The sequence below is a fragment of the Passer domesticus genome, chromosome 3, assembly GCF_036417665.1.
Source record: "Passer domesticus isolate bPasDom1 chromosome 3, bPasDom1.hap1, whole genome shotgun sequence".
Taxonomy (NCBI): domain Eukaryota; kingdom Metazoa; phylum Chordata; class Aves; order Passeriformes; family Passeridae; genus Passer; species Passer domesticus.
Genome location: NC_087476.1, coordinates 117,870,623 through 117,923,753, shown reverse-complemented (window position 1 = coordinate 117,923,753; position 53,131 = coordinate 117,870,623). Strand labels below are relative to the sequence as shown.

The following is a 53,131-nucleotide window of genomic DNA, read 5'->3' as shown; positions in this document are numbered from 1 at the left end:
ACTTTAGTGTGAGGCTTTCTCTGCCTTCGGGATCCTCCCTATGTTCTGGTACAGGAACAGAACCTTCAGTGAGTCACCCTAGAGAAGGTGAATTGGGCTGAGGGACAGAGCAAAGCCTTAGGATGAGACTGGGTCAGGATCAGGGACAGCAGGTACAAGTAATTTTGCTGTTAATGCCTTCCTGTCTGGGAGTTTAATGATGAAAGAAATGAAATATTCAGGAACACTGGTATGAGCTGTGGTGGAGCAGTGAAGTGAGCTGTTGCTTGTGTTCTCCCACAGAGTTAAGGAAGTTGAGCCACTCCTGTGCTCCTGAGCAAGGCATTTCCATCCAGCTGACCACTGCAGCACCTTCCTGCAACAAGCACCTGCCTCCCTGCTGCTGCCCAGACAGCACCATCCCACTTTCCTGGTCACACCATAATGGGAACTGGGAACTCACTGTGGGAGGCATCATGTGTTTGCTCATGAGCTGCTTTAGTAACAGTACTTTTATTTTCAGATAATGTGTCCTAAATATTCAGTACACACATTCCTGCAATGAAAGACAACAGCAACAAAAAAATGTGAACAGCTGTTCCTTTGTTGTTCAGAAAAAAAAAAAAAAAAAGAAAAAAAAAAAAACCACCAAACTACAAAGCAGCTCTCCAAGGTCATATTATTCCTTCACAGGGTGGGAAATGAGGCTTGAAACATTTCAGTGAGCTTGAGAATTTACTGTGGTGAGTTTTAGGATTTGAACTTTGCTCCCTGGAGATGGGAATCTTGCTGAAGGACATGTAGCTGCAATATTACTGCTTGAACTTCACAGAAATCCAGGAGTTACAACCTGGCCCACCCAAATTGCAGAATATCCTATAGTTATAGATGATCCCAGAGGAGATCCCAGGAAAGAAGGGAACATTCTCTGTCCCCTCTCTGGATACAAGAGTATGGCTTGTCTTAATATCACTTCTTTAAAAATAATTTACAATCTTTTTTTCCTACAAAGCAATTGTGCCTTTTAACCTGATCTGTGCTAAGAGGAAAATTCAGTCTCTGGATGATGGGAGAAGTAGTGTGTGCTCATTGAGATATGCCATTCCTCAGATGGATGAGAGGTCCAGAAATGCTTCCCAGGTGTTTTAAAAACCTATCAGCCTTCCAGCTGCAATTCCAAGAGCTGCTGAAGGGAGAAACTGCTCCAAGTGGTAGATTACCAAGGTGATGTGTGCAGCTGGGGCTTGAGTCAGCTCATCAGATGTTTCCTTGCAGCAGAGTGGGGAAGTTGAAATCTGCTGTTTAACAGGTGACATGCAGGCCCTTGATGTCAGTCTGTCTTCTGCCCAGTGGGGAGATGCCCAAGAGGTGCAATTCCCTGGAATATCTCACTTTACTTGACCTGCACCTGCTTCCAGGAGGGAAGGATCCAAGTCTGCTGCTACTTCTGCACCAAACAAGTGGTGCTCTCCCCAGATGATAATTCCCCTGTCATAGCTGATTTTGTGTCCTGTTGCTTTGTTTTTTCATAAAATTAGGGTATCAGGCTACTTCTCAATAATTTTTATGCTGTGTGTTTGCTGTCAACACGTCTGGCTCATCAGGAAGCCAGTCCTCCTAATACTTATTAGTGACAGGGAGAAAACCTCTCTGCCTCTTCTGCAGCCACCACAGCCAGAAAACAATATACTAATTATTTGGTTTGGAGGAGTCTGAAATTCCTTTGGGTAGATGGAAAGTTCCATGGTTTGTTGAGATCAGAGTAAAGGTTGGTTTTGGGGTATGGGCAGCTGTGAAGTTGCAACAAGCTCTGGCTGCAAACCTCAGTGTTTAAAAGAGACATCCTGTTGAGTCCTTTAGTGCTGCTGGGGTTTGGATGCTGACCATCCAAGGAGCATTAAGGACAGAGATGTGTTGTGGTTCAATGCAGAAGAACCACGAGACACTGACCCTTGCCCATGTGTTACTTGATAATTTGTCTTCTTTAGGGCAGAAGAAGAGGAGTCAGAAGAGGGGTATATATGAATTTGTAAGGATTTCTGGATGAAGATTACACTTATAGGAACCCAGGAGGTGGGGACCTCCTGTTTGAGCATCATTCTCTCTGATGCCCAAATGTGACATTTGCACAGAGGAGATGTGGTTTGTACAGAGATGGGCTCTCATTTCTGAATCCACTTGTGCAGAGAATGGGCCTAATTGCTGAAAAGATCCCCAGGGTTTCCATTTGGAACAGTGCCTCAGGAACTGATGGGGATCGGCAGAGCTTCACAGGAAAATCTGCCCAGCACCCGTTTGCATTTGTCTGCCTTCAGCAAAAGCTATCAAGTTAATGCTAATTTAAATTCTCACTTAGGCATCTGTAGGTATAATTGCATAAAGCACTGCACATTAAATTACATCCACACATGGGTTTGGATTCAGAGTCTTCTGAAAGACTACATATGTTAGCCTATTTCCAAAATGCACTGGCCACTGAAGACCCAGTGCTGTTATGCACCCCTGTTTTGCTTGGAAACCTAATGATCTAACCTTACCCTGAGTTAATTATACCCTGGTACCAGTTCAGTTCCCACAGCTCTCCCATGTCATTGGGAAGCAGCACCCTTAATATTTTATGAACCATTTTACCGATGGCTCCCAAGTCTATGGATTGCACAAATTGGTCAGGATGGGTAAATAAAACCCACAAATTCAACAGAAGCTTAAATCTCAGTTACAACATGCTGTAATTAATCACTACAGCTATGTAATGCCTGGAACCAGGCACTGAAAGCAAAGCCAACCTGAAACCTGCATGGAAAGCAGAGCCAGAGGGTAAATCTAACCTGCATATACCTTGTTTTTAGGATGCCACAGTTGTTGGACTTTTTTTTTAAAGTTTTATTTCACATCTTTAATGTGTGCCTTTAAAGAGAAACAATTCCTGTCTCTTGTAGGTCCCAGGGAGGACCTGATGTGAGTGTGTCCCTTGATGTCACCAGCAGCATTCCGGTCCCCCCACCAAGGGGTGAGGACACCTGTCCTGTGACACAGCTGAGTCTCCAGGGGAATTGTGTCTGCTGGGCCAATTTTCAAGGGGGAAGGTTGCTGTTGTCATTGGACACTTCACAACTTAGCTATTCAAAAATTGCTAATACCTAGTTTTGGGTGTCACATAACTTCATTGTCCTTCTGCTCAGCCTGCGCATGCTGCTCTCAGCACTGAGCTGTCTTAACACTGCATTAATGTTTTCTCCTCTTTGTGCATGTGTAGAATTGAAATCCCTCTTGGGGAGGAAGCTTATTCCAAGTAAATTCCTAAACAATCAGCTGAAAAAAACCCTGAAACATTCTTTCACTTGATTTGCTACTCCCTGCCAAATGCATATGCATGCCAGGTCTTGAGCCTGGTACTGGAGCTGAGCCTTGAAGAAGGAATTGTCTTCACAAGGCTTCTCCTTCAGTTTTGGGATCCAGTGCTGATTTCAACCAAGTCTGGTGAAAGAAGTGATCATAAATACACCATGTTTCTGTGTGGCTCATGAAAAATAAAGAGCAGGTTTGGCCCAAGGCAGGTGTTGTGGCCAGATCCTGTCTGCTTTGCATGGGCTTTTTGGTCTCTGGGCACCCTCTTGTGTGGGGCAGGAGTTCATGTTGCCAGCATCTCCTGCTGGGCTTCACTCCCAGATCCTCCATTAATGATTTTTGAGGGTTATCTGGCTTCACTGGCCAAAGATGCTCTGCTAAGAGACCTTCTCCTTCAATTCTTTCAGCTCCCATCAGCTTTCACAGCCTTATATATTTTTAAATCCTTTGACACTTGAAACACTGTTCCCCTGCAAGGCCTTCTCCTAAATCCAAGCTTCTCAGAAGGCCCAAGGGGACAGTGCTGGCCTAGGGTGGAGCTGTTCTGGGTTTGTTGGTGGTGCCCTGTAGTGTTCAGAGGTGCTCTGATGCTTCTGCCTATCACTTTGACAGGGAAGGAATAAACTGGGAAATGATAAATCATTAAATCATCACTTCTGAATGCTGATTGAGATGTAAACATTGTGTATAAACCCCCCTAAATGGTGTTACATTTGTCTGCTATATTTCTTCCCTCCCACCCCACCACTGCTGCTCTGTGATCTCTTAGTAGCTCAGTTTTTCTTTGTGTTTTGTTTGATATTTATGCCCACTTTCTTCAGATCTATGGGGGTTCTTTTTAAAATTTGATATTGAATTTTTTCTTGGTTTAAAAATACCCTGAAATACACACATACACACAAAAGAAGCAGGTCTCCACGGTTCAGCCCTGAGTGGTAAAGGAAGAGCAACAGGAAGAGTGGTTTGTGGTGCTGGAGAAAGTCTCTGCAAGGCTTAAAGGAGCATCCCATTTCCACAGATGGCTTTCCTTTTTTTTTTTTTTTCTTTTAATGGGTTATGGTGCCGGGAGGATCTGGAAAGAGTGCAAGTCCCTCATCCCAGGCTGGATGTCTTGTTCTTAAAAATGTGTTCTTTCAGCTCTTGGAGAGCAGAGATTCTTAGTGTTAGATTCTTATATCTTGGTGGTTCTGTTGTTTTTTATTTCCCTTTCTCTGCCCTTTCCCTGCCCTCACTCCCCCGATGGCTGCAGGGGATGAGATTCAGGCATTCATCACTGCTCTGTAACATCTTTACAGAACTAAAACTGACCGGGTCTTTCGCCCTCCTCTCAGAGCAGTGGCACAGAGAGAGGCAGGGGGCAGGGCAGGGGTTTTATCTGCTCTTCTGGTTTGATGTTTAACACATGAGGCAGAACCCCAAGCACCTGATCACCACGTCAGGCTGGGCTGCAGCAGAGCACATTTGACAGCAACGCAGCGGCTGCACGACAGCCACAATCAGTCTGATAGAAGGAAAGGCTTCTAACAGTGACATGGAGACTGAGCTGAGCTGAACCTGGCTCTAGCTTAATCCCTGATCTGTGTAAAGCCCTCTTCTGCGCTTTCCAGAGGCTGGGACAGCTGGAGAGGTTGCTCTCCACGAGCACAGGATGGCAGCTGTGTGCTAAAACTTGCTGAGCTGCCTCCCCAGTACGTGATGGGGTCGTGAGGGATTTAAAAGAAAAACTATTGCAGTGTCTTTGTCAGTCTTCCATGCTCATTTAAGCTGGCTGTTGGTAATTTGTAGTATTTTTTTAGTGAAAACCAAATGCTTTCACTTTATAAATAAATATACTAGGAAGAGGGCTTCAAAGGAAAGATGATTAGTTACTATCCAACTGTTGCTAAATTCATTGGTGGATGGTCCATACCCTGCATTTTTTAATGTCACTGATACCTGATACAGACCATTCCCAAGCTGTTTGATAATTATTTATCAGCCATCTGTATCAGCATCATCTTCATGACCAAAGACAGCCCCAAAAGCAGGAAGGAGAGAAAGGGGTTAAGCTATTGGCAGGAAAGGGAAGGCAGAAACCAAGCAGCAAACAATTGGCACCTGGGCTCCATTGAAGACTAAAAGTGGAAAAAAATGGCTTAATTGAAAAATCTGCCTATTGTGTGTGCAGTCTCCAAGGGGAAACAAACAAACCCATTCAAAGGAAGGGAAAAAAAAAGGCAAAGAATTAAAAAATCTTCTGCTGTTGTGCAGAATTGGGAGGTTTAACTCTTCCCAGTCTCGGGCAGAAATATTTTTATAACTAAACTATCTCCCTTGTTAAAGCATTTAGTTGGATTGAGTAATTTCTTAAGTCCTCCTAACATCTTCCATCACTAGCTGGAGCTATTGGAGACTCCCAGGGTAATGTTGGATGTGTTGAAAACCCTGCTTGTGGTGGGATGAGTGGGGGGATGATCCCTGATTTCTATTTGTTTTCATGGGTACCATAAAAATACGGATCTCAGTTTTTTCTCTCACTTCAGTGTTGTTTGGGAGGTCTCTGTAAGTTTCCTAGACATGCTTTCAATATACTTCTACTTTAATTTTAGTATTAACTTTCTCTAGATTTCACTGGCTGCAGTATGTTTCCACTGCACAGTAAGACAATCATTAGACAGTAAATTACTTTGTCATTTATTTTCTATAATTCTTTTGAGGGCACAATATTCCTAAAAAATATTTTAATATGCATTTTGCTAAAGCAATTGTACTGGTTCTGAGGTTTTAGTGCCTGAAACAGTAGTAGTGGAGGGTTCCTGTTATGCTGAACTTCACTAGGTGTGCCTGGAGCTGCTGCACCATCTTGGTGACATTCAGGTTTTTGTCTTAATTCTGTTCTATAAATCTTGCTCGCCTCAGTGCTGTAGTTTCAGGGGATCAGGAATTTCTTTGCAAATGCACCAAAGGGCTGCTGACTTTGAGGCACTAAAAAGTGCCTCAAACCCATATCTGAGCCCCAAAAATATCTTTACAATTCTGAGCAGGGGTGGTGGTGCTGCTGCTAAATCCTTCTGTTAACATGGGACCTTTGTTGGTTTGAGCACTCCCCAGAAACTCAGAAACTCTGGATCTCAGGATTCATTTATTTTTTGGTTTTTTTTGGAAACATTTTACACAGTATAATTATATCTTGGAGTTATCTATGGTGCACCAAAGCTGCAGCACCTTGTGCATATTTTCCCTCTCTTTCTGGTGTAACAAACCCTTCATTGTGCTATAAAGAATGGCAAAGCTCAAACAGCAGAGCCTTCTACCCCAAATGTTCTGCAGCTTGGGGTGGTGAATGGAAGTTCCCTGGGAGGTTCCTTCTGGGGTCTCTCCTGCTCTGGGTGATGTCCTGATGGCTGGGCTGGGTTGCTGGAGCTTTCTGTTCCCTAAACAAGCTTCTAAAGGTGTCCTGCCTGTTTACCTGGAGATGTCCATACCATTGAGATGCAGGTGTGGGAATAGGGGGATGAGCACAAAGGAGATCTGTAGAGAAAAGAAATACTATTCCACAGAGAGGAGCTTGGCTAACTAGATGACTGCACATTCAGAGGGCTAGTTGCTGGCAGTCCTACTCCAAGGGGACTTTTTCTCATCTACCTTTAACAGAAGCACAGGCACCAGAAGTTTTACTCACTGCATTATGGAGATAAGAACCCTGCAGGTGATCAGAGTGTCCTTTGCAGACCAGCTCCATGCCCTGCTCTCACATTACCATCTTTCATATTGTTTACAAAAATAATAGTGCCAGAGTGTCAGGAGTTCAGCTGTCTGGCTAAAAACAGCCTGCAGAGCTGTGGTGTATTCCTGCCCTTTTACTTTGAGACTTTCAGCAGCGTTGAGTCATCAAAGCACAGCCAGCAGAGAGTGGCAGAGCAAGGGTGTCATGGAGCTGGTGCCTCCAGAACTGAGGATTTAATGCCTGTTTGTGTCACACATAGAGTGGGTTCAAAATCAGGTCTGTAACTACAAATCTCCATGGCGAAGCTGGTCCATGTTTGAAAAGTGTGGAAGAATCCTGAGTGTGGGAGTGCAGGAGGGCCAGGGGCTGTAGCAACCACCTTCCCTATGCTTGACTCTGGCTGTACCTTCAGTCCTTCATCAGCCAAGGTTTTACCTTGATCTTCCAGAAAGGCAGCCCATGGGGAGAATGATGGTATTAGAAAAGGCTTTTAGCTAATTAAATTCGAGCTTAAAGACTCCACAAGAAAAGGAACTTTATAAATTCACATCTACTTTGATGTCAGACACAGCTCACCCCTGGTGCCACACCATGGAGCAGCTCCAGCAGGGAACAGCCACCTCCTTAAGGAAAAGAGCAGGAATGAGCTCAGTGTGGAGGCAGCAATGGCACTGCCAGCACAGCAGCTGATTAATATTTCAGAGGACACGACTGAGTGGTGACTTTGTGGCAGATGATACCAGCCAATGTCCCATGTGCTCCAGTTTAAACATAGCTCCTGTGATGTTTGTGCATCTGCTTCCTTCGGTAATCCTGTTCTTCTAAAAACAAAAATAAATGGGAAAATGTACCAATTTTCCATCACACTTATTTGTAATAAGGGGCTCTCTGTTAGGAGGCAAGGTTGGGCACAGTGTGTGGCCTGAGCATGTATTATTAACACCATCTATTTGCTTACAGCTCTAGAAAGCAACGTGGAGAGAATTAGGGTTGAGCTTATGGGTAAAGCACACCACAGGGATGCTCCAGCCACAAGAAAACACACACTCAGGAAGTTGAATTCAAGCCTAAATTAAGTTACATTTTAAAGAGAAGCCCAAAGCTGCTAAGATGTAGAAATGCAAAAATAAGCACCCAAACCACCTTAATTCTTCCCTGAATTAATGTTACAAGTGGAAATGTTAATTTGGGATTTTTCTCTTTCATTAGTTAGTCTCCAACCAAATTGACTTAGTCATGGTTACTTGTCTAATTAGTGAGGAAGGAAGAATTAGGGCTGTTGGCTTCAATGAGGAAATTAAAATAAAAGTGGTTTCCACCCTCAGATATCTGAGAACAAGCTGTCTTTCCAGATCATGGGGCCTGCTCTCTCTTGCTCATTCCTCTCCCCAACATTATATTACCCCTGATGCTCTCTTTCTCTTTTATGATACTCTCTGGCATGCTAGTACTTATTAAAGAAAAAAAAATGAAAAATTTATACACAGAGGGTTCTGAGACATAAAATTATTATGGATAACAGTGCAAAAGCTGTCTCTTCTTTTTCCTGCTTTTGGCACTTTTATAGTGTGCTGAGGTTTAGGGAGCTGTTTTGTCTTTAGCGCATACAATAGACAGGCAGAAAACTGATGCTGCCTGCATTGCTTCCCAGAGCTTTTCAATCTGCTCTGCTGTCCTCTTGGTGTGAAATGAAGGTCTGTTTGCTCTGCAAGGCCACTGTCTGGAGCGTGTCACTTCCAGGTGACCAGCCCTAACCCTCCCCAGGCACTCTGCCAGAGGGCCAGGCCATGCTGTCTGCGTTGGAATCAGAGCTCAGGGCAAAAGATAATTCATTTGGTGGGGCTTAGGAAGCAGACAGGTCTGCAGTTTCTCATCTGCTGGAGTGAGACAATCAAGCTTCAAAAGCGTTTTGCGTCCCATATTCCCCTATTTATATAATTCAAGCTGCTGTGTAAGTAGAAGAGCCCCTTGATAGTCAGAGCGCTGATTCCATTGGCTTTTGGACCAGAGTCAAACACAAGATGAGTATTCAAAATTTGCTTGGCAAGAAGGCAGGAGTCTCTTTCTGCCTTGCAGTTCATTCTTATCCCTGGAAGTGCTCAAGGCCAGGTTGGATTGAGGTCTGAGCAACCTGGTCCCTGGACTGGAACCAGATGATCTTTCAGGTTCCTTCCAAATCAAACCAGTCCATGATTCTGTGCTCCCTGCACTGAAGCCTCTGGGCAGGAATGGAGCTCTCTTCCCTCAGCCCCAAGAGGTTCATGGCCTAAACTGTTTCACCTTTCTGCTAGCTCCCATGAGATTTCCAAGTGCCTGTGCAGTTTGAGTGCTGCTTCTGAATCTTAGTGAGCACCTATGTGTTGGTATCCTTGGGCAGGGAGGCTCCAGCTCTTCTCCACAGCTCAGCTGGCTGGAGCCAATAAATAAGTAATATTTAGTGCTAATAACTCCAAGGTTGTGAGTACAGGTCATTCACTTAAGAGTTGCACTCACTGGTGCTTGTGGGTCCCTTCCAACTCAGAATATTCTAAGATTCTGAGATCTCTTCTTGCCTCTTTTTGAATGCAGCTCAGTCTAGGGCCATTTAAAGACACTTCCTTTGTGCTGGAAGAGAGAGTGAGCAACTGCTGTCTTCACCTGCTCTGTGCTGCTAAGGTCTGTGCTCTCCCATTGTAGTTGAGCAGGTTTGAGGAACAACTTAGACCTCAGTGCAGGAAAATGGGCAGCCACTGCCTTTGACCTTTCATTGTTCTCCTCAAGGAGCTACGGCTGTGGGAATGAACAAGTTGGGCTATAGTATTTCAACAGCTGCTGTTGACAGGGCTAATAAATGTGATTTTTAACTGCTTCCTGGGAAAAGCCAAACTGTGTTTCATACAGGATGTGATGCACAAACTGTGGTTTCCTTGAAAAACCCATGACCATAATATGGAAGTTGAATTTAACAATGCAATTGTGAGACAGAAGAGTTTTATTCGTGGTTTAAGTGCAAAGCTTCAATACAGAATTAAGTGAGGCACTGTTAGGGTAGCTCCCTGCAACTGCTTACTGAAATAAAGATACCCAAGAGCAAAAGCAGAAATACATAATTTTTTAAGTACTCAATAAGCTCTGAACAAGAATATAGTGTTTTAATTCTGAAATAAGGAGACTAGTGTCAGTTCATTCTTCTTAAGGTGCAAGCTACTGGAACTATAGGTTTCATGAGACTCTCAGCTTTCCTTTTTCTTGTGTTTTTTTTTTTTTTTTAAGACTTGCAAGTTTCAGGATTTTTTAGGAAAAATGCTGCAAATGCAACCCAAATTGGAGCATGTAAGAATAAATAAAAAGCAACTCAATTGGGTATTTCAATTCAAGTCACAGCACTTTCAGAGGCTTGTTTTGGCACAATAAATTAGCTCCTCTGTGCTTTTTCACCTTCCACTGAAGCGGTGGGAGCTTTACAAGTACTGTTTTATAATACTCAAACAACCTACTAATGCTTTCGTTTCCCATCAATTTGTTGCCAGGCACAAAGGGGTTTAATAACAAAATGATTGATGACTCTATTTGAACAGCACATTAGCCTAATGATGTACAAAAGCGTAGCAGAGTTGTCAGCCCGTGCACAGTCGTGCCCCTCAAAGAGTGGCTGCGAGTGCCCGGCCTGATGTCCGAATCGGTTTGCTGATCTCCTGTGGCATTCACATTCTCTGAAAAATCCCTTTGCCCAGGATTTTTCTCCTGGGAAGCTGAGAAGCCTCAGAGAAAAGGGAAACAGTTCTTATCTCATTTGCTTCTCCTGTGTTTTGCTCATGTGGTATGTGTTTGGAGATTGTTTCATTGGACTCTGCTGTGAGTTGTTTCGACTCTTTGGCCAATCAGTGCCAAACCGTGTCAGGACTCTGGAGAGAGTCACAAGTTTTCATTATTACCTTTTTAGCATTCACTAAGTATCCTTTCTGCATTCTTAGGTATAGTTTAGTATAGCATTCTTTAATATAATATAGATCACAAAATAATAAATTACCCTTCTGAGAACATGGAGTCAGATTCATCATTCTTTCCTTCATCGGGGCACCCTGCAAACACAATAATCTCCTGGCAGATTTCTCCTTTCTATCCATCTGCTGCTGATGGACACTCATCAGGCACAGGGCAAGCACTTGTTCCATGCCCCTGGCCATTCCCAGCATCTTGGGAGAGACCTGGATGGTAGGTTGCAAAGGGATGTCCACATTAAAGGGGATAAACAGCACGTAGCCCATGCTGTCAGGGCAGCTCAGGTTTCTCCTTCCTTCCATAAGGAATTGCTCCATCTTGGAGCTCATGAAGCTGCACCTTTGAAGTCTTCCTGAATGCTGCCATTACCTGAATTATATTGTGATTTTTTTCCTCCTTTATCTTATCCAGTGGTTTTCTTCAAAACACCAGTAATTAAGAGCCAAAGCACAGAGGAGGTATTTAGGAATCTGGCCAGCACACACTCTCCAGCAGGTGCCATGCATGCTGTGTGTGACTCCAGTGTTTTCAGACCACCCAGCTCCTGGGGACTGGGAGAAACTGGTTTGCTGCAGCTGCATTCTGCTTAAGCCCTGTAGAGCATCCACTTTACATCTAGGAATCATGGATTATTTTTCACTCCCAAAGGCTAAAGCTGAAAAACTCACGAAGGATGAGCAATACATGAGAAGAACATTGAGATCTAACATTGGGAGCTATCACCTGGGAAGCAGCAGCACCTTGGTGCCACCTTTCACCCTTCCCAGAACAGGAGTTTGTTTGATAATCCTTGTGGGTCCCTTCCAGCTCAGGACATTCCTTGATCCTATGGTAACTTCCACAGCAGCAAGATCTTTAGCAAAGGACTTGGCCAACAGGACTTTGCTGTGGATATATCAGGGGTTGTCTCAGGGATATCAGGGTTTGCATTGCATGCTCAGGTTCATATCCAAAGCAACTGGGATGGCAAAGCTGCTACTGAGCCCTGTGTCTGCTGTCTTTAATGGGAGATTTTTCATTAAAAACTCCCAGCTCTAGTGGAGTTAATCTTCCCCAGAACCAGAGCTCACCTGATCTTCATCTGAAATCCTTGTTACTTTTCCATTATCAAGGAAATCAGTTTTCTTAGCCTGTGCATTTATAAAGATTATGCAGTCTACATCACTATTTTAGAAAAGGTTTTCACTGGACATTTATTTTTCTTAATTCCTTCTAATGAATATTTGGCCAAGGAAAGCTCTAGCTCCCTTTCAAATGCTCCTTGTCCTTGGGTGACCAGCTAGGAAATCCTTCACTGGTTATCTGTCTTCACCCTAAATGCCTCACTGCAGGATGAAAGGGTCCTCCTGGTACTGATCCCATGTATCCTGACAGGACCATCCAGCCTGGATACTGATGACAAATTAAGTATGACTGACATTCCCTTTATATCCAGCAGCCACTAACCCTGTTGGAGTTGTTCTGTCACACTGAAGACTACGGGAAGGATGGTCTGCAAGTCTTTGATACCTAAACCACAGATATTTATACCCTGAATACTATGGGAGGAGTAGGAGTAGGAGTGATGGGAAGTGAATCATTCAAGATGTCCTGATTATGTGAACAAAACTCAGTATCAGTTTTATCCTAATTATGAAAATATTATTTCCACATGTTGTCTACTGCCACACTGGCAGCTGTACACAGCACAGCTTTGCCCTTTTCAGATTTGGCTAATTTAGGAGAAGAACATTGTCAGTGATCTAGTGGGAGACCTCTAAGCCAAATTTGGCATGAGGGAGCCACTCCCTAAGTCACAGATTTTTCTAGCTGAATTTATACCTAACCTGCAGATCTTGCTGTTCAGGAAGGAAGTCACTCCCCAGCTGGCTGGAGCTGTCATCCACAGGCACCGGCAGCTTGGAATGGCAAGGCTCCAGCACTTCCCTCAGGGCTGCTTTCTGCCTGCTCCCACCACCCTTTATCATCTTTCACCTCAGTTTCCCACCTGCAGTCTGGACCTGGCTGCTGGCTCCTGTGCACCAGATGTAAACTGATGGTGTTCATTACTATTATTTGTTGCACTCTTTGAAATAAATTAATAAGACCCTACCGTGACAAGAGACCAAAAATAGGCTGCTTCAACATGCACCAGGATGACTATTTGTGGAGAAATCTTGAAAAAGTTAAGAGATACACAAGATTGTCAGAGGAGCTTCTCCTTTGCCCACAACCTATAAATAGCCTGACACTAGGAGCTAAGGAGGGAGTTTTAATTAAATAGAAATGTTTATAAAATCACCAGAAACATAATTTTGGGCATACTGATGCTCTCTGGCATTTTCTGCCATTGTCCTGGACCTCAGTCATCTTTAAGCTTTAAAAATTTTAAGATACTTCTGACAGAAACATGGAAGGACATGTGACTAATTTTCTGTGTGTTCCAGGTGGGACACACTACATTATGCATATATAGAGGGAAAATAGCTTGAAATGCAGGCCTTGTCATGCCAGAAAAATATTTGTGAGGAATTATGTCCATCTTGGTTTCAGCTAGAGTAGAGTTAATTTCTTCTAAGGTAGGTCCAAGATACAAATAAATGGCATTTCTACATATGAGGAAACATTTTTATTGAATGTAAATTTGGAGTTTTTCCCCACATTTCTGTGGGACCATGCTCTTTACCATGCAGGCTGCCAGAGGCTGAGTAGCCCAGTTCTGTGCTTAGAAAAGCTGTTCTGGTGGTAACATTCTTCCACCTGCCTGCACAAAAAAAATAAATAATAAAAATCCGGTTTTGTTACTAGGAAAATTGAAAATAGCTGTTAGTTTTTACTGTCTGGGGCTCAGCTACAGCAAAATGTGAGCTAAAATCTCTGCAACTCTGTATGGCAGTACAGCTGCTCTGGCTGGAGGGTGCTCCAGCCAGCTGAGCCAGATGGGGTTCATTGCTTATTTGATCAAATTAAAAGATATTTACATCTCACACCAAATCTGACAAAGAGGTTTGCAAACAGGAGCATTAAAGATGATAAAAGTAATACATACAGACACTTAAGTAATAAATTAGGCTTGTGTTGCCAGCACAGTACCCCCAGGCTGAAGCTGACCCCAAGACCCGTCCTGCTCCCAGTGAGATAAAACAGAGCTGATATTTGTGTGGTGTGAGCAATGATCACCCTGAAAACTGAGAGGGGGCCCCAGCAAACAGCCTGCCCTATCTCCTCCAGTGGTTTCCAGTCCTGTAAAACCCTGGAAGCACACTGATTATGGGCTCCAGGCAGTGCAAGAGAGGGGAGACTGTCCTGAGTGAGGAGGGATGTCCCCTGTGGGTATCAGTCCAGCCAGAGTCCATAGGGATCCTTATTCCCACAGTTTCTCATCTCAATTTCTTCCCCTAAACCCAGATAAGCAAGCTGGACTTTTCATCATATCCTTGAAACACCAAATAAAAATTGGAATATATCTGTCTGCAGGTGATGAGTACAATTATATCCCCCCTGCTGGTTCTGTGTTTTGACTTTTTTTTTTTCTTTTTCCCCTAAAGGAAAAAGCATCTTTCACTGCAGAAAAGCCTGTCCTTCATTTAGGGAAGCCAGCAGCTGTCAGAAGAGGAAAGCTGAAGATTGACAGAGAAAAGACACAGCAAAAGTGCTCCCAGAACATTGTACAAAAAGATAATCTTAAGATGTTGACCTCTTAGAGAAGTGTGTATAATCAAAGAAAAAAACCAGCAATAAAATGTCCTGGTTGTTCCCTAAATGGAAGAACTGTATGAGCTGCAAGGTATCCTATCTGAGACCCTGCAGTTATATTTTTCTTGTGATTTTTTCTTTCAGAACATGAAATCTGGCATGTTTAGAGGTCAGTCCCCTCATTTCTGAATCTCCTGCTCTTCTTTTCTCCCATCTCCCTGGCCATATTCTGGTCAGGTTTTATCAAATTGCTTTGGGTTGATAATTTGCAAGGGAATAGTGTAGTTATATTAAAATTCTGACCATGAGAAACCACACATGGTTTTATATTTTTAAACCAAATAACTTAAAAGAATAATAATAATAACAATAATAATAATTTGTTCTATCTCCTCTCCTTGAGTTCATATAGTCTTTGAATTTTTCCTCCTTTATTATTCTGTCTGTATTCCTGTTTTCTTCCAGACCCTGCTGTTCAGCTGTTACTGAAGCATTGTCTTCAAAAACACCAAGTGGGGAAATGTTGATTTGTTTTGATCTCAGGGGAAATAATGTAACTCGGTGACAAGCCCACCAGCAGCAACTCTTAATACACAGCAAGACAACTCACAGAGAAATCACCTTGCTCTTGGGCTGCATACACGTATTTAATAGCATTTAATTCTTGAGTGCTGGTGTAATTCAGTCATAAATAATTGGGAGTTTTGGTTCACTGGCTGAACCAGAGGAGACTGGAGGAAAAAGAGTCCCCATAAGCCATTCGGTTTCATTTTCAGGTTCATTAATCCTCTTTGTTAGGTGGCTTTTTAAAACTAATTTTGTGGGTTTTATTATGAAATGGACAAAAAGGTGGTTGCCCCCCCAGTGGCTTCCCAAACCAGGAGGAGAGAAGAGGGGAGCAGAGAGTGGAGGACAGGTCAGCAGGTTCAGTGACCATAGAGCAGCTTGCTGCAAAATGAGACAAATCTTGTTCTAAGGTACAAGGATGCTGTAACAAATAATATTAACAGAAGGACTCTGTGGTGCAAGAACAAGGCAACCAATACAAGAATAAAAATAGGAATAAGAAAGCACTGAAGATGTGCTAGAGCATGTTCAGAGAAAGGCAACAAAGCTGGTGAGGGGTCTGGAGCACAAATCTTGTGAGGAGAAGCTGAAGGAGGTGAGGGTGTTCAGCCCCTGGGGAAAAGGATGCCCAGGGGAGACCTTACCACTCTACAAGTGCCTGAAAATGAATCTGCCTCTTCTCCCAGGTAACAAGTGATGGGACAAGAGGAAACAGCCTCATGTTGTACCAGGGGAGGATAAGATTGGCAGGAAACATTTCTTCACCAAAAGGGTTTCTAAGCATGGAACATGCTACCCCAGGGGAGCAGTGGAGTCACCATCCCTGGAGGGATTTAAAAGACATGTAGATGTGGAGCTTAGGAGCATAGTTTAGTGGTGGGCTTGGCCACATTAGGTTAGTGGTTGGCCTTTGTGATCATAAAGGTCTTTTCCAACCTAAATTATTCATGATTCTATGACTAAAAAATGCCTTGATTTTAATTAATGGGTTTTTTCAAGTCATGTAAAATAATTTTAAAAATCCATCCATGATTACATAATCTTTTTTATTTTCTGTTTTTTTTTTTAATTAGGAGTTTTTGCTATACTAATTGTTGTATTTGTCCATTTTCATCAAACCAAGTCAAACTAATGACAGCCAGACTGTCACAACTCTCACGATGCCTCACTCAGGGCTAATCCATCCCTCTTGCACAGAATCAAGGAGCAGAGGGAGCCCAGGCACTGAAAGGATGGGATTAGAAAATACACCCTTGCTCAGCAGGAGGCAAAGCCAGTGAATATCACTGCCACCAGCTCTGCCCACAGAGCTGAGGTCAGACTACTCACCCATTAATACACTGTCACCAAAAAACATGCAAAGGGATGGATGGGGAAGAGTGAGTGGATATCTCTGGTGGACAAACCAGGCACATATGAGCTGAAGTCACTTTGCAGGAGGTTAAGATTCACCCATGCCCCCTCCCACATGCCATGTACATGCTGTGTGCACCCTCTTGCACACCCTCTGCCTCCTGCTTGGTCCATAACCCACGTGTGTGGCACTGACATTCTCTGGAAAAATCCCTGCACCCAGGAATTTTCCCCTGGGAAGCTGAGAGGCCTCAGAGAAAAGGAAAACAATTCTTATCTCATTTACTTCTCCTGTGTTGTGCTCATGTTTGGAATGTATTTGGAGATTGTTTACCCACAGGTGATTGTTTCACTGGATTCTGCTGTGAGTTGTTTTGACTCATTGGTCAATCAATGCCAAGCTGTGTCAGGACTCTGGAAAGAGTCACAAATTTTCATTATTATCTTTTTAGCATTCAGTATAATTTCTGTATTCTTTAGCATAGTATTCTTTAATATAATATAGTATAATAAAGTAATAAATTAGCCTTCTGAGAACATGGAGTCAGGTGCATCATTCCTGCCTTTGTTGGGGGTGCTTTGCAAATACAATACACGTGCACAAAATTACCAAGCATGAGATTTCTGCACAAGTCTCTTGCTCTGCAATAACAGACTTGATCTGTTGTTTCCAGCAGCTCCTGATAATACAGGAGTATTAATCATTACAGCACTGTATTTAAGAAGAGGTGGGTCAAACTTGTGGTGATCACTTGAATGATACAATAATTTACAGGGTGCACCCATTGTAAGTTGGGATAATTAGGGCTGCTTCTATTAACACTCTGCCCTTCCCTGTTGCTGGTTTAATTTCCTCAAACAGTTTTACATCCTACTCTTCATCCTGCCTTGGGGTTTTGCAGTACAATTCAATAATCATTTTCCTTTCTAATTTTTCCATTAAGCACCAGCCTATTTCCTCATCAGAACTCAGAAGCAAGTTAAGCCTCTGTGGGCTGGACCAGCCAGAAACTGGAGGAACTTGTGTAGCTCTTTCATCACATCTTGCAAGCAGCTGCTTGCAGAGACCCTCCCAGGTGTTAAGAGTATTTCCAAGGACTTTAAGGGAGGCTTGAACAGCCACGGATTTTAGGAAGCATAACTCATCAGGGACTGTAGATGTTTTAATTCTCTGTGTTTCCAAGGTCAAGGGAAAACCCACAGGTGTGCTGCAGCCCACTCATATCTGGAAAATCTCATGTTCTCATCTTCCCTTTTTTGATGGACAATTCTGCTAGAAAAAAAAAAAAAAAAACACATGACCACAGATTGTGGTCCCTTAATTGTGGCAAAAACAAAAAATGTGTCTCATCTTTTTATTTATATTTTTTACTGATGGAAGCAGAAGTTTGTTCACCTGGCATTTAGACAATGGTGTCTCTCTGTAGTTCGGATGGCTGAGACAAAGTTTCAAGTTAAGGGAAGCTTTTCTCCATGCTTTTCAGTCTCTGGGAACATAAAGACTCCCTTTGAGACAACCTTTGAAGTCTGTCTCCAAAAGGCATTGCTGAAAAGCAGCTTTTTTTGTTTGGATTTTACTCTTTGACTTTGACCAAACACCTTAGTCTGGCATGTTTGAGAAGTGCAGATGCTCCTGAAATTACTACAGGGAGTTCAGCTCTTTCTCAAGCTGTCTAGCTTCGGCTAAAGACAGCAGGAATCAATCTTCATGCTGTCTAAAAGCAAGTATTACCAGCAAGGCTGTGATGGGATTTTTCTCTGCTGTCAGGCTCAGCTGACCATCTCCACTAGCAGCCAGCATTGAGACAGCTCCTGCCAGGCTTTGTTCCATGTCTGAAATGGTTTTACAAGTCACAGTGGCCAACACTTTCACATCCAGACACCAAAAGAAGTGGCACTGCACTCACCAAATAGAGAGGCAGCACCTCTGGCTGCCACAGGTATCACTGGGCATCACTGACCCTCCTGAGAGAGATGAGAAAAGGTTAAAAAGCACCTGGACTGTTGCACCTGGAGCCTAAGGATGACAAATTCCAACTATGAAGGCTTCAGGAGAAGTACAAGCTCTTGTAATGGAGTCTAGGAGCTTGATACAGAAACTGTGTCTGGTGTAAAAAGCCTTGTGAGAACTGACTGTGCTAATGAGAGTAAGTGATTTTCTTGGGGATGGGGAAAGAGCTAAGTGTGTGTGGTGAGAGAAGCTGGACAGTCCTTAGCAGGAGATGTCAGCACTCACATAGGAGTCAACATCTCTCTGCTAATATAATTCTTTCCTCCCCTGTGATGGGCACTGGTACCCACTTGTCCATATATTTTCATTTTGGAAAGCTTAATGACCATTTGGTTAAGCCTGAAGGAGTTTCTGTCCCAGCTCTTGGCAGGAGGGCAAGGCTTGGAAAGATGAGGAGAATCATCTGTGTCCATACACTAGACTGGAAATCAGCATCTTTTAGCTGCTCTTTCACAGTCTGTGTGACCTGACCTTAAGGGTTAAGGGGCAGACAAAATTCAACACCATCTGCTATTAGTTAGTTAATACTTAACCAAAAAATTGGGGTCAGCAGCCTCAATGAGCTCCAGCTGGAGCTGGAGATAACAGATTTGGCTTTGAGAGGTGTCCAATGCCTGAATCAGCCCAGGGGATGTTATAGCCTCACTGGGATATTTTGGATGTGCTGAGCTGATCCCCCTGGCTCTGCTTCATAGAAATGTCCTGTGGCCTTGGGATGTGGATCTCCCTCCAGCTGGTCCCAGTTTGGGTGCCCAGTTTCTAGCCCATATAGCTGCAAAACACCTGGGTGCTTAACTGCAAGGATCTCATCCTGCCTGCCAAAAGCTTCCAGCAGCTGCACAGGCCGGTTTTACAAGTCAGGTGCTTGTCTTTGACAGGCAACTCTTCATATCTTTATGACTAGACATTATTATATTGTTCTTTCATTTGATAACTGCTCCAGTAATGGCTTCCATTTGCAGTAAATCTTGTGTGCTGTCTTTTTCCCCACTATTAAACATAAGATGATAACCTTTGTGGGAGGCTGTGCACAGAAATTCAGTGAAGCTTTAAGAGGCTGGGGAGGAGGGGAGATGTGGAGGGGAAATGTGGTGTTAGCAAAGTGTCTGGTAGGAAGATGCTTTTGGAGGAACTAATTATACCCCGAGGCACTCGGAAGAACCTACCCAGCATGAAAGTTCAACCGGAAAATGAATATTTAAACGGCTCTTCAAGTTAGTAACTCTTTGCTCAATACTTGGAAAATAGGCCCATGACACAAGAACAGATGAGTCTGAATGTGACTCAATGCAAATACTTGGCTTTTTTCACCAACACCATGGAGCAGAACCTATCCCAGTTAAACGGCTCTGGAAACACCAGCTAAAATCCTTTGATCAGCTCTCCTCAACACGCAGCTGGCTGAGTTTTACCTTCCCTGGTAGTGCAGCCCTTGGTTTGCCATAGGCAATGCTGGATCTTGTCCAGAAACCTGGGCTGGGACGAGGCAAAACCCCAAAGCTATGAAGGAATGTTCCAAAAGCCTTCTGTGCAGCTGCTCTTGGGCTATGGCTCGCCTTCCTCAGGAACTGTTTTATACATTATATATTATATATATGTATATATTCTATATTCACAGCCACCCCAGAGGGTGAGAGCACAAGGAGAGATCAAACACAGCAGTACCATGAGCTTGGCACGTTGACTCCTCTGTTGGAAGATGGTTTTGGTGCCCCAGTGCTGCATCTCTGGCCAGGTGTGGCTCATTTGCTCTGGAGTTGAGCTGAAATTTGTCAGCAGACTGATGTGCAGTGCTTGGAAGTAAAGGCATCCCGGAGAAATGCAATGTTTAACGCAGACAGGTAACCAGACAGGGTGGTGGTGACTGCAATTCTGTGTTGATACTGGTGTTAAACCAGAGCCTGGGGCTCTTTAGGGGAAGCTAGGCAGTCATGGTCCAAACCACTGTGCACAGCCAAAAAAGACTGGGTTGGAAATGCAGGAGGAGCACTAAAAATCAAAACAAATGTTACTGAGTGGAGTCCCCAGTCTGGGCCCCCTGACAGCCTCTCAATCAGAAGTGGATGTGCAGAAGAATCATAGAACCACAGAAAGACTTGAGTTGGAAGGCACCTTAAAGATGATCTAGCTCCAGAACTTCACCTTTTAACTCCTGTGCGTGCTGGAATTAAAGCCAGAATATGTTTTCCTGCTATGGGATTTCAAATTCAGGCTGCAAAATAACCTCCTCCAACCTGGAGGAAAATGTTTCTCCCCACAACTTTCCCATCTAAATTACCCCCATTGCAAAAGGGCCTTTTACCCTCAGTCTGCAAAAAGGATGGAAAATTGCAGTGTTTTCCTACAGCCTGTTTAAGTTCACTTCAGACAACGATTATTTTGTTGGCTTCCCAAGACCCAATTAAATGATCATTTAGACACTGTAACTTAAAGTGTGTCCTTTGCTGGTAAAATCCATAACAGCTATAAAGTGAGTGAGTGTGTGTGAGTGTATGTACAGTCATTATTGTTGCTGTTTGGTTTTCTCTCTGTTTTAATAGCTAAAATATTAAAATGGGAGAAGCAAAGTGCTGATTATCCAAAGATATGCCTAATTTCACATTGTGAAGGTATCTGCTAGAATAATGTGTATATAATATAGGCAATGAGTGTTCACGGGAGACTAAAGCTGGAACACAGCAGCAATTCCAGAAATAATTGTTTCTTCAGAGGGAAAATAATAAAAAAAACCCCCAAACTTGCCCTAAAGCTTCAAGCAAAGCCTTTTGCTATGCTTTTAAAAATAAATGCTAGCAATGCATTTTAATTTCCCACGTGTCTACATACCCTGGCATTATGAGAAATCCCTTATTTGTATGATAAATCCTGAGTAATCCTGGGTGCTGGTTCTGAAAGTGCTCCATCCTTCTTGATTATTTTTTCAGCAGCTCAAAAATAAAATGTTTTGGTGTTTGGGGTTGGGTTTTTTGCTTGATTTTTTGTTGTGTTTTTTTTTTGACCTAGCCCCCCTATGAGCAGCAGGACAGGACCAGTTCCTGCAAGGAAGGATGTATGGCATTAATCTCTTCTTGTAAGATTGAGTTTATTTGGGAAAAAAACCCCAAATAAACATGATGGGGAAGGGTATTTCTTCCCTCTGTCTGCCTGTTGTTGGCCCTGGGATGAAATGTGGCTGCTGCCACCTGAGGAGTTTCTCCTGTAAGCTGTTGGGTTTGGGGGTTATTTGTTTGCTTTTTGTTTTGTCTGTTTGTTTGCAGGGGTTTGGTGGGGTGTAATTATTTTTTCCTTTTTTTTGTGGTTTTTTGTTTGTTTGTTTGGTTTTTTGTCTTTTTTTTGTTGTTGTTGTTTGTTTTGGTTTTTTTTCTAATTTTTTTTTTTCTTGGAGGTTGAACAGCAGATGAACAAACACAAAGATTTCAACTACCAGTCATTTTCCCTTATAATCTAATTTTCTAATAATTTCCTAATAATCTAATCCATTTTTCCTTTTAATTCTAACAAAGCTGCTGTCCAAATGGAAGGGTGAGCTCTCTTCTTCAGAGATATTGGTGCATGTACAAAAAAAGAGATCACTTTTTTCCTTAGAGGGCAAGTCCTCAAACAGGTTGGTTGCCATAAGCCATAAATATGCTTGAACTTTGATGTGATTCCTAATTTTAAAAAAAGATCACTTCTAATTTACTTTGTTTTAAAAAAAGATGTTGTTAGTTGTCTTCCAGCTTATCTGATCTTGCGTGTGCAGTGTGAATATGCTTCAATTCAGGCACTAACAGAATATTTATTTTAAAAAAAAGTGGATTTGACTTTTTTGAGGAGTTATAAATATTATAATATTGGCTTTTCGCAAATATTAAAATGGATGCTATAGGTATAATGTTAAAGTAACTTTGCTATAAAGATAGAGATTTTTTATTTCTGTTAACTAAACTTAGACATAGTAGTGAAATTTTACTATAAAGATACAAGATTTTTTGTTGTTGTTGTTAGCTAAACTTAGACACAGGAGTGAAATTTTGCTATAAAGATACAGTTTAAAAAAAAATTTTGTTGTTAACTAAACTTAGACATAGCAGTGAAATTGCTGATATAATATTGAAGTGCCTGCTTGGTTGGGACAACATTCATAAGACAGAGACCCTTGCTACTGCCATGCCAATTCTCAGCACCCACTGCCTGTAGAAAATATATATATATTAAAAAAAAAGCCTAAACTGGAGGTGATGACAAGAACGGACCAAAATCACAGCCAAGAAACACACATGCTCTAAAAAGGCGGACCCCAGGAGGAGCTATGCTAAAGAGTTCTTGAGGAAAAGTTTTAATATGTATAATTGTTTATGAATATGCAGCAGACTGATGCAATAGATGGTTTTTAAAGAGCGTCTCTGAAATAGCAGGTGTGCTCTTGGCGGAATGCCGAGCACCCGGCCGTGAAATCTTTGCTTTATTGTCTTTGTCTCCTATTGTCCTTGATTAAACTTCTGAATTTTCACAGGAGAGGGAACCTCGTTTTTCACAGAAGGTAGGGCTAGGTTGTCTGCCAGCTTGGTTCTTAGCTGAAATGATAAGTCTGGGCTGTATGAATATGCTAATATGCTACACCTTCGGGCACTAATGCGATTTCTAATTAGGGGAAGGAAGCAAGGGAAAAAAAAGAAAAAAAAATAAAAAAAAAAGAAAGAAAAGGAAAAAAGTGTGGCTCGTTTGCCAGCTCAATCCGCAGGTGAAACCCCCGCTCCCCGCCGGGCTCCCGTGGCGGTGCGGGGCTGTCCCGGAGCCCTCACGCAGCCCGGCCCGCCTCTCGGGGCGGATCTCCCTCACGGCGGGGCGGGCACGGGGAAGGGGCGGGGCCTGGGGGGGCGGGGCCGCGCGCGCGATCTCGGGCGGGGGCGGGGCCGCGCGCGCGCGCTCCGGCGGCGCGAGGAGGGGCCGCGCGCGCGCGCCGCCCCGGGGAGCGCCCTCAGGTCAGTGCGGGGTGTGGGGGGGACGGCGGCGGGGGGACAGCCGCGCCCCTTCCCCCGGGATGTGGCGGCGGATCCCGCTCCCCTCCCGGGCTGCGGCGGTGCCGGCGAGGGGACGGGCGCCCCGCGCCCCGCGGAGGCGCCGCCGTGAGGGGCGGGGCAGGGCGGGGCGGCCGCACCTGAGCGCCGGCAGCGGTCGGTGAGGGGAGCGGGGCCGCCCGGCTCTGCCGCACAAAGAGCCCCCACGCCGGGCACGGCCTCTGCCCGGTTGTAGTCGCGGTGCGTGCCCGCGGGCGGGTGTCGGTGTCCCCTCGGTCCCCCTTTGTGCGGCAGCGGGGTGGGTTCGCGGCGGTGCCGGAGGTGAGCGGGGCTCGGGAGGAGCCCCGGACCCGGCTGTGCCCAGGCTGGAGCCTCCACCGGGAGCCAGCCCGAAAGTTGGGCTTTGGGGCTTTTCTCCTGCTTAAAGTAAAGCTCTTTTGTAAAAGAAGTACTTTAAGCATTAATTCGGTAACCTTCTCGGAGGCACGATTAATAGTTGCACCCGGTTTGGCAGAAATTCCTCCTCCCTTCCCCACTCTGTTGGCCGGAATTCCCGATGTACCTGTCTCTGAAGGGTCGCTAGTTTCACCTGAGGGCCCACGCCTTTACAATTCCTCATTTTCCTGTTTGTTCGGAGAAAACCACCTGTGAACTTCGAGGTTTATAAGTTCAGTTCGTTGTGGTGTTTCCTGAGTGCTGCAGCGTTTTAAAACAGGAGGGAGTAGTGCGTTGTTGTGAGTTCGAGGAAAAGTTTGGATTGAAGTAAAGACACCTGAGTGTTCCTAAAGTGCGGTTACTAACATGCCTAATTCAACAGGCTGTCTCATCTGAGAAGTGCTGATGCAGATTTTTTGCCTTGTGGTTAGTCCTCACAGCACTTTGTTTTCAGCATGTGATGTATGTGTTAAATTTTAATCTGTGCTCTGGGGTTTTTTTGATTGTTTTATGTAGAGAGATGGTGCTGGGTTATAGGTGTACAGTGTCTGGGGTTTACTGGGTAATTTCACTTTGCAAATGGAATCTCTTAGGGCCTTCATTTGAACTAAGTTCTTCAGGATTGCCAAAGTTGAATGTTGACTGTCGTACTTTCTTTTTTTTTTTTTTTCCATTTTAAATCCCCCCAGTAAGTACACTGCAGCTAACTGCACAATAACTTCCCTTGTGTTTTCCTGCCAGTGATCCTCAGCTCTGCCCCAGAGGAAACACCTTCCAGAAGCAACATGGGATTCATTTAGCTTGCCCTTTAAGGCTGGGGGGAGTAAAATGCAAGTTGCAACAATAATTTTTATGTTTTGGCCACTTGCTTGTTAGAGCTTGTGAGCAAATTTTTTTTTCTAAATTTACCAAACAGTTACAATGAAAGCAGCAGTCCTAGGGCAGGCTCACTCAAAGCAGAGGTCTGATGGTGATAGGCCATGTGTTGTTGGCAGAAGAAATTTAGATCACCTGTTGTAGACACTTGTGCCAGTAGGTTTTGTAGCAGAATATTGTTTATCCCCAGTGTTAGCTTTCTCTGATAATTCAAATTTTTTCTGCCCCAATACTGTCTCTGGTAACTCCTCAGACTTGGCTAGCTGTTGTTCAGTTTTACAAACGTTCAGGTGCCTGAGCTGGTGTGGAAGCTCTGTTTTGTGAGGCACTTAAATGAGTGAAAAGCAGCAGTTTCTATCTCAAAGGGCTGATGGATGAGGCAAAAGAGGGATACAAGAGATGGGAATCTTGGAAGGAAAAGATTACAAGCTTTTTGTGGTGGAAATTGTCATTGGTTGTGTTTTCTGCCATTAACTTGAATTCCTTGGTCACAAAAGCACTTTTTATGTGCATGTCAGAAAACTGAGAGGGGAGGCTTAAGTAAGACATCACTGCATTCAAATTTGCGAACTTCCCACTTTTGGGTCCTGGCTCATCTGTGTCCTGATCCTGCTGCCCTCCCTGAGTTTGATACCTCAGCAAGCTGCTGTGAAAGCCAGGCCAGTCCAACATCCAGAAAGTGTTTTGAAGCATTTGAAAACACTGGGGAGCTGGCTGGCAGTCTGTGAGTGCTGGCTGTCCTGGCTGTGTGGGGTGAAGACTGGCAGCAAATAGATTGGGAAGGCATCTAGAGACATCACCTTGTCCAGGGCTGTTGCCTGCACCCTAAGATTACCTGATATCCTGAATAAATATTTCACTAGAGGATCATGTACCACTTCAGTACCAGGCTGAATGACTTGTTGATAACAAGTGACAGGATATTTATGTACCAGGTTACACTCCATAACCACCCTAGCTATGCTTTCTCCTCTTCACATCCAAAGCAATTTAAATGAGTAATTTTCTTTAAAAACTACATTCTCTGGAATTAGAGCTGTCCTGTCTCTGCTCGGTTGCAAGGGTTTTCTGAGAGCATGGAAAGAAAGCAGTCCTTCAGGCAGGTGGATTTTTACTTGTCTGAGAGGTGTGAGGGCTCCTCAGAGCTCTTTGCCTTTTGCCTTTATACTTCTATGAGACCAAGGTGATGCTACCCCATGCACACCCAGAAAATGCAAAGGTTTTCATACTATATAAAAGTTCATAATACATAAAACTAATGGGTATTTATTTTTATCTTGTACAGTCCCTTAACTATGCTGTTCTGTTTGATTACTTGCCCCTTCCTTAGTTTTTCTCTACTGCAGTTCTGATGTGTCACAGAGTTACTGTGAAGAACATTTAAGATATCCTAACACTGATAGACAAATACATCTTAAGGCACAAAAATATATTCTGAAACCAGAATTTGAGCAGTATGTATGTGTTTTTCTTGACAATTCCTGATGGTGCAGTAGCTGCCATTCACTTGTAAAGAGGAGGAGGAGAAACTGATGGAAATACTGAGCTATAACTGACTACTGAGGAAGGCAAGTGTGACTGAACTATGTGCAGGAAAGGAAAATAAGTCGGATTTTCTCAAGCAGTGGATAGGAGAAAAATTCAGGAACATCTTTATCTCCCTGTGGATTCCAACAGAGGCTGTGTGTGCTGGAAGAGTCTGGAATCAGTTAAGGGCAAGTAACAAGATACGCAGTGTCTGGCAAAGGGAAAGTCATTTGGGACAGTGCAGTTTAATGGATGTCATGCCTGTTCCATTCCTTGAACTATTGGAATTAGGCTCAGGTTAGCAGCAATCGGTCTCTCATATCTAAAAATTGGGGTTGGTAGACAATTGTAAAATCACTGCTAGAGTTGTTACTCATTGGTTTTAATTCTCACTTTTGAGAAGCGTGAGCCACTGTGGCTGAGAATGCATTTCTTATGAAAGGCTTGGTTTGCCAGTGTACTGACCTGTTCCTCTTTCACTGTGATGATTTTCCTCTTCTGTAATTTCAAATGCAGTGGGAAGAAGACGCTGTACCAGACTTTTCCTCTTTAACACCCTGAATGCTGCCAGCTGTGATGCTCTGCTGCTGTGAACACACAGCTTGCTCATCTGCTGTGGGCTTTTAAGCTGCATGTTCCCTAACCTTGCCTAGCTGTAAAACCACAGTGTGGTTTTCCCTTACAGACCCGTACATTACAACACCTAACTAAGCTTCCCAAATGTTCTCCTTACCCTTGTTGAAGGTGCTGTTGCCATGACAGTCGCAGGGGACTGAAGTGTGCAGGCCACAGAGCAGGTGTGCTTGTGCATCGTGGCAATATCCTCTCCCCACTTCTGTCCCACTGGGAGCTTCAGCACAACGGTGTGATGTGCTGAATGTAGGTTACCTGCACATGAAAAATGTAGTCCTTGAGTTATACACCAACATCATTAACTGTGATGCAGTTCCACTGTGGATGCTCATGGAGTAGTTACTTCTGGTGCCATTGGTTCTTACACATGAGAACCTTCCTCTCTGAGGAATGCCTGTTTGCAGTTTCATTCTTCAGACCTACTGTGTGCAGGGGAGCAAAGGCATTTGGGAACTGCTGATGTGAAGGAGCAGGAGCAGGCAGCTTACAGCCTGCCCTCCAGAGAACCCATATTAATTTAACTATTGAAAAGAATAGTTTGTGAGCCAAGTTAAAATTAGTAAAATGTTTGTCTGCAGAGGTGAGATCTGTCTGCAAGGTTGGAAGTTGTGTCTGTAGTCATCTGATCTGACCTCTCCCTTGAAGCAGGCAGCATGTGAGCACTGGTTGTAGTGGTGGTTTTCCTGAAGTGTGCTAAGATCACTAGCTTCTTTCTCACAGGGCACAGAAGGATCATTAAATGCTAATGACTTTTGATTACTGTTGACCTTAGTCAATTTAGAATTAGTGACCCAGAGATGAAAACCACTGTATCTCATTACCAATTTCCTGAGCTATCTGAGCTTTCCTTTGTCAGTCAGTTTTGGTAAGAGGCACAGTAGAATTAAAGTTGACCTTTGCCTTAGAAAAAGGGTTGAGTGCTTTCAGGTTTGCAATATCATGTTTATAAATAAATAAATGGCAGCCACTAAGGAAGAAGTTAATTTTTGACCCCACAGACTGTCAAGAGCAAAGCTGTATGTGAAATGAAATGGACAAGCTCAAGTAGTCACGATGGGGAACAAATGCATAATTTGTCTCTTTTAAATTAGTAGCAAAACACTTTATCTCCTATAACCTTGAATTGAATTATCATTTTGTGGTTGCAGGTTTTCTCTTCACAGAGTAGGTTTATAATTCTTTGTTTTACTTTGAACTGTCAAGAAACAAGTTAATGCACATAGAATGCATTGCAAATTTTGCTCTGAGATACTTTCTTCCTGCAGCTCCCAAACTATGATATTGGGGAATCTCTCTTAGCAGGATTTCAAATCATATATTTTATACTGTAATGAAGTATTTGACATTATTTTGTTCCATATGCCCAGAAGAGAATGTCTGTGGGGTAATTCAGTGTAAGGGGATCAAGTGTGTTGTTCACTGCAGGTTGTCTAAATGTAGCCCTTCCTTGCCACAGTTGTGGTTTATATGGACTGTCATTCCTGCAGCAGGCACAGTCTTCAAATCAGAATATACAGAAAATGTTGAATACAAGACAATACAAGAAAATGTTGAACTTTTTTAAATCTCTCTGTGACACATTATTTTGGTCTATCAGGGAAGAAAACCTTTAAAAGAAAAAGACCCATCATAGCAAAGTGTTTGGGGCATAAATATTAAGTTATTCAACCACTCACTGAAGTTCAATTGCAGGCTTTAAGCAGCTAAGCAAGAAAAGCAACAGGAAAAAATGAGAATAGATATTGCAGTTGAGGTAGGAACAGGCTCACGGAAATCCATACAAAGAAAGTACACATTTATTTGCAAGTAAACATAGGAGTAGATATTAATGTTGTATGTTTTGTGTGATTGCTTTGTCTCAAAATGGATATTGCTTAATGACGTATTAAAAGGATTTAATAGAAAGGCTGCTTTGGTACAGAGACTAAAACAAATACCATGTATCATGCTAGGAAATACTAGGAATAAAAAGTAGCTGTGAATATTCATTCTTCAGGTTTCTATTTTATGTAAGTTGGTCTTTACCTTTTGACTGGATGCTCAGGACTTTATGCTTTTGTTTTCTTTGAAGCGCTAAGGGCATTTAGGAAGAAAAAGTAAAAGCTTTATTAGTGGATAATGTTATGCAAAATATTCAAATCCTCATAAACACTAAGCAGTTAAGAATATTTGGTAACAACTATGTTGGTAGCGTAGCATGAGTTCTATAGAAAAATACAATTTAACTATTTTTGACTTTGTTTTGAAGCTTCTAGTCTTGGTTCAAGATGCAATTCTACTCTGCTACTATTCTACTCTTTCACAGCTCTTTGCTATTCTGGAATGTAATTGCTATTTTTTAGTGTCTATTTTGGCTTCTTTGAGAGTTTTTACAATTTTGCCCAACTTTCCTTCTGCTTTTGGTTGCTTTTTTATTTTACTTCTTTTCCATACAAGACCTGACTAAGACATCATTGCCAGCTTTTCCATGCAGCTGACAGAAGTAAATGCCATCTTGGTTTCTTCCAGTGCTGCCAATAAGAAACTGAGGAGAGAGGAGATTGGAAATTTTTTGTCCATTGCAATGCATTTTTTTACTTGAGGAAATGAAGGGTAGAGCTATCAGTGCCCTTTCCAAATTTGTTTTTACAAACAAAAGGGTTGGAATGGTGATTGGGAAGGACTCTTCCAAGTGACTAAATAATTCATAGACAGGTAAACAGAACAAGGCACCACAGATGTGTGGGTTTGGTTTATTGAGGTTTTCTGTTGGTTTCATTCATTTTTGAACATGTATATTCCATTTTTAAATGAGTGCTTGAAGTTAAATTCAGTGAAAGCTAGCAGTGGACAGACAGGTAGATTTGTTAAACAGTAACATTGTGTATTTATTTTGGTTAATCAAGATGTGTCATCTGAAATTTGTTTCCTTGTAGGGGGAAATTCAGGATTTAAACAATGTTTATACTGCATATAGGCATAGTAACTGCCAAAGAAGACACAGAAAAAGAAATGTATGCATTTCCTCATTGCTTACTAAGAATTCTTTCCTTTATTCATGATGTGGTTGTAACAAACAATTGGGAATTTTAATGAAAGCATGTTTTTTATAGAATTGTGTAGCTCAGTTACTGCATGAGGAATAGGCCTGTAAATGAGAGATGTACAAAAACTCAGCTTATTAGAAGGAGAAAAAAGAAACTCTTTGGTATCCTTGCTATTGCAGCAGGAGAAACTGATGAAGTATGAGGAAGAATACTCCTGTCAGGTCTGGAAATTAAACTGATTTCCCTACTGGAAGTTACCTTTAGAAAGGCATAATTATAGTAGTTACATGCTATTAAAAGTTGTACCAAGAGCTGGGCTGTACTGTGGCTCCTGTGCCTCACAAGGTACATTATGTTCTTAAGGGATAAATAAGCTGGGATGGCAGGTGTGTTGCACACACTTGGGTTTGAACAGCAAAATTGCTGCTTCAGTTCACAATGTTTAGTCAGAAACTGATTTCCAAGGGCTCCTAACCTGCTCCTAATATTTTGGAAGGGACATGTAACTTGATGTATAGTATCTCAGACTGAGAATATAGCCTTTTGCTTAATTTTTCTGGCATTTTGAATACCCATTAGGCCAGTGTAAAGATTTAAGCATGGAATTTCCTTTAACTAGAAATATTTCTGGTCTGACTACTTTGCTTGTAAAATAAAAATTAATGTGCCTTCAAAGAACTGTATTTCCCATTTTCTCAGTTGTATATATCAAGTTTAGTTCTGTTAATATATAATTAATGAAGAAAAATGAGACTTTCTGAAGAAGATTAGGAGCACATTGTAATAAGATTTCAGAAATGGATAGATCTGTGGGTCAGAGAAGGTGACCTTCCTTGATCCTCTTGTTGGAGACAGACTGATCTGAACTGGGGATTTTGACTGGTCTTTCAACAGGCACCAGTTCATGGGTTGTTTTTACTGACTGCCAGCGTATTGATGTCTAAATTCATTAACAGTATTTGTATAGTAAAACAACAAAACACCATTGTATGAAAGTAAATGGAAGCTGCTGCCAAAACAGACAGAATAGGGAGTGAGAATTGTCACAGCATATGCCACAGCACATGCCTCAGTCCAGACAGCCACGACACACAGAGTGTCACCATACAATATCAGAAGGCCTCAACCCATACAGAGAAGCATCATATCACATCAGAAGGCTTCAGGCATCTGCCCTTGTTCTTTAGGCCAACCTTTCATACCCCTGGTGTTCATGCATTGCACCCGTGTGCCCTCTGTTCCCTTTGGTCAGTGCCCCTGGGCACTCCCTGGCTCACTGCTGTCAGTGCTGCTCACCTCTTTGCACAGCCACAGCCCCACTCCCAATCACCGCAAACTCTGTGCCTACAGACAATAGCACTACTTCTTTGGGGGTTGTTTTTTCCTGTTTCACACCCATCTAATGGGTAGTTTATGAGACTTCGTTCCTGAGGTGAGAAAGTGCAGTGGAAGGTGGTGTGAACCTGTGAGAGGTTTGTAGTTTTTCATAGGAATTCTATTAAAATCTAAATCTTTTTAAGTTCTGTTCTGGAATCTGTGCTATTTTCTAGTTAGAGCAGTCCGGGTTATGGTGGGTGACTTAAGAGCAGGCAAAGATGGCTTTTTATTTACTGGCCTGGATTTTTTATCCCATTGTGCAGATACTTCTTGTCTGCTGGGGTCTGTCTCACTTCTGAGTTCAGGCAGAACATGCTTCAGCTGCAGCTTCTCTCTCCTTTCCTTTCCCAGAGAGCACAACCTGCTGTGCATGTGCAGTGTGCTCCAGAACTCAAAGCTTGGTGCATTCCTGTGGATTCACATTTACAATCTGTCTTTCCCCCATGGAACTGGTCAGTCTGTCCCTCATTCTCTTTGTCTCCTGTAGCCTCCCAGTGACCTTATCTGGTGTGCGTGTAAAATTTTTGGATTTGTCCTGGTCATTGGTTTGAAGAAATGTGCAGAGACCTTGATTTTTATATACTTTGGGAGTCTTTAAAATGGATTTGTGGAATGACAGTCAAATCTCCCAACCCCTGCTGTCTTTTGCCTTCTGCCAACTGCAATGCTGAGAACCAGATTTTCTGGAGTCTGTGGTTTTCTGTATCTTTAAGAGGTTTTTAAAAGGTTTCTTCTTTTTGAAATGTTTGTCCTGTGCAGTGGCAAAAGGGTTATTGTAATTGGAAGGGCTGGAAATTTACATAAGGAGAGGGAAAAAAAACTTACACAAACTCAACAAACTCAAATTCTGTGCTGGGAATACCTGCTGTGTTCCCGTTATAAACTCAGCTGTGAGCAGTTATAAGATTCCATCTGTGGGATGAGTTTCTTCTCCTTCACCCCTTCTTTTCCCTCTCTACAGTTCAATATGCTTTAGTTTTTTAGTTTCCCTTCCTAATCAGTCTATTGCAGATAAAAAAGAAAATGTGTGGAGGAGAGAGAAAAGGTTGCTAGAAATAATATCTTTGTAAATTACATAACCTCCCCTCAGTGTATTTAGGAATGTGTCTCTGCCTTTCAGGCATAACCCACCATCTTCCTTTAAAGCAGCAGTCAAGGAGATTTTGCACTAAGATGTTGGATTGTGAAATGTAGCAGCTGAGGCACGGACACGTCTCCCTCTGTTCCCCCTTCCACGGGCAGTGCCTTCAGACAGAGGGGACAGATGTGTCTGGGAATGGCATCGTCCCCAACCACTGCAGCAAAGCCTCCAGATGGCCGGGCGTGCAGTGAGTGCCTGGTGTGGAGCATCTCCCGAGGAGACCTGGCAATCTTTGTAACACCAGCACATTCTCAGGTTAAACACATTCTGGGTGTGTGTTGCACGGCCACAGCTGTCATTCAAGCAGTTGGGATGGAGACTGAATAAACAGCCTGAGTAATATTTCTGTTTGAGTCAGTGGCAGATTTGTCAAGGGCTTCAACGAGGTTTCTTCACCAACCTTTTATCACTTTAATTTCCCTGCTGTACTCTTGTCCAGCTAAACTAATTAAGGCAAAATGTGGCTAAATTAGCTTGAAAGCAGAGGGGTTTTTCTTTAAAACTGAAAGTAATTATGAAATCATATTTTAACTATCTGCTCCCTGGTATTTTAAGGTGCGATATATTGACACCTCATACCAAGTATTTTTTATTTCCCTGCTTTTGTTTTTAAGTGGCTATGCATACTTGGTGGTTTTTCTATACACTTGACCTGCTATCAAAGAAATCTGACCAAAATTTAAGTTCTGGATAAACTAATGACTAAAAATTAGACTTATTTCCTATTTAAATGGTTTGGTTGGCATAGCTTATATCTTGTTTATTTCAGAAAGTATTTGTGAATAAAATCAGACTTTTTGCATCTCAAGGAGCGATTTTTGCCTGAGACTCTCTAAATCATTCAGACCCTTTCATTTAATGCTTTGAAATATTGATTAAATATATTCACTCTGGTTTGCTTTAATCTGATTACACATCTAGAAGTTTTCTTCTGATGTGGTGCAGCCATGTCTGGTGTAAGCTGGCTTAATTAGCACTGCTCAGTGATTTGGGACCCCTGTCAAAGGCTGTTATGTTATCTGGAAACAGAAGGAGTTAAAGCTGAAGCTGTGACCTCATCCCTGTTCGTGTTACACTGGAGTAGAAGCTGCGCTGAAAGGGATTGTTTGGCTGCATGGCTGTCTGTGCTGATGCTTGATTGCTTTAATTCGGTTCCGATATCTGTCGCACACTCGCTGAACAGCTCTTCCAGGAGGGATTTGTGGGAATGCTACAGGCGAAGCAAGCTGTGCTAATATCGCCTGCCCGTGGAAACAGCTCCCACGGCAATAGACTCAGATAGATCTATCTACCTGATTTCAACTTCTTATTGCTTCGCCTGTGAAAATTGAAGCGGCAGCGAGGAGAGCTCACGCACAAACACTCGCGCACTCCCGGGCAGCCGCGTGTGCCATTGATCCCATCCCATCCCATCCCCGCCGCCGGCTGCGTGGGAGCTGCGGGAGCGCCGCTGTGGCTTTAACGTGGGAGCGGCGCAGGCTACAATAGGTGTCACTGTGTGCCTGCAGCCATTGGCTCCGCGCTGCCGGCTCCGGCCGCACGGCTGCCGGTCCCGCTCCGCTCCCAGCCCTTCCCGCACAACTTGGGCTCGCCGGCAGCCTGGCACCGCCGCCGTGCGCTCCTCCTGCCCTCTGCCCCGGCTGTAGCGCTGCCAGGCGGCTCCCGATCGGGAAAGCTGGAAGGAAAGAAGGCTGGCAGGAATGATGGGGATGTATTTAACGGTTCAAGTACTGGATCAAACTTAGTTTCTTACTCTGGGTGCTGGAAAGGTCACCTTGCTGGAAGAGAAGCAGGCTCTCAGCTCTGCTGCTTTCGGTGTTACAGCTTGCACATACGTTCCTAAATGTTCCTAGCTAGTTAGGCTGTCGGTCTTCACACACGGGTATACTGATGGTAGATGAGAAAGGAAAGAACATGAAATGTCTCACCTTCTTCTTGATGCTTCCAGAGACGGTCAAGAACAGGTCTAAGAAGAGCTCTAAGAAAGGAAATAGCAGCAGCAGTAGCAACAGCAAATTGCCTCCAGTTTGCTATGAAATCATTACCTTGAAGACCAAAAAGAAGAAGAAGATGGCTGCTGATATTTTTCCCCGAAAGAAACCAGCTAATACTAATACAACTGCTGTCCAGCAGTACCATCAGCAAAATCTCAATAACAACAACACTATTCCTGCACCTAATTGGCAAGGACTTTATCCAACCATCAGAGAGAGGTAAGTTCAGGGCAGTTTTTTTGGTGTTTGAATGGAGAGGTGAAAAGTAGCAAAATGTCCAGAATGCATTTATTTGCTGAAGAAAACACAGTTATATTTTATTTGTTTGGGCTTTTTTTTCTCCCTGTATGTGTGTGGGAAATAAGAATTTTTGTAATGGAAAAATATTTTAGTATCTTTTTTCCAGTCAGGGCATCTGTTTGAGTTAATGAAAATGTTGCTGAAAGCTGCAGCACACCCGTAAAGATTTCCTTTTAGACCTCAGTGGGGATTTTCAGTGATAAATGCTCTGGACTTTGATTTCCACTTCATGGAAAGTTCTCAGAAGTTTGGGGGTTTGTTTTATTGCACCCACACACACCAGAAACACTTTCACCTCCTTAATGTTTTCTCTGGTATATTTGTGCAATGATGTGTAAAGTAGCTGGAAGCAAAGTGTGACCTGCTTCTGTTTGCTAACAAGCAGCTTGAAGTTGTTAAAAAATCAAATTTCTTGCATCTGGGACATGCAGATAGAGTTCCTGGGTGCCACAAATTAACATGCTACCTCTGTTTGTAGAAATGCAGTGATGTTCAACAATGACTTGATGGCAGATGTTCATTTTGTGGTCGGGCCACCAGGTGGGACCCAGCGGCTGCCAGGACACAAAGTAAGCAACAGCTGCATGATCTGCTGGGGTGGGGAGAGCCAGAGAGAGCTCCCACAGTTACAGCAGGACACAGTGTGGGAGGCTCAGCTCTTCTGGGACAGGCAGCAGTCTGTGTTTGGAAAGGCCACATGCAGTGGGATAATCTCTCCCTGGCTTTTCTTTGTGGTTTTGGTTAAACAGCACATTTGTTGGGCTAAGGCAGTAAAGTTAGGAATACTGCTTTGTGCTGTTGATTAATACTGCTCTTGAGATTGCCTATAAATAGTTAACTGCTGTGGTGGAGGTGAGCGTTTTCTAGTAGCTAATGCATCTATGCCCAGGAGAGTAAAATACAAGGAAAATGTGTAACTTGTTCTTAACTTGGACTTAATTTCTTACTGAAGTGTGTCTGTAGAGCCTGTCAGTGCAGCCCAGTTTGCTCAGAGTGGCTCTCCCACATTGTTTGTGTTGGCAGTGTTTTCAGTTCAAAGCATGAAATAAGATTTCCCTTTCTCAACAGTATGTCCTGGCTGTTGGGAGCTCTGTATTCCATGCAATGTTTTACGGAGAGCTTGCTGAGGACAAAGATGAAATCCGTATACCAGATGTTGAGCCTGCTGCTTTTCTTGCAATGCTGAAGTAAGCATCATTCATCTGCTGGATATGTGTTCCTGTCTGATGTATACAAATACTGCCAATGTCATAGCTGAAGTTTCATATAAACAGAAAGAAAGAAATATTCCTCTTTTTGTGTTTTAAACTTTCACTTGTGCTCTCCCTCCCGTACTTCCAGGCACACACACATTAAACTAATGTAGGCAGTTGTAAATAATGACTTTGACAGGGGATCTTTGGGTACATTGTGTGCTGTAATGCCTATCGATCTGATTTGTCACTGTACGTTACACAAAGGAATGGAGTTACTAAAAAGATTTGTCAGCTGTAACAAAAAACCCCAAACCAACTGTTCTACTTTGCAAGCATAGAGAAAAGTTAAAAATGCATGCACAAAGCCCCCTCAGACCCAGTAAATTGCTGGATTTGTAGATTGACATTGTTCCAGCTCTTTTTTAAAACTGCAGTACGCAGGTCTTGTCTTAGAAAAATGACCCTAAGTTATTCAGTATAGCCTCTGAAAAATAAATTTCTTCTTATGTATCATATTGATGTGTTTGGAAAGTGATAAAAAGGCTGTTTACATGAATAGAGGGTCTTATCTGACAAGGAAAACGAGTCAGTTTACATGATCATTATTTTTCTTCTTGCAAACTGCATAAGAAATGCTTTCTTTTCCTAAATGGGCATAATGAAACAGCTTCCCTGCTGAATTGTCCTTGAATGTATCTATAAATTCTGATTGTTAAGGAGAAATGCCCTATCACAGAAATGTTATGGCTTTGAGTTTTTTATTTTTTTCCTTTAGCTTAAATAAATACTGTTGCTTTGCTATACAAAAAATACATCACTATCTGATAGTGATCCCTTTAATATGCTGCAGGTTTTCTTGCACGTAATGATATAATCACTAGGTAGCAATTTATTGTATTTCATAGATTGTTTTGATTAACTTGTGATTACAGAAGAGTTTCTTTTTAATTTTTAACATTTCACTGGCATCATAGATGAACATTCAAAGTTGCATATAGAGTTTTTATAGGTTATCACCAACATCAGGAATGCTCTGTGCAAATATTGGTAACTGCCAGGAGAGCTCCACAGATGTTCTGTAGACCTGGAATATAAAGTTAAGATGTGACATTATGTAGGGAGGTGTGTTATGGATCTTTGCTTTCAGCCTTTTTGATTTTGTGGCAGAGCTCAGACTTATACTTCACTTTCATGCTGAATTTTACCAATCACAAATACAAGATACTTGGGTTCTTCTAGCCCCCCTTTCTTTTTGAACAGCAAATCTATTTCACCGTGGCTAAACACGATGTGCTGTATAAGAACTGAATGCTTTCTGAATTTATCATTAAGAAATATGTGCAGAAAGAAAGCCTAGAAAAGAGTGTAGCAGTACTGACATCTAGGTCTTGGCATATTATTTAGCCCATGGCAATTTAGGAAACTATCTGTGAGAGCATGGCCAGAACCATGGGATTCTTCAACTTCCCAGCTTTTATTGAAAAAACCCTAAAGACCAGAAAAAGTCTGTGTGGCTGTTGAGGTAACCTTGCCAGTGCTGTCTTACCTGATGCAGCATGTCTGAGGCTGCAGAGTGCCCCAGTGTGTGTGACACTGGGATGGTGCAGGGAAGGCACGGGGATGCTGCTCAGCAGTGCAGCATCCCCTAATCACAGCATCCACTGCGTGTGGAGCTTAGGGGGAGCCACTGTCCCCTTCACTCCTCTCACTCTGGGAAACCATCCCTGTGAGTGTTTCCTGCAACTGCTGTGAGCCATGGATGGCAAGGCTATCTTGCTACAGAAGGAAAGATTTTAGCTATTCCAAATGAGCCTCTCATTCACAGGCTTCTTTCTGCATCATAAACTTTGTCAGGAAATATATTTAGCTTGGATTTTTTGGTTTTGACATCTTGCTCAAGAAGTTTGGGGATTTTTCCCCCTGGGACAAAGAATTTGATGGCATAAATATTTTTGTGTTTTATTACACAGTGGGAATTCTGACAACAAACAAGGTATTGCCAGGTGTAATATAGGAAATACCACAACGGGTAGACATTAGTTATTCTCCCAGCAAAACTGCTTTGACTGTTCTCTACAGTTTTAAAAGCAGGGTTAAACTCATAATCTAGCTGCCAAAGTGAATCAGTGCATTCATGTATTATATCTTATCTTAGTCTTGACTGTTCAAGTTAGAACAGTGATCTCATCCCAGGCTGAATGTGTTACTAAACCATCAAACCCTGTGGTCTGGCAGAATCCTGTGTTTGAGAACAGGGTGAAACTGGAGTATCAGTAATTGCAAACCAGAGCCGAGGTGCATTGGCAGAGTAAGAGGTGTGGAGTATTGCTGACAGTCAATCCATGCTGTGTCTGCTGTACATCAGTGATATCAGTTCTTTATTTTCAGGAATATTAAAATAGCAACTTTTGAACTATATCAATTTAAAACAGATGTCATAATTCTCTGTTGTACTAGCAGGCAAAGAGAAGTAATAGAAGGGAGGAAAGAGTAGGAGAGCAATGAGGAGAATCATAAAAATGAATTAATTGAAAATTGAATTTTTTTGGGCGCTAAAGGAGCTAAGCCTGTGACCATTGATATACAAATGGGTTCTTTGGTTTCACAAATAAGCTGAAACCAAGTAATAAACACTAAAAATAAGCTTGGCTCTATGTAAGTTTTCTTTTTTCTCTGTAACCTCTTAGATTTTATACTGCTGGAGCAGTATCTCCTCTGTGCTTGTTTTCCAAGTGCGGCATGGAGGATACTATCTTACAGCTGCAAAAATACAAATAGTTATTTACAACTATAATCAGATCAGTGTAGGTACTAAGTCCTCTTTATAGGCACATCTGTTCTGCAGAAAACTCATTGTGTAGGGAAACCTGCTAACTAGAAAATTTTAATTAGTACAGGGTTGCATACAACTTTAGCTTTTCTGGAGGAAGACACTTTTATCAGCCATAACCATCAAGACTTGCTTATCCCTGTGGAAAGTGAAATTGCATTTGGCATGGTTTTAGCACATTGCATTCACCAGCTGCAAATGGAGCCCTGAAGCATGAGATATTGAAAAGAACAAACTGTACAATGCTTCATTTCTCTGAGCAATGAATCCCAGCAGTTTAGTCACATAAATAGAATTTCACCTTCATCTCTTCCACCACACTGCCATAGCAATAAAGCTTTTTTCATCCTTATGCAGTGAGACTGAGTGAAAATGCTCTGCTAGTTGAGTTAGGATGTTGTGAGCATTAAAAACCTGAAAATCTTCCATTTCCAATATGTTTCATAACCCTTTGAAAAAACCAACCAAAAACATGAGCCCAAACAAAAAAGCCACCTCTGAAAAGAACCCAATTCAGTAGTTACAGAAATGGATAGGACCTGATATACTTGAATAGCATTTCTCTTCTTAGATTACCTAATTACTGTCTACAGACTTGTTAGTGGTCCTGCATTTGTTCATACACCTCATTGAACCACGGTTCACTGTCAGGGGACATGCAGTGCAGGGACTCTTGATACATGTTCCAGACTCCTGTGGTTGCTGTGCTCCAGCCCTGCAGGAGCTCCTGCCTGGGAACCAGGACCTGTGTGGAAGGAGCACAGAGCTACAGGGACCACAGTTTTTAAACAATTGTCTCATAGCATGCACTCCAAATGGAAAGTTGGATTCACCTTAGATTTAAACCCATTCTCTTCCATGATTTTAACTTAAGTGCTTAATTTTTTTGTACTTTCTTTCTGGGCTTAATCAATACTCCCCAAAGCACTGCTTGATTCTAATGTGGAGCCATTCAAATATTCTCTGTTCATGATTTTGTATGAGTTTGTTGACAAAAGAGTGTTGCATTAAGCAGCAGCATTACACCTGTGTGCTTTATTTCAGGTACATCTATTGTGATGAGATCGATTTGGCCGCAGACACTGTCCTGGCCACTCTTTATGCTGCCAAGAAGTACATTGTCCCTCACCTGGCCCGTGCCTGCGTTAACTTTCTCGAGACAAGTCTGAGTGCAAAGAATGCCTGTGTGCTGCTCTCCCAGAGCTGCTTATTCGAGGAACCTGACCTGACCCAGCGCTGCTGGGAAGTGATTGATGCCCAAGCTGAGCTCGCTTTGAAGTCTGAGGGCTTCTGCGACATTGATTTTCAGACACTTGAAAGCATTCTCCGAAGGGAGACTCTGAATGCCAAAGAAATTGTTGTTTTCGAGGCAGCTCTGAACTGGGCTGAAGTGGAGTGCCAGCGCCAAGAGCTGACGGCCACCATAGAGAACAAGCGCAAGGTGCTGGGCAAGGCTCTCTACCTGATCCGCATCCCCACCATGGCCCTCGACGACTTCGCCAACGGCGCTGCTCAGTCCGGCATCCTGACTCTCAACGAAACCAACGACATCTTCCTCTGGTACACGGCTGCCAAGAAGCCGGAGCTGCAGTTTGTCAGCAAGCCCCGCAAAGGCCTGGTCCCTCAGCGCTGCCACCGCTTCCAGTCCTGCGCTTACCGCAGCAACCAGTGGCGCTACCGGGGCCGCTGTGACAGCATCCAGTTTGCTGTTGATAAGAGAGTGTTCATTGCTGGCTTTGGGCTCTACGGCTCCAGCTGCGGGTCGGCAGAGTACAGTGCTAAGATTGAACTGAAGCGACAAGGGGTTATCCTGGGCCAGAACTTGAGTAAATACTTCTCGGATGGTTCTAGTAACACTTTTCCCGTGTGGTTTGAGTATCCGGTGCAGATTGAGCCTGACACCTTTTACACAGCAAGCGTGATTCTGGATGGTAACGAACTCAGCTATTTTGGACAAGAAGGAATGACAGAAGTTCAGTGTGGGAAGGTGACTGTTCAGTTCCAGTGCTCCTCGGACAGTACAAATGGCACAGGGGTACAGGGAGGACAAATTCCTGAACTCATATTTTACGCTTGAATGGGAGTGTATGGATACAAAGCATTTTGCTATGAAGAACCTGTCTGGTTCAGGCCTACTGATTCTTAGCTTTTTATCTGCAGATATGTGATCAGTACAGGGAATATGTAACTAAATGCTGTGGGCAAGTTCCTGGCTTGCTGTACTTGTAGCATCATTGGTGATTAAGTGTAATATTTAAACTGGAAGCTCTTAGAAACAAGCAAGTTTTAAAGGCTTTGTAAGGGGGGTGCCTGTTTGCTGGTGATGCTGACCCTTTCTTTGATGCACCAGTGAGGACATCCCCCTCTTGTATCTCACTAAACACTGTCTTCATTGACCCATTTTTCTTTCTCCATTTTCTGCTTTCTGCTTGTATTGGGGAGGTAGGGATAGAAAACGAAGAGTCTTGTTTTACAGCTCTCTCTGCTGTCTGCTCTGCAGACTTTAGAGATTCCAGTATACCAAGCTGTTTTTGACCACGGGGGCTGGAAAAAGTCCTTCAGTTAAAAGCAGAAAAAGCACAAGTTCAAACCTTCATCCTGTGAGATTCTCCTGTAGCCAACTCTTTGGGATGGCTCCAGGGGAAGATGGGAAGAAGGATGCATCTTTCAGGAAGCTCCATACCAGCCATATCCCCAGGGCATGGACATGTTTTACAGTGAGGAAGGGATGTGAGCTTGTCAAGTTACCCTTGGAGTTCATTTTCTAGGAATCCCACCTTGCAGGCAAGGAAGTACTTGCATGTGTTCAAATTGTGTATGCAGCTCTTGAAACTCTACTCCCATCAACTCCATGCTACACTGGAGTTGATCTGCTCTTTAAATGGCATTTCTTTGAACCCTTGCTAAATAAACGGGAATTTATATAATTCATCTGGTGCAGGATAATTTTTTGTTTGTTTGGGGTGGGTTTTTTCTTCTTCCTAAATATGGTAGAGGCAGATTTTAGGGGAACGAAAGAATGTATCAATCTTGACTTGGATTTTTTTTTTCTGTAATACAAGATTTTTTTTTTCTTTTTATTACCAGTTGAAATTCAGACAATGACAGAAGATTCCCAACTGTGGTCATGTTACACTTACTGTATACCATCCAATAGCAGTGAGGGGGAGGAAGTCTCCCCTAATGGGTTACTGTTGGAGCTCTTGCAATTGCTTATGGCTACACATCAGTCAGAGGATTATGGGGTCTGGAACCTTTTCCTTGCCTGAGCTTTTCCCCCCAGGAAGTTACATGTCCGTATAATTTTTGATGATGTAATAGGAAGTTTTACATGTCTGTCTCATTTTTGGAAAAATATGAGGGATACTCCTTGTATCAGGGGAGGAAACCAGTATAGATAAGAACTACAGGTACTATCGAAACATGAGAAAATCCTTCAGTATCCTGATTCACCTCTGAAATGGATTCTGTTTGTAGCGTACCTTTTAACAAAATGAGAAGACCAAATGATTCTTTAGACCTGCTGAAGATTAATGTTACAGTATATCAACACATTAATGTAGCTTAACCCTAAATTCACTTGTCAGTTCTGTAATAAAAATGTTTTTCTCATATTATTTTACCAGTTTAGTACTGTTACTCTAAGTGTTGCTTGATGGTTGGAATCCTGGCCCCCGGCCATCAGAAAGTGCCAAAATACATCTTTGCAGTGTCCAAAATACCATCTGAAGTAAGGAAAAGTGGAATGTAGTCAAAGCCCAGATCTTCCCTCTAGGTAATAAAAGGAGAGCCAGGTAAAAAAGTACTCCACAGGATTTATGCCTTTCATCCATCTTAGCGTTTACTGTTTTGTATACATACATACATGTGTGTATAAGCAGCACTCTTTCTGAAATGTAAATACCCTCAAAATACATAGAAAAATTTTTTTTTTTTTTTTTTTTTGTGGTTTTTTTTTTTTTTTTTTTTTTTTTGGTAACAGATGTACATAATCCAGACTGTTTGTGAAATCTAAACAGAATGCTCCATGGAAAACTCCCAGGGAGAGATTTATAAAAACCTCCCGTTACTTATATTTAGATCTACAACTGAAAATAGACAAGAGTATAAATGGTGTGGAGTGGAGAAAGAGTTGCTGAAGAGATCGTAGAAAGGAATCTGAGATTGTGATGAGGTAACGGTCATCTACTTTTAGACACCATCTGAGCAGCAGTTCCATTTATTTAGCTACATTTCAAAGCAGAGAAAGATGCTAATCAGCTGATTAAATTTTTGTACAGCAAGTGGCTGATGCAGATGTAATTACTCCGAGTGATGAGCAGATTGACAGGTTCTGGTAGCGAGCTGCATTCTGATTTATTTGGTAAAAAAACCCATGTGCCACAGCTGGTGGGACAAGTCACAGAGTACTGCATTGGTTTAACAAGTCTTGGGTTCTCACTTTGAATTTATTATTTGTTTTGACTTACCTGCAAATAAAGGTGACATATCTGCTACATTCGCTGTCTGGAAGAGAAGTTCAGAGGTCAGAACACTCTGCAGCTGCAATGTGTAGAAAATGAGCTGTTATTTAATTATTGTTCTTATTGGATTCTTTCATGAAGTCTTTTTGACGAAGTAGGATGAAAGCAACCTTTAGCTTAATTCCTCTGAGTCCATTCCAGGTTTTGAGAGCTGGTGCAGGGAAGGGTTTCAAGTGTGGGTGATCAAACAAAGGCACCCAAAACTCCTTTTGAAGCTCACAGCATAACTTGCTTCTGAGCACTTTGTGACACTAACAAGTACTGGGATGTAAGAAGGTGGCCAGTGCCACTCACCTTGGGACATCAGGGCACTTCAGTAGGTGTCTGAATGTGGATTTGGTTGGTTTAGCAGAAGCACCCAAGCTTGAGTGCATTGATTGACATCTTGCAAGCATCAGCCATATCAGCCTGGCATGTAAACATAATGTCGATAGAGATCACCTCACAGATTTTGTCTAAACTGTTCCCTGCTACTTGTATCTTTGATTTGCTGGTGAGAGGAATCTGTGATAAGAGAGTATAGTGTAATATACTTTCTGCATATCTAAAATAGTATTTAAGTAAAGACTTTAATTTCTACACACTTATTGCACTGAACTGTTTTGGGTTTTGTTTTTTTGTTGTGATAAACTCGGCTCACTTCAGGTCCCAGCACCCATTTGTGCTGAAGCAGTGTTTGACTTAGCAGGCTTACAGCATTATTTATAAAGGACAGATATATATAAATATATAAAGTACCTCATGTTGAATGTTATTGTACTGTATCTTTAATGTCACAGTGCAGATCTTGTTGGACTCATGAATGTGTATAATCACGTTAAACATAAGAATAAAAATGATTCTTAAATGGTTGTTTCCTGCAGTATCTTTGAAGCATGAGCTGTGCAAGTCCTTACTTAGTTATCTCTTTTAACAGTTCCTATTGTTGTTCAGTTGTGCAGGGATATTTGTTGAGCTTATGCATTCAGAGATCTTTTGATCCCCAAAGAAGCAGAAGTCTAAGGAAAATCAAAGAAGAACAATGAAAATGTTAATCAGTTGCATTGTAAAAAGGTTGACGATTAAGCTAATGAGCTAGAGTGAATGAATTCATTTATGTACTTTATGAAAGACCTTGTCTACTAGCATTAATATTTTCATGTTCTATTAATATTATTAAGCATGTGGAGATGAAGGGGGAGGGTCTTTTGTTTATTCTAAAAGACAGTTGGCACAGGAAAGGCCATGCTTTTCAGTCTCTGATGTATCAGAAAGGACATGGTTAGTGCCAAGAGGCTGTTCTCTGCTGAAAAGTTAATTATATAATACTATTCAGAATTCTGAGTATTAACAATTCTCTTCCAGGAGATTTGAGACTTCACTGACTTTAAAGGTCACTTCTTTTAAAGGCTCACACTTCCATGATGTCTATCTCCAAGACCTTCCATATATTACTGGACAATGATAAAAAATACCATCTGATAAAGAGATATGGAAATTTGAGGAAGCCTACCCCAGAAAAAAAATCAATACCTTCAGAGTTCATCCAAAATTCTGACTGAAGCATGTTTACAGGCATTAAATTTGCCACTTTGGGTAAGTTGTCTTTCTAGAATTCTTACTTCAGTACTTGGCACCACGCTGCTCCATTCTGGATCCAAGTTCTCTTAGGTGCCCAGCACGTCTCATTTGGAACTGGCTTCAAGCAGGAACTGTCCTGTGCCTTGTACTGTGCTAATGGCACCAGCTCTTAAATGTGTGGCAGATACCAGTGTGATGTGGTGCAGCAAGGACCACGCTGGCAGCAGCAGCCTGCCTTGGTGTGGCAGAGGAGGCTGCTGGCAGCCTCAGATCCTTTGGTAATCAGGTCAGAACCAAGTGGACAAGATGAATGAAGCATGGCCTGTCTCATCCAAAGGAATTTTCTCCTTTGCTTCTGCCTGAAATATGATGGGAGTGATAGAACACTTGCTTTGGAAATTGATTTCAGGGAGAGCAGTGTCAGTATTGCACCCTTTTTGGTGAGGCAGAGAATCACGTGTCTGTTTGTGGCAGCAAAAAAAGAAGTTTGAAGGGGAAGGAAAGAGTGCTAGGATGTTTCTGACTGGAAGGAATTAGACCCCAAAGGTGCACCCAGCTTGCCTTGCAGGTAATACCCTGCTTGCTGGAGAAGGCTCCCTGCTCCCACATAGTTGGAAACTGCTGAGGAACATGTGGCTGCTGCTTCTCATGAGGACAAGATCCTGTCTAAAACAGGCTCTGAATACTCATCTCTCAAGTAGAGGGACTTACCATTTCCTGGCCTAGCAAGAATAGCTGTCCTGCAGCCCAGGACAAGCTTAAGGAAGCTCAGAGGGTCTTTGGGACCTCCCAAGCCCAGCACTTGGGGGAAGCTAAGATCCTGGCCCAGGGTGGGACACGAGCCCATCAGCAGTATTTGGCCACGGTAAAAAGCAGCAGATTTGAAAGCCAGCCTATCCTTCCATGTTTGCAGGGAATCAGTGGCAGCAGGGCTACCTGCTGATTTCCTGAAGGCAATGAAAGGAGCTGCTTTCTCAGATGGCAGTGTGACCGTGTTCAAAATAAAATTAAGAGAAGGCTTTTTGGCATGTTGCTCTGTTTCTAGAAGACTGAATTTATTTTCTCCCCAAGGCTTCCTCATAAAATGAGGCCCTGGCCCAATTGAAATCAGTAGGAGCTGCCCTAGTGACCTCAATAAACCCAGAATTTTCATTTGTAGTGTTCATTTTGTATGATTATTCCCAAAACACAACATAAAACTGCCAAAGAACGGGAAATTAATTTTGAAATCCCACTGTAATCTGATTATCTGAAATAAAGGTAGAAACGTTTCTATTAAATTTTACAGAACTCCTGCTCATCCGATTTTGTGTGCCCTGCCCCCAAGCTTTTCTGATAGAATGCTTTATCTTCAGCCATGAATCTATAGAGAGAACAGTAAATTTGTACAAGGCTTTATGCATATTTTTACAGTCTGTGTATAGAATTCTAGCACATAAGATGCATAGCACAGATAAAGTACTTTTAAGAATTAGAAAGTATGTAAATTGCCCATAGTCCCTTCACCAAAAAGAAAAAAATCCAGTTTTTTTGCTTGAAGGCATTGGTATTTTGAAAGAACTTCTTGAAGTCTGTGCACTTGTTGATAGCATCAGAAATGTATTTATATTAAGCCTTTAATGGTAGCATTTAAAAATCAGCTTTCTAATTGTTTTCTGTAGACAAAGATAACATAGTTAGCCTTCAGGGATCCTCTGCCCTGGTCCAAGGGGGTTTACACTTGAACAAATAGTAGCAAGTGCAATTTTCTAGATCTCACTTTAAAGCTTCACAGGGATGTTATGTGCTGCTTGGGGAGCACTGGTATTTCAAAACCAGCCGTGGCTCGTTTTAGCCTGACAACAACCAGGGGCCTGCATGGAGAGGAATCTGAGTGGGACTGCTGTGGTTGTTGTTGAGGGTTGGGTTTTTTCTGTTGTTTCCTTGTTACTTGTGGAATTTTTTCCTATTGAGTTGCTAAGTAGCACTGATGGCTGGGAGGGGAATCTCTTTCGGTTTTGGGGGAGCTCCTCTGGGGTGGAGGGGGCAGAGATACCCTGAGGACTGTTATGGGGTCTCTGGTTCTGTTTGTTGTTAATGCCATAGTTCTTGTTTTATTTACCTTGTTATACATACTAGTAAAGAACTGTTATTCCTATTCCCATATCTTTTCCTGAGAGCCCCTTAATTTCAAAATTATAACAATTGGGATGGAGGAGGTTTGCATTCTCCATTCCAAGGGAGGCTTTCTGCCTTCCCTAGCAGACACCTGCCTTGTAAACCGAGACAGTTGTGTAGAGAGGAAGGGTTTCCACTCCCTGAGGGCCAAACACCTTCTGTTGCCTTGTGGTGGCAGCAGCTACGTGCTGAGCATGGTGTCAAACACCTCAGCAGCTGTGAGGGATTGGAAGCATGAAGTGCTCTGGGGACCCCCTGCGTGAAGGCAGGGGTGGAGGCTCCAAGATACAGGCAAGTGGTGAGCAAGGTGATTTTGTGAGCCAAAAACCCGTGGTCCAGTATCACAAAGCCCTTGGTGATGGAGGGTTATGGCTGGGCTGCTGAATGGTGTGTGATTGGGATTTTTCACAGCTGAGAATCCCATTTTGTTTTCTTGTTGTTCTGGGAGATTCTCCAGCTCTTTTCTCTCCTGAGCTGCTATTCCTGCTCTGTGCCAGAGGCTTCCATGTGCTCAAAGCCCAGAGATTCCCTTTTTGCTGAGACTGGGGGCACTGGGAACACCTGGTGGAAAAGGACTGGCTAAGGGAGGGTGGGACACCCCAGTGCTTTGGTGCACTGCTTGCAAGCTGCCCTGGATGTGCTGAATGCTGGCCTAGCATGGCAAGAGAGGCAGGATAATTCTTTTCTGGGTACAGATGTATTTCAGTGTTCTCCAGCCAATTGCTGGTTGTGCTTAAAAGGGAAAATGAGATTAATTCTCTTTTTTGGTAGGGTATAAGAGTTGTGATTCTGCAAAGGCTGATTTATGCCTCTGCCTTTCCAGAGTCAATAGTCCCAGTGTGCTTAGGGGAAGTGTTGGGAGACAAGACTTGCATCTACCTTAAAAACACACATGGAACCATCTCCTTTAAAACCCTTTTTGTAGGAAGTTGTGATGCTGCAAAATAAATTCACAGAGAGCTACAGCCTGGCATGTCTGGCTTGGTTTTGTAGTGGGACGTTTTATGAATAAAAGAATGATGGAAATGTATTTAGCTTAGAAATACTAAATCCCACAGAACTTCCAGAGCATGGGAGTAGCACAGCATAAAGGCACTTCCAGATGTGAGGTTGTGGTCCCTTGGTTGCAGCCTTTGGCTCAGGTGTGACACATTCTTGCTTTTGTTCTTACTCACTAGGAGTGGTAGTCACATCAGACACCACTAGTGCTGAGGGAGAAATATGCTGAGGGAGAGAAATGAAGGGCAGAGATCTGGAATACAGAGGGAAAGTATCTAATCAGAAATAACAGCTCTCATCAGGCACAGACAATAGACAGTAAACTGGCTTCAGGAGAGCTATTCAGGCATCATGGGAGCCAAATTAACAGACAGAAGGTCAGAATAGAGTCATGACAACTATTTAAATGATTTTCAAAAGCTGACTATGCTCAAGACTTCCCTAGACCCTACAAAGGGAGAATTTGTTTTGCTGCTTCAGAATAAAATCCATGCATATTTTGGCCTTGTCCTCCATGCCTCATTTGGTAGTTTCTTTACAATATATGCTACATGAGATGTTTTTCCTCCTCATTGCCTGGGCATGAGCATGTTGGTTGACCCTGCTTAGGAAAATAATTTCTAAATGTAGTCTGTAATTGTCCTATTGAGCACTCTCCTTCATCCCTCTACCCCAATCTTTGTTGGCTCATAATGAGATGGCAAAGGGCAGGAGTCCCAAGACACAGATGGGAGAGGAAGCTTTCCCTGCACCCTGCTTTGTTTCCAGGATGGCAGGAGCAGGGTGCTGTGCTCCCTTATCAAACACTTCTCCTGACTAGGTGTGAGTCGGGCATGGGCTCACCCTCTGCCTTTGTGGGGAATTAGCTGGGGCACACAGGATGGCTCTGCTGGGATTTCTGTGTCACCCTTCTGCCAGCTGCAGGGGGATGGATGATCCCAGATCTGGCATAGTGCCTGCCCAGGGTTTGGATAAATGTGAACTGACAGAGGGAGTTCATGTTAGGTCAGCATTTCACGGCATTTCTCAGCGGGTATTAGGAGCTTTAAAAATCACTGAAGTGCAACATGAGATATTTAGAAGTTGGGGTTCCTACCAGCTCATGGCAGTCATTTTTCATCCCATTTTACAGGCAGAACTCCAGAGCAGAGCAGTCACGGTGCTCACGGGTACCACAGGCTCTGCAGCCCTGGGAAGAGGCAGAGGCTCACACAACTGCAAACTGGAGCTCAAAAAGCAGGTTGTGGAATGGTCAGGAATGTCAGCTGGAAGCTACTGTGCTGTTCTGATTTTCCAGTAGCATGGTCTGTGCTCACAGTTTTGTTGTCAAAGGTGTATTTTGTGTAATGAAATACATCTCTTGCCATTAGCAGGACTGGGAGAAAACACCTACCATTTCCTGTCTAGGAAATCTGGCATTCCTCACTCCACATCTGCCCTTGAAAGAAAAATGAGAGTTTCTTTTCAGCACTGCTAAAAAAAGTGATATTAATTGAAATAAAGCTTGGAATGAAATGTGAGTGTGACTTGATCTAGGAGCAGCCTTACAGAATGAGATTTAAAAATATGCAGCACAGGAAGGAACTCATGCATTGAGTCACAGGAGGACTGATGAATTAGTAAGGATGGGCTATCTATAATTTCAAGGAGCTGGGACAGACAGGAGAGGAAGCAGCACACAAAAAAGGCAATACCAGCAACTCAGGCTGAGATCAGGAGTCTTCAAAGGAAAAAAAAAAATCCAAGTTAAGGGAAAAGAAATCTCTTACCCTTGTTTTCTGCCATTTCTCATGCATTTCGAGTGATTGTGTAGATGAGATGAATTTGCTGAGCTCCTGTTAGGACACATAGTTAGAAAAATTACTTACACCAGAAGGCCAGAATGAGGTCTTTCAAAGGTCATTATCAGAACTGGTTTCTCATCAATACACTACTTGATTGGAGAAGAAGACTTAAAATTGAAGGGCTCTGCTTGCTGGGAGGGAAGCTTTTAAGTGCTTCCTGCTGTTCTGTCATTTTATGCTAACCCCAAATGGCCCTGTTAAATTTATGTCCTCTTTCCCATTTACTGCCTACAAATCATTCTTCTTCTGTTAATATAGGAAACATTTGCACATGATAGAAATTGGAATGGCTTAATAGTAAATCTTAAATCCAGTAAAGGACTCAAAAGTATTTACCAAGTAACCAAAGTATTGATTTCCCCCACCACTTCATACTTCATAATATTCAGTTGTGAGCTTTATTAAAAAATACAGGACCTCATGTCTGCCTTAAGAGAATGTTTGCACAAATTCTGTTCTCGGTGTGATTTCTGTGTGACAGCTAATTTCTTGCAGCTAATCAGAGGCTAAAACCAAGGCTGGGAGTGATGCAGCTGCTCAGGCAGTGGCGTGTCACCACTGAGGCCGTGTGACACCTCATCTTGCTGCTGTGGGCTGGGTCAGCAAGGAAAACAGCACAGCAGCTCTGTTTTCTCAGGACAGCAGTGCTGTGAGGGCCTGGGAGCTCTTTGGGCTCAAGAGCAGCTAAGCCCCAGAAAGGTTTTCCCTGACTTTGATGGATATCTGAGCTTACACGGCCTCCCAGGTTTGCACATGCATCCAGAACTGAGCCGTGCCTCAGGTCCTTCCACTGACAGCATTTTACTGAGCCACTGCTACTGTCAGGATAAACTAAAATGCTGACAGTGCACTGGGGTGATGCGTGGTCCCTTCTACACCTGCTCTGCTGCAGAGCTCCCCTGGCAGCAGAGGGAAGCGTTGGTAGCTGGCTAATGAATCCTAAAACAAGGTTTGGTATCATAGGAATACCCCAATAATGGTCTCAAAGCACTCTGACATAACTGGAGAGGACAGAATGAGCGAGCACCTTGTAATCTCTGCTGGTTTTTGTGAGCAAACAAGAAAAAAAAAATTACCTTTCTTCTGCTATTCCCTTCACTCTTCCCTATCCCTATTTCCCCTGCTGCAAAAAGGGGAAGATGAAATCCCACCCCTCAGCAGTGCCTGCTGATCAAACCTGCTCCACAGGCAGCAGGAATCAGAGCAGGTGCAGCAAAGCCCCCTCTGCTCAGAAGCCAAGGATTGCTGGTTGCTCAGTCACCAAAAGGTTCCCAGTACCCTTAAATGTCACTAAATGGGGAAAAGTAACATTGATGAAAATCACAATCAAGGGGGCCTCACATGTAAATCCTTTGTAGAATCTTTATAATCTTCAACTGCTTTAGTTCCTCACATATAATGAGCTGCCAGCCAAAAGGTAAATATAAATGCAGAATATTCCCAAAGCAAACATGCTATTGGCTTTTAAAACAAGTCCATTTTTAAAACAAGCCCATTTAAATAGTATGGAAATTTATTAAAGAAACAGAATCTATTCTGCTTTACGTTTAAAGATGAATTAATGCAAATATCACAGGTTTATCCCTCGGGAGGAGTCACTGGGGAAGCAATTTGTTTCTTGTTAGCTAAGGCAGGGAGCTTTAAAGTTACTGAGTTGCCTGTCTCTGCAAGTAGCCCATTTAATCTTGAGGAGAAGTGTCGCATCTAAGTTGGAGTTAGTTGTGTGCCTTGTTTAAAGCTCTGGCAGGAAGAGTTTTGCAGCAGCCAGCAGTATGAGGGGCAGTGGAAGTGGCAAAAGAATTTCTGGAAGAAATTTTTTATTGGCTGTTAACAATGGACATGAAGCCCTGTACAATGAGTGTCAGGAGGGCCTCTATTTGCCTTTTATTTTTTATTCTTTACATTTGATTTCTAGTCTAAGGGCTCTCATAATTTGCTTTTTGGTGGTATCAGGTGAGGGTGATTTCTGTGAGGGCCAGCTGCTGGGAAAGCCACCAGAAGGAGGTTTGTTTCCCCAGACAATCCTCAGTTTTAGGGATATACACACACTCCTGCTCCTTTGACTGTGCTCATGAAATTGGCTCTGGAGCCACGCTGTAACTGGATTAGGTAAATTAGCTAGAATTAATTTATTTTAAATTCAGCCTGGAATATTGTGCTCTGTTTGTTGATACAACTGGGTTGTGACTGGTTAGGTGGTGGAAGCACACACCTCTGACGGGCTGCCTCCCTGCACAGAAACATTTAAAAGCTCTTGTCTGAAACTTCAGGGCCAATGAGTTCCTAGCAGACTTCACCTTCATCCCACAATTGTTTTTCAGAAGTCAGTTTTTTGCTCTTTAATTACAAATCAGACCCTCAGCTATCCATCAGCATAGCTCCAGTGAGCTGGTACCCATGAGCTCCTGTGTCAGCTTTTAGCCTGAAGGTTCCAGCCTTGGGTTATATCAGCTGCAAAGAAAATCTCTGCGATGTTAACAGCCTATAAAGCAATTTAGGGAGGTCAGCATGCATCTGAACACAGCTCAAAACAATGGCCAGGGGGGGAATATAAACTGTTTACTACCACTGGATTGGCACTGAAACCTACTGATGCAAAATTCATAGCCAACATGAATTAATTTGCTCCTGATCACTCCTTACAAAAACTCCGGCTTCTCTCTGCTTCTCCTAATGACTTCTATTTGACAGCTGTGGGTTTGCAAAGCAAACTGCAGCAGCAGAGTAGACATTAATGTTCTGAAACAGCACTAAAGTCTGTGAATGGAATTGCCTTTGAAACTTACAGTGGTTGCCAGCTTATACTGAATCAAGCTTGTCATGTTTTTATGGACTATACTTAATCTTTGAGCATCTTTCATCCCCCTATCACCTGTGTGTGAGGGAAGTGTTAGCCCTGTTTTACAGATGAAGAAATGAGGCACAGGACATCTGAGAGTGGCCTGGAAGTTGTTCTGCTCTATAGCACAGTCTTGCTCTCAATAAGGCACCATCTCACCTTTACATGTTAGTTGGATCAGCTGCAAGATCTCCAGCTGGTTTTCCTGATATGCCACAGAATGCTTTGGGTAGGAAGAGACTACAAAGATCATC

The 53,131-nt window shown here is 42.8% G+C and overlaps 1 protein-coding gene across 3 annotated transcripts; it reads left to right on the top strand.

The window, feature by feature from the left end:
• The first annotated feature begins 23,506 nt into the window (after positions 1-23,506).
• On the top strand, positions 23,507-44,325 carry BTBD3 (BTB domain containing 3). 3 transcript variants are annotated; one of them, XM_064415434.1, is made up of 5 exons: positions 23,507-23,584; positions 34,584-34,848; positions 35,408-35,498; positions 35,998-36,116; positions 40,000-44,325. In XM_064415434.1, the coding sequence occupies exons 2-5, from the start codon at positions 34,706-34,708 to the stop codon at positions 41,030-41,032; spliced, it is 1,386 nt and encodes a 461-aa protein (XP_064271504.1). In that variant the 5' UTR covers positions 23,507-23,584; positions 34,584-34,705; the 3' UTR covers positions 41,033-44,325. The 3 variants fall into 3 exon arrangements, with proteins under 3 accessions (XP_064271504.1, XP_064271505.1, XP_064271503.1); XM_064415435.1 differs by lacking the exon at positions 23,507-23,584 and adding an exon at positions 23,724-23,860; XM_064415433.1 differs by lacking the exon at positions 23,507-23,584 and having other exon boundaries at positions 32,934-34,848.
• The last annotated feature ends 8,806 nt before the right edge of the window (positions 44,326-53,131 follow it).

What these genes read in the sequence shown, in the direction of transcription:
- BTBD3 (XM_064415433.1), top strand. Translation starts at nt 34,526, where the DNA reads ATGGTAGATGAGAAAGGAAAGAACATGAAATGTCTCACCTTCTTCTTG. An exon ending in TATCCAACCATCAGAGAGAG is followed by an intron (nt 34,849 to 35,407) that starts GTAAGTTCAGGG and finishes CTCTGTTTGTAG; the next exon opens with AAATGCAGTGATGTTCAACA. An exon ending in GCTTTTCTTGCAATGCTGAA is followed by an intron (nt 36,117 to 39,999) that starts GTAAGCATCATT and finishes GCTTTATTTCAG; the next exon opens with GTACATCTATTGTGATGAGA.